Source organism: Lactuca serriola, chromosome 4, assembly GCF_051521515.1.
Source record: "Lactuca serriola cultivar US96UC23 chromosome 4, Lser_US96UC23_V15, whole genome shotgun sequence".
NCBI classification, from domain to species: domain Eukaryota; kingdom Viridiplantae; phylum Streptophyta; class Magnoliopsida; order Asterales; family Asteraceae; genus Lactuca; species Lactuca serriola.
The window spans coordinates 116,353,037-116,425,125 of NC_136411.1; the positions used below are offsets into that span (position 1 = coordinate 116,353,037).

General features: G+C 35.1%; 2 protein-coding genes across 2 annotated transcripts; both read right to left on the minus strand.

Annotated features, from left to right (window-relative positions):
* Positions 1 to 26,212: 26,212 nt before the first annotated feature.
* On the minus strand, positions 26,213 to 27,085 carry LOC145098757 (uncharacterized). Its single transcript, XM_079036364.1, has one exon. It carries the CDS (start codon positions 27,083 to 27,085, stop codon positions 26,213 to 26,215), a length of 873 nt encoding a protein of 290 aa, XP_078892490.1.
* A 10,738-nt stretch (positions 27,086 to 37,823) lies between these two features.
* LOC145098758 (uncharacterized) lies at positions 37,824 to 39,912 on the minus strand. Its single transcript, XM_079036365.1, has 2 exons — positions 39,099 to 39,912; positions 37,824 to 37,912 (listed from the first exon to the last, which is right to left on the minus strand). The coding sequence occupies exons 1-2, from the start codon at positions 39,910 to 39,912 to the stop codon at positions 37,824 to 37,826; spliced, it is 903 nt and encodes a 300-aa protein (XP_078892491.1).
* Positions 39,913 to 72,089: the final 32,177 nt, after the last annotated feature.

A 72,089-nucleotide genomic window follows, 5' to 3' on the forward strand; every position in this document is an offset into this window, starting at 1 on the left:
GCTTCTTGCAGATATAGGCGTTCACATCTCTCAGCCTACCCCTTTGTATTGTGATAACGAGAGTGCGATAATGATTGCCAAGAATTCAGTGTTTCATGAGCGCACAAAGCACATTGAGATTGACTGTCATTTCACATGTCATCATCTCCAGAAGGGCACTATCTCCCTTCCTTATGTTCCTTCCTCTTTGCAGATTGCTGATATTCTTACGAAGCCGTTGACTGCTCCTCGATTCCATTTTCTGTTTGACAAACTCTCAATGCTTATTGCTGTTGCATTGTGAGTTTGAAGGGGGATGTTAACCTAATAATATTTTGGGCTTTATTTTGTATTGGGTTTTATGATTGGGCCTTTTCGCTAGGAAACCCTAATTAGTTTGTCTATATATTATGTCTTTCCTTTTCATTGTATTTGTACTTCTCTTTGATAATAATATGAAACCCTAGCCGTTATATGTATTTCATTTGTTAGTTTACAGTCTAGTCCGTCAGCTAACCATCTACATAAGACCTGGAATCTGTATTCATTGAGTTGTATATATTCCAATCTTCTCAAGAACCCACCACATCTTGTTCATCATCGTCATCATCATCATCATTCGTTGGCGATAAACTAAACCGTCTGAATGATATGTAGAAATCCATCGAGCCCTTATTCTCATTTCTATTGACTAAACAAGATTTTAGATGAAATTGTTGGCCTTTTGGAACTATGTAACACCACTATGGATGCCTTCCTAATATCGGTGGATTATGCCAAAGAAGTCAAGTCAGTTATTCAACACAAAAAAGGCAATAATCATGGGCTGACATCCTCTTTCAAGGTCCATCTATCACACGACTGAAAAATGAAGAAGGTTGTTTGTAAAGCATTGTCAAGTTTTCAAAAGCATTAGTTCTTTTCAGTCAAGGAAGGCCAGAGAACAAAATCAAACATCAATATGTTGAATGAAATGAGAGTAAACACAATGGAAGTGTTTGAGTCCTTGTTGACTTTCATTCTTGGATCAAATACGTGGTCAAAGACAAAAGGCTAATCTTTGATGTCGAAGATGATACGGGGGAGCATGCACATTTTCATCAATGACTAGAAGAAACTGAAGTTAATAAGGTGGATCACGAGCTACATGCCATGATCACCTACCAGAAAAAAAAAACCAGATAGCATAATTTTAGACCAAATATAAGAAGGCTTAGCATAAATGAAATTTAGACTCCTAGATCTAAGTGAACAAGTAAAATGCCTATTCAGACACTTGATCAAAAGAAGTGTGTCAATTCTAAATATCCTTAAGTATTTGAAAAAAAAATCAATAACTCCTTTATTTAGTGATGTACATGACGTTTTAATGGTTATGGTTTTGTTACGATTGAAATACCTTTTGATTGAACGACCCTTATTGATTTTAGGGTTCAAATAATATGACCAAATTTGGAAATTTCCAACATGTAAATAATGAATTGTTATCTTCAAATCAAAAGCCTAAAACCCATTGATTTCTCCTAGATTCTTCCTTTGATTGTGGTTTCACACAATAATCTCATTTTAGTCACCCGCATTCAATTCTAAAAAAAAAAATTGGTAAAATGATAGGAAAATATAAACAAAATTATCATTTAAACTTAATAGTCAATAAAAATCAAAGAACATCAACTTTTGACAACATTAAAAATGGATTAGTAGCCAACTTTAAATCTTCATATCATTTTCATAGGAGCTCTAAATAAGCTAATAATTTTTGCTATAGCTTCTAGGAAGATTGAGATTGTTACATATTAAGGTCAAGAATCAAATAATTTGGATGAGTATTGTTTTTGTTACGTAAACATGTGCAATTGAATACTTTTTTTATTTCAGACTTAGAAAATATCCATTCCAACTTTGTGGAGTGTTTTTTCTCAACTTTGGACATTTACAGCCTTCTGATATAAACTAGGATTTGGTTGATTCTTTTTTTTATATAGATTTCTTATTGTCTCATCTACACCGTACACATTTATCTTACAATTTTCATGTAACTAAATATGAGTTCCATAGTTCTAAAGTAAGATTTTTGTTAGGGTTTTTCAATAATGGATATCCGAAAATTTTGTATACTGATTTTTGATATCTGAAACCATATCCAAACTTGTGATCAAAGCATAACAATAGACAACAAAGTCATCAACACCATCAGCAAGGGTCAACACTAGTGTGTAACACAACATTTGTCTCAAAGTGTTAAATGTTGTTTGCTGCTCAGAACCCCGCTAATACATGACACTTTTATTCCTCAAATGTGTAAGAGGAACTATAATCTTCGAAAATACCTGAATGAATCTCCTGTAGTAACTAGCCAACCTAAGGAAACACTAGATATCATATGGAGACCTCGGAACCTCCCATTGCATGACTGCCTTGAGCTTATTTGGATCAACCAAGATACCATCTTGGTTGACGATATATCCAAAGAAATGAACCTCTCGCAACCAAAATTCACATGGAGAATTTGGCATAAAGCATCTCCCTCTTTAGATTCTCAAGAAGCTCCCACAAGTGCACCGCATGTTGCTCCTTCGTCTTAGAGTTAACAAATATATAATCAATAAACACAATCATAGGCTGGTCAAACATTAATCTACACACTAGATTCATCAGATCCATGAACGATTCTGATACATTGGTGAGCCCAAATGGCATCATGATGAACTCGTACCGACCATAGCGAGTTCGGAATACCGTCTTCTGAACATCGTTAACTCTAACTCTCATCTGATGGTACCCCGACCTCAAACCAATCTTGCAAAACCAAGATGCGCCCTGAAGTTGATCAAAAAAATTGTCAATACTTGACAGTGGATAACGGTTCTACACTGTGAGCTAACTAACCTCCCGGTAGTCAATGCACATCCCGTGTAAACCATCCTTCTTGATAAACAAGATAGGTACTCCCCATGATGAATTGTTCAATTGAATAAAATCATTGTCTAATAGGTCCTAAAGTACTTGCATCTCAGGAGGTACAAGACGAGAAGGTGCCACGCCTGGAATTAAGTAGGACTTGTCGATACATTCAAAAAGTAATCATATTTTTATTCATAATTTATCCCTACTAATCAATCAAATTTGAAATTTCATGGGATTGTTTAACGGATTTTTTTGTTGAAAATCATAAAATTTTAACTAGAAATACTTCTACACTTTATCATTTTTTTCACATTTTCAATTCCTATCATCAAATGATATGTATTGAACTTTATTAGTCGAATTATCATATGATACGAATCATTGCATACTTTTTAGAACACAAGCATCGAGATTCACATTAATCTAATTGGTTAGCTTAATATATGTGTTTAATTTATTCTCTATCTGTGCATATGAAACATAATATTTATTTCTTCCCCTATAAAAACATTTTACTTTGATTTATAATTTACCTCTTACTCTCTAACGTCTCTGTCAATGTTTTGTTTTTTTTTGTTCACAATAAAAACTAAGGTTATCTTATTTCTCTTCGATTATGCTCAAAAGTGTAATTTCTTTACCTTCCGTGCATATTGAATATTAAAACATTCATATGTGATAAATTTTAAAATCATGACTAAGTTTTTGTATGTATAAGTGTATATGGTTATATTTCAATTTGAATATTCAATCCCAAACACACTCTAGAATTAGTGTATGCTTGTGTTTATAACAATTCATGTTAAACAATTTTAATAGCATCCTACTTGGTTTTCGTTTGTATGTTATTGTATACATGTTTGTATGCAGTTAACTAAATATGTTATGTTTTTGGAAGTAAAATCGTTTTCAACAACATCCTATTTTGTTGAAGTGACTCAATATATTTAGTGTTTCTTTACATTTATAAACAATTCTATAACAATTTCTAGCTTTTATCTTAACAGGGAAATTTATGCATAAAACTTACTATGTAAACAATAAATTTTTTTGAAAACATTATTGTGTATTATATTATGTATATATTAGTTAACAACAATATATTGGTACATGTGAGGCATCCAAGGAAGCTACCTATATATCATAAACTTCTTAGGTGAACTTGGAGTTGTTGTGAGTAACAAAGATTCATTAGAGATATTATGTCATAACAAAGGTGCAATTGCTCTGACTAAAGAACCTAGGGATCATGGAAGGTCAATACATATAAAGAGTAAATTTCACTACATTCAAGACATAGTTTAGGATAAAGATCTAGTTGTAAAGCGAGTATCATCAGAGGAGAATTCAACTGATCTATTCACAAAAAGGATGACCAAGGAAAGGCATAGTGTGCATGCTAGGAGCGTAGGCATGAGAGATAATGTTAACTTTATTAGTTAGTCAATTGTTTTAAAAGATTTTTATCAATGAATAAATTTTGTTATTGTTATGGTGATTAAATAATGGAGAATTACTTATTTTCAAGTGTGTTACCATTTACAATTAATTTATTTTTTTGTTTCGTTTTTTGCATGTTTAAATCCCCACTTCCCTAGTATTAATTTACTAAAAGTTCCATAATCGTTCATACTCTTGGGAGTTAGTATTGAGTTAAGATTGTCGTGAGGTATTAGTAGATTGTCTATAGTGATTAGACATAACATGGAGATTGCAACTAATGTTCATGATTATTTAAATAAAGATTTAAATACTAGATACAACCTATACTAAAAGAGATTCCTTCATCGATTTAATCATGAGTGATTCTGAGATGGTAATATATTTTATTCTTAAAATGGAGAGGAATTGAGTTCTTTACTTAAAAATTGGTTATGTATTAGTCTTAATCTCACGCTATCCGTAAATAGTGTTCATAAGGAATAAGTATATACATGATTTGACGATTAAACAAAAACTATGAAGTCAAAGTTTGTTTACTCCTTTTGCGTTAAAGGGAAAAGCGATATTGTCGGTCCCTCGATTATTTGATGTTTATATTTATGTGCTAAGTCTAGCCCACACAGAATTGTTGTGTTCAATTAGTAGTATGGTTTGATCATCACAAATTAGAAATCGAAAACATACTGTTGAACTGTTAGGTTGATTCATAATTTACAACTCGATTCACAATGATATCTTGTAGAAATAAAAGAATACTTGATCACTTATCTAGGGGAGGATTTTTTTATTAGATCAAGGTTTGGTAGATTCTATGGAAGGCACGCTTTGTTGGTTATTGGAAGATTCTTCGACCAATAGTAGTTGATAATTTTTCCAAGTGGGACACTAATGGAAACGGGTGTCCAATATCATAACTAATTGGTATAACTTTGGGAATAATAACAAAGTCCTTTTAAGGATGCCTTCAAGAGATAAAATAACTAGAAAAGGATTTAAGAGAGTGAAATAAGTAGTTTATTAATTTATCATAGCTTGATAAATTAATTAGAAAATAGTTAAAATTAATTAGAATTAATTTGTAATTAATTAGAACTAATCAGAAAATTATTTAAAGGTACATGGAGTAAATATCAATTGTTCAATAGTTGAGAAACTAGAATATTCTGGAATCCCGTAGGGGTGGATAGTTTTAAGAATGATAGAATCCATCTAGAATTCATCCATAACTATTGATAAGGCATGGATTTGAATTAAGATTAAATTTGATTATTTAATTTATTTAATTAGACATTATCTAAAAGTTTTCTCAGCTATAAATAGAACTTATAGGACTTCAAAATTTTCATTCCTTCTCTCCCTTGCATTCAGAGAATTCGATTATTACAGGTCCTTTCTCATCTCTCTTGATTTCTAGTGTTTAGACTTTTGCGTGTGATTCTTTAGAGGAACTCTAATATGGTGCGAGATGTTCCAATAGCATCAAGGGATTCATGGTCTACAAGATTTCTAGAAGAGAATCCGATTTTTCATGAAGGTTAGTGATTCTATCTATCTTTGTAGCATGATTTAGTAATTTTGAAAGAATTTTGCTATAATTATTAAAAGCTAGATCCTAGGTTTCATGTACACTTAGGGATATGTTTGTAACATCCTGCTTTGAGATGTTTCTTATTTTGGGATTGTGGACAGGAAATGGATCAAGTAAAGGCCTTACGCTTCAAGAAAATATGGGTTGGACCCTATTGGATGTGGATAATATTGGTTATGTTTTAAGGGAAAAGTGATGTTTCAGACTTCTTGAAGTAAGGATTTCAATTCATTACGTTTTAAGTCAAAAGTAATTAGATAAGATTGTGGGGAACTTCAATACCTTTTTGTGCACAAAAAGAATGCCGAAAACAGAGTTGAAACGAAGAAATTATGGTTGTCTGAAATTGAAGGGAATATGGCATTTTTTATTACGCATGGCATAATTTAAAGTTATGTAGGGCATAACGAGGGTTTAATGAATTACGCATGGTGGAATTTATGTTAACCAAAGCGTAATCTAGGTAGGTCAAAAACCTAAATGTTCGGCTTTGAGCCCTATTTAAGAGCTCTAACTTATGTGAAACCCTCTCATTACTAGCCTCCATCACCTAAGATGATTCCTTGAGAAACCCTAGCCACCTCTCACTTGTTTTTTAGCCTTAGCATCATTTATGAGCTTATTTCTTCATTGGAAGGTTGAGTATTGAAGAGTAAGGTGGTGGAAAAATGTATATAACAAGAGTTCAAGTACAGATCCAACAAGATTACATCACTCATTGATCATTATGAGTAAAAACTACTAACCTGCTCATTGGTTTCATAGATTTACTCATTTGTCATATTTGCCACTTTTTGGTCATTTTAGTGCCTAAAGTTTAGATCTTGAAAGTTTGTGGCCTTGTTATGGATAAAGTTGGAAACTTTATCCATCTAAACATCATATTGATTCAGATCAGGTTGGAGACTTGAACATAATATATTAAGTTAAGAAAGATGCATTTTTGGTCCCTTTGAGGCTTAAAGACAAGATATTGATTGTTTGGACCATCTTAATGGATAAAGTTGGAAACTTTATCCTCTATGGAGCTATTACGTATCTGACTTGAGCTTTGAGTGAAATGTCTTAATGTATTAAGGACATCAAAATGGATTTTGGCAACTACTTGGTTACGCATGGTTGGTGTAACCTTGGATTACATAGCGCATAGCGTGACCTTGTCCTATTTTCTATGTGAAGGTTCTATGAATGATGTAGAGCTAGAGTATGTTGAATAGGTGTCTAAGTCCATAAATATATTTGGTATGTAATTGACCCGAGAGTAGCATGGTCTATTTGGGTTGCACTTCACCGGAACAATCTGTAACGATGGACTTTTGAGAAGAGGTTATTTAAGATTTATTAATATATTATAAGTTCTAATATATTAATATGAAATCATATTAATTAATTATTATTGATCAAGAATTAATTTGGAAATAATTTTGTTATCAAAAGATACTAATTAAATATATGGGGATTGACTGTGTAAATCATTTATTCTTATATAGTGGGCTTGTGATCCATAGTTCTCTATGTTGGGATAAACCCATGTGGTGACCCATGGATACTCCATGGAGGTTAAAACTCATGGAGCCTAAGGAATGTAGAAAGTCATGCATATTAGGATTTGCATGGTGTAACCCTAATCATGACAAACTATATAAGAGATCCCCTAGCTCATGAAATCGGCACAAGTGAGTATTTGGAAGAGCATATTCGATTTTGTGAGTAAGAAATATTCTCTCAGGTTCTCCAAATTGATGGTGCTCATTTGTGGTTCCATTTGAGGCATTCACATGATTGATGCTAGGCTCTTAAAGCTTCAAGGTTTCAAAGCTACAAAAAAGGTATGTCATCTAACTAGAATTTTGTAGCATAGATACTCCATTGTATGCTAGCTAGGATGATGCTTTGGAAAATTGAAAGTTTGCATGTATATTAGAGAAAACATAGATCCAAAGCATCTAGGGTTGCATGTACACCATAAGAGTGTTAGAATGCTCAAAATCCATCAGTGGTATCAGAGCCTAGGATTGTTTTGTAATATACTTGATGCTCATTGCTTTTCAATGCTTAAAAATCAATTGTTTGCCTTCTAGACAGTGGACTCACTGAGTCCACTAGGGAACTCGATGAGTCTCCTCACAAATCTGACCAACTTGGCGAGTTATTTCATGTACTCGACGAGTTGGTGCTCCTGAGTGCAAATATTCGAGTTTTTAGGCTAGAATTGAACTAGGATCATTACCCTAAACTGTTTTTAAACTTATAAACTTGTTTTTGATGTGGTAATGATCATTCTAATCTAATTTAAAAGATAATTGTCAAAGTTTCATGTTTTGTATTAGTTTATATCGTTAGGCTAATTATATGAAATTTTTTGATTTGAATTGTCTTGTTCATATGCGTTTAATTGTATCTTCTATGCATTATTTGATTATTGTATTAGTTAGATAATGTTTTAAATGTTTTTAATGGACTCCATAACTTGTCCTCAAGTTATGGATGTTATGGAACATGAAAGGTTTTTCTATTAAAGATGTCATTAAACTCAAATGCTATGAACTTAAAGAGTTTTGATAAGTTTCAAAACTTGCTCTCAAGTTTTGGAATTTGTAAAGTCTCACTAAATGAAACTTTAATTCCATACCTTAGAATTTTAAAAGTTAAAATTCAACCCTTATACTTTATAGTATTAGAAGTTAATATATATATATATATATATATATATATATATATATATATATATATATATATATATATATATATATATATATAAGATCAAGTCGGTTTTAACGTTAGTAGGCCTCATTCATGAAGCCGATGTATAAGGGGTATAAGGTTACTACCTATAAAATGGTGGTTTAATGAGTGTCCACTCTCACCCACCCTTCATTGACTGGTGGAGGGTCGTTAGCCGAATGGGTAGGACAAAGACTATAGTTCTCATTAAAAGTATAATGATAATAATAAAGTAATTAAAAATTTTAAAAATTCCCAATCTTAGTTACTTTAGGAAAATGTGATATTGATGCTAATCCATGAAATTACATTTTTCACCTTACCAAGTCGTTGATGGAGCGTGTGTGGTTAACCGGCACATTAACTTGGACTAGTAAGGGTGGCAAAGGTTAGCTTAATGTTTATCATAATGTCAATGGAGCATGTGTGGTTAACCGGCACATTGACTAGGGTGATAATATATATTGAGAGTACCAAGTACATTTGCATGGTTATTTACACCTTGTTTGTGAGCCTCGGTATCCAAGTCACTAACCTGAAGGGCATAATCGACATTTAAACATTCCATTGAAAAGTTCAATGAATATCAAATGATCTAGAAGTTTTAATCCAGTTAAAACTTAATAAATATTTTGTTTTTCATGGTGGAAATTGGTAAATCGTTATTTACCTACCTTCAAATATTTTGCAAGTTGGATTACAGCATCCCAGGGCCGGTCTAGAAGTATATGGGGCCCTGGGCGAAAATAAAAAAAAGAGCCCCTTAAAGACAAATGTAACAAAGATTCAAAAAATATCATTTATTCTTCACTATAAATGCGTTCAATTAGCAATAACAAGCAAGCCAAATTGTTTATCTTTTGAGCTAGTTTAAGTTTGAACCAACTTTAGGCCGTAAAAATCATGTGGGTAATAATTGTTTTTATTTATATACACTACATAGCTCAGAAATTTTGGGCCACTTAGAGAAGTGGGACCTGGGTGGTCGCTCGGGTTGCCCACCGTCTAGACGGGCCCTACAACATCTCTCTTCCAAATTGTAAAGTATTGTGCTGGGTCATAGCCTTCATATTTCATTTTGGGTGTTATATTATGGACTCTTTATCTAATCTAAACTTTGTCTTTCATTCTTTTCAGATGTCTTCCAACACTGCTTTTGGCTCAAACCCTACCAGCTCCTTCTTTCTCATAAACCTTTGTGGGAGAATCATCTTTGATGTGACTAATATCAATGATTGGATTAGGAACATTAGGATGGTCACTCGCTACGAGGATAAGGAATATGTCCTCGAAAAGGAGCTTAAGGAAATCGATGAGTCTGCTTCTACTCCTCTGGAGATTGCTGATTTCAGGGCACATGAGAAAGATGCCATCAAGGTAGCTTATATCCTACTTGCCACCATGTCTCCTGAACTCCAAAAGTCCTATGAGGACTTCTACCTTTTTAAGATGCACCAGAACCTAATGGAGAGATACCATTAGAGTGCTCGTCAAGAGTGGTATGAAATCATCTACTCCATGATTACAACAAAGATGAAGGATGGTGAACCCATCACGGGCCATTTGTAGAAAATGAAAAGGTTTGTGGACCATCTACTCAAATTAAATATGAACTTTGTTGAGGAGATGGCTATAGATATTATTTTACACTTCTTACCTCCATGTTATGATCAGTTCCGCATGACTTATCATATGAACAAGGAGGAAGTCACTCTGAGCAAAATTCAGGGCCTTTTGAGGACTGTCGAAAGTGGTCTCAAAGGTAAATCGGCTACTACTACTCCTACCACTGCCCCTATTCTGGCAATTGGACAAGGGAAAGGGAAGAAGAGGAAGGCTCCCTCAAAGAGCCGCAACGGAAAGTGTCTTGATGGATCGTCTTCAAGTGGGAAGGTTAAACCCACCCATGCATGGGAAGGTTAAACCCACAAACGGCACTGGAAGCGAAGCAGCCCCAAATACTTGCAAGATGTCAAAGATGGGAAGGTTAAACCCACCCATGCAGATATTTATACTATTGTATCTAAAAACTCATCGAATACTAACTCTTGGGGTGCTTGAAACAGGTTGTGGATTTCACATTTGTTTCAATTTGTAGGGCCTCAAAAGAAGTAAGGATGTGGAGCATGGGAAGATGAACTTGATCATAGGGAATAGGAAGGTTTCACCTGTCACCAAGATTGGAGTTTACTCTTCATTGATTAGGATTGGGTTAGAAATAGATTTGAATAATTGTTGCTACTTGTCTGATATGGAGAGAAATATTATTTCCTTTCATGGTTTGTACAAACAAGGTTTCACATTTTCGTTTGATAATGAAATTGGTGCAATAAATGCTTATTATATGTGTTTTTTATTTTAGATCATTACCTTGTAATGGTGTATATGAAACTGTGATGGTTGTAGATAACTTAGGAAATAATGTGTTGCTTATCGATTCTTCTAATGATTTGGATAAGGCATCTTTGTGGCATTGTCGTCTTGGACATGTCAACAAGAAGCGCGTAGGCCAAAACCAGAAGGCTTGAGTTTTGGAGTCATTCGACATAAGGTCGGATGACACTTACGAGTCTTGTTTGCTTGGAAAAATGACTAAGTCACCCTTAACTGGTTCTTGTGAAAGGGTTGAGGGTTTATTGGATCTCATACACACCGATGTGTGTGGGCCCTTCAGAACCGCCACAAAGGATGCTAACAACTTCTATGTGACTTTTACTGATGATTTTAGTAAATATGGCTATATCTACTTAATCAAGCATAAGTCAGAAACCTTTGAGAAATTCAAAGAGTTTAAACAGGAAGTGGAGAATCAGCTGGGCAGGAAGATAAAGATGCTCTAATCTGATCGGGGTGATGAGTATCTTAGTATCGAATTCCTGGACTATCTTAAGGAGTGTGGAATTATTTCACAGTTGACGCCACCTAGGACACCACAGCTTAATGGTGTGGCTGAGAGGCACAACCGAACTGTAACAACCCGAAATTTCGTTTCATTGCTTGTACCGCTTTTCGCAACTCATTTCAATCATCCAATCGCCGTTTCCAATTTCGTTTCCAATTTCCGTCAACTAATTAAGTCATTAATGTGGATTTTATTTTATGACTTAATGAGTGTCCTTATACCCTTAGAACTCATTCTAACATCTCGTATTAGTGATCGGAATATTTATAGAATCAACCATATCGGGTAACGGCAACTTAGTCGGGTGCGACCAAAAGCCCCGTTTAACGTCGGTATAGGGTAGAATTCCACCGTGTCCCGAACTTAGGACCTATTTATACATGTTCAAGCTATCATTTGAAGCTTTTTCTCTCTCTCACTACTATCTCTCTAACCTCTCTCCTAAATCCAAGTTTAAACGTCCAAATCTAGAGTTTAAGGTCTCAAATCTTCAAGGTACCTTCCTATACTCATTTTGCATCATATTGGACCTTCAAATTCGAGATTTATTCATGAATTAGAGACTTGTATATGAGTTTACGGCCCAGAATGGTGCATAGGCCGTAAACCCATATTTAAAGGGTTTTAAGCCCTTAAACCCTTCCATGACACAAACAAGACTTAAATATGACTTTTAGAATATTGGTATTGGACCTAGAACACTTTAGACATGAATTTTTAAGGGTTTGCATGAGTTTACGGCCAAGGCATGTGCTTGGGCCGTAAACTCCTCAATCATGGGTGTAAACTCATTTTCAATGTGTTAGAAAGCCATCCAACACCACCAAAAGCCTTGGAATAAATCATAGGATCAACCAAAAATAGTTTAAGGGCTTTAAACATAACAAAAACTCACATATGAGAGTTTATGGCCATAGAGCATGCTCCAAGGCCGTAAACTCCTAAAAGTATGTCAATTTGTGCTCAAAAATCAATTCAAGGCTTGTAGGAATTTTTAGAATCACATGTGATTAACTTTGGGACCTTAAAACATATTATTTTCCCCATCTAAGGAGTTCACGACCATGAGGGTGTTCATGGGCCGTAAACTCCAAAACCATGCCAAAAGTCCTCTAAAAATCCATACAAGGCTTAGGAAAAATCATTAGAATCATGTGTGATTAATTTAGGACCAAAACTTAAAGGATTTGAAGTGAGGGGGAGTTTATGGCCGTAAACTCCATGTTTATAGCCGTAAACTCCAACAAATGGTCCCTATGTGTGTTATAATCCATTCCAAAACTAAAAACCCAAGTCTAACAATTATTCCCGAGTGTTATGAAGCGATTTTGCACCCAAAATCAATCTCCATGAGTTCACGGCCGTGAAATCATATGGATGAGGTGTTTAAGGCAGTAAACTCCCTAAAAAGTCTACTCTTGAAGAGTAAACTCAATTCCCAAGTCCCACACTTCAATACACGTCCGTAGATGTCACCCGGGTCACTCCAAACACTTGTTTTGAAGTGTTTTCGCTCATTGGAGTGTAATATCGTATCTAATTAGAGTTTATAAATCTAATTAGATATATTTGTATATCATTTTGAATTACATAGGAACCTCACGTGTTATCAAACCTTGAATCGACACTTAGCATCCGGAACGTCACGTTTCTCAACCGGTGAGTTCATACCCCTACCCTTTTTCAACTGTTTTCATTGTTTTCAGGGGGGAATACAAGCAAAAGTACAAGGAAATCTTGTACTCCAACTTATTATTTTCAGTTCAATTGATTTCATTCTGTATGTTCTAATATCAATAACTGTGTTTATCAAATAGTTCGAATTACGAAGTTAGCTTTCAAACTAATCATAGATTTCTTGATAAAATGTTACAATCTAAATTATGTTTCATAATCTACGAATAATTCATACTAATCATCATTTAGAATGAATATGAAACTATAACTGGGAACATAATGAATACGAAACTAAAACTAGGAACAGAACGAATACGAAACTATAACTAGGAACATAACGAATAAGAAACTAAAACTAGGAACAGAACGAATACGAAACTATAACTAGGAACAGAACGAATACGAAACTATAACTAAGAACAGAACGAATACGAAACTATAATTAGGAATACAACGAATACGAATAGTAATAGGAGTAGGATTAGGGAAACGAATACGACTACAGATACAAATACGAATACGAATACGAATAGTAATAGGAGTAGGATTAGGGAAACGAATACGACTACGAATACGAATACAAATACGAATGCGAATAAGTATATGAATATGTTTAAGAATAGGAACACGAATACGAAGATAGGTATCTAAGTACACTCCAGGGTAATACCATTAGGATATCAGAACACCTAGTTAATACAATAGGTACAAATGGAAAATCAATCATTACATCTAAATTCAATAACTAAACTTACTTTTAGGAAAGTATGGGACTTTCCTGGGGAACGTTAAATAACTAGAAAAGTGTAATAAACTAGATAACTTTATATCTTTCACAATAAGTAATATACAATCAGGAAAGTATGGGACTTTTCTGGGATCATAGTTAAACATAACCAAAACCGTGTAACCTAACAATCAACCAACCTTTTCTTTTAAGAAAATATGGGATTTTCTTGGATAACAAACTTTTCGGTAAACCAAAGGAAACTCGTACATTTTCACAAAACAAACATCTTATGAACTCACCAGCTTTATGCTGATTTTCAAACTGCTTGTATTCTCAGGTCAACATTAGACAGGTACCTAGCGATCCTTTTGAACAAATGTAAACTTTAATATGTAATGTAATGGTTGTTTACTTTACAAACTTTTCGGTAAACCAAAGGAAACTCGTACAGAAGACTCGTCTCTACTTTTTTTCATATATACTATGTATCACAAATGTACAACTTTACTTTTGAACAAATGTAAACTTTAATATGTAATGTAATGGTTGTTTACTTTACTTACTATGTGTATTGGATTTGATACTCAACGTGGAGTCCGCCCCGTAAATGTTTCCACCTTAGGTTTTCAGGGTGTGACACGAACCTTGTTAGACATGGTTCGTTCCATGATGAGTTGAGCTCCGTTACCAATCTCATTCTGGGGGTATGCCATGGAGACTGCCGCCCATATCCTTAATCGAGTCCCAACTAAAAAGGTTGCCAAAACACCTCATGAGATATGGACAGGGAAGGTTCCCTTTGCCAAAACACCTCACGACAAGATCAAACCTCTAAGTTATTGGTGTATTTTCATCGGCTACCCGCAAAAGTCCTTTGGTTATCTCTTCTATAGACCGAGTGACAATGATGTCTTCGTTGCGAGGAGAGGGGTTTTCCAAGAGAGGGAACTTATATTTCAAGGGTACAGTGGGAGGCAAATTGACCTTGAAGAACTTCAAGATTTAACCGATGAAAGAACCTCAAACTCTAGCGGTCAACCTGAGGAGGAAACGCTTGTTGAGCCGGTTGACAAGTCTGTACCTCTGAGGCGTTCCGGTAGAGTTAGAGTTCCACCTATGTTTTATGGTTTCCATATTACCATAGAAGGTGATACATTTTTCAGTGATAGCACACTGGTAAATCTGGATGAACCTAACAAGTACAAGGAAGCCCTGGCAGGCCCCAAGTCTGCTAAATGGAAAGAGGCTATGGACAGCAGGATTCAGTCCATGTATGACAATCAAGTTGGGAACTTGGTTGACAATGTACCGGGTCGTAAGACAGTCGGGTGCAAATGGATCTTCAAGAAGAAGAACGACATGGATGGGAAAGTACACACTTATAAGGTGTGATTGGTTGCGAAGAGCTTTACTCAAACTCCGGGAGTTGACTATCATGAGACCTTCTCGCCAGTAGCGAAGATTAAGTCTATTAGGGTTATGCTAGCCATTTCTGCATTTCACGACTATGAAATAGGGAAAATGGATGTCAAAATCGCTTTCCTTAATGGGAAGTTGGCTGAGGATGTTTACATGAAGCAGCTAGAGGGTTTTGTCGATGCTAAGTACCCTAATAGAGTGTGTAAGCTTGAGATATCCATTTACGGATTGAAACAAGCATCTCGCAGATGGAATCTTTGTTTTGATGAGAAAGTCAAAGAGTTTGGCTTTTCGAGAAGTGAGGATAAGTCGTGTGTATATATCAGAGCTAGTGGGAGTATAGTTAGATTTTTGGTACTATATGTGGATGACATACTACTCATAGGAAATGACATCCCAACCTTGCAGAAGGTGAAATCTTGGCTTGGGAAGTGTTTCGCTATGAAGGACATTGGAGAAGTTGCCTATATCCTACGGATAAGGATATTGAGAGACATGAGTAAAAGACTAATTGGACTAAGTCAAAGTACCTACTTGGACAAAATGTTGAAGAGGTTCAACATCCATAATTCCAAGAAAGGTGACTTACCGATCCAGAGCAATGCAAAACTGAGCAAGGCTTATAGTCCGAGTATAGAGGTTGACATAGCTGAGATGAGTCAATTACCATATGCTTCCGTTGTTGGCTCGATCATGTATGCTACGACTTGTACTCGCCCTAATGTGGCCTTTTCCTTGAGCATGGTTAGTAGATATCAAGGGAAGCCTAGCAAGGCTCACTGGACCGTGGTGAAAAGCATTCTCAAGTACCTATGGAGGACTAAGGACTCGGTCCTTGCACTTGGTGGGAGTGATGACTTGAGAGTGCTGGGGTATAGTGATGCCAACTTTCAAACCGACATAGATAATTTCCGCTCTCAGTTGAGTTGGGTGTTTACCCTGAATGGAGGAGCAATCACTTGGAAAAGTTCCAAGCAGGAGATTGTAGCTGATTCAACGTGCTATTTAAGGTACATAGCAGCAACCGAAGCGACGAAGGAGGCGATATTGCTGAAGAACTTCATCGGATACCTTGGAGTTGTACCAGCTATAAAGGAGCATGTGGAGATTTTATGTGACAAGGATTGTGCGGTTAACTTAGCCAAGGAACCAAGGGATCATGGTAGGTCCAGACACATCGACCGGAAATATCACTTCATAAGACACAAGATAGAAGAAGTACTCCTCGTCGCAAAGAGGGTATCATCATATGAGAACCCGACAGATCCCCTCACGAAGGGACGGAGTAGGGTTAAGCATTTACAGAATGCGAGGCACATTGGGCTGAGGGATGATATTAGTTTTAATGATTAGATAGCTTTAGAAACTTGTAATAGTTGAAATGTAATTGACATTTGATGCTTAAATAAAAGGTGCTTTTTTATTTACTAGTATGTTACTGTCTTGTGTCAATCATTTACAATTGTTTCATTTTGCATGTTTTGATTTCCAGAATAATTATATTATTCAAACTATCCACATTCGATCATACGTTGGAAGTAAGTATTGAAGCAAGACTGACATGAATTTGGTCTGTAGATTGTCATAAATGGTTAGACATTGCTATGACATTCATGAGTGCTCATAAGGTCTGAGTGTTGGATTTAACCCATGCTCACTTGTATCAGTTCATGGAATTTATCTTGAGTGATCGTGAGACGATAATATCATATAATCTTCAGACTTAGATATATGAGTTGTTGACTATGAGTTGATCGTACATTGATAGTACGAAAACACGTCGGTAACTCGATGTTATAAAATTTGTTGTTGTGTATGGTTCAGTGAATAGTTAGTACAAGCATATACTGTCAAAGTTTATCTATTCCTTTTTGTCTTTGGAGGATTAAAAGCGATATTTTGGGCCCCTCGATGATTTTGTTTTGACTTATGTGTCGGGTCCGGTCAGAACTAAATTGATGTGTTCGATTAAGTTCTATGTCAAAAGAATCAGAAATCAGGAAACAAACTGCTGGACAGTAAGATTAACTGTGTTCCATGTGTTTGTCCGGCTGATATCTTGAGAACAGAGGATTCTATGATCACTTATCTAAAATGGTACATCTAATTTCGACAAAGGCATTTAAGATCCACAATTGCTAGTGAGATCCTAAAGTCATACATACAACTATAGTTATTAGACTTATCCAAGTGGGAGACTGTTGGATAAGGTGTCTAAGACCATAACTATATTTTGTATGTACTTAACCCGAGAGTAGCATGGTCCTTTTGGGTTGCACTTCACCAGAAGAATCTGTAAGGATGGACTTTTGCGAAGAGGTTATTTATGATTTATTAATATATTATATGTTTTAATATATTAATATGAAATCATCTTAATTAATTAGTATTGATCAAGAATTAATTTGGAATCAATTTTTTGATCAAAAGAGACTAATTAAATATATGGGGATTGATTGTGTAAATCATTCATTCTTATATAGTGGGCTTGTGATCCATAGTTCTCTATGTTGGGCTAACCCCATTGTGGTGACCCATGGATACTCTATGGAGGTTAAAACCCATGGAGCCTAAGGAATGTGGAAAGTCATGCACATTAGTGTTTGCATGGTGTAACCCTAATCATTACATGCTGTATCAGAGATCCCCTAGCTCATCAAAATCTGCACTAGTTAGTCTTTAGAAGAGCATATCCGATTTTGTGAGCAATAAATATTCTCTCATGTTCTCCAAATTATTGGTAGCGATTTGTGGTTCCATTTGAGGCATTCGAATTATTGGTCCTAGGCTCTTAAAGCTTCAAGGTTTCAAAGCTACAACAAAGGTATGTCATCTAACTAGAATTTTGTTGTATAGATACTCCATTTTATGCTAGTTAGGATGATGCTTTGGAAAATTGAAAGTTTGCATGTATATTAGAGAAAACATAGATCCAAAGCATCTAGGTTTGCATGTACACCATAGGAGTGTTAGAATGCTTAAAACCCATCAGAGTACGCATACCATAAGATCAGAAGGTGTTATTGGTCATTTTTGAGCATTAGCTCAACTTGGGGGGGTGTCTAGGCTTAGAAGGGTAAAATGATTTTTTTTATCTTAGAGAGATAGAGGGAGACTATGAAATGGAAATTTGATTATGGGTTATCACCTTAATTTTTAGTTAGGGTTGTTTGGATATGTTTAGTGTGAGGAGATTTTATAGCAGTAACGAGTGCGAGATTTGGTTATCTTCGGATTGAGGTGAATCTCCTGACACTATTTGTTGGTCGAAGGTACCAATGTCTGCTCATTGGATTATGTTTATAGTATGCTACCTATCTTTGTGACTCTTTAATGTATTTGTGTTTATGTTTAGGCAGGGCTCACTATATGTTTTGGGTGGGGCCCATAACATGTTACAGGTTTGTTACGGGGTGGGGATCAATGGATACCAGGCATGGCCCGATAGATGTTGGGCATGGACCAATGTATGTATGGTATGTGGTATTTTGGGGAACTCACTAAGATTTATACTTACGGTTTTATGTTTATGGTTTCAGGTACTTCTGTTTACAAAATGAATGGTTCGGCTTGATCACACCGCATCCCCTGTAGATTTGTTTTGTAATGAATGTTTACACATTACATTGATGTTTTGAGAATACTTTGACTCTGATCCTATTTTGGAACAATGAATGAATGTTTTTCACTCATTTAAAATGAAATTTTTACTTGTATTTTTGGGACGTTAAAATGTTAATTGCTTCCCTTGCCAAATATTAGTGTATAGATGCATAGAATATCACTACGATCATAAAATCTCTCCATTACGAAACGGTGATCCAATGCTCCTAGAGCAACATTAAACTTCTTGCTGAATGCACGGGACACAAAAGACCGACTAACTCACAAATAAAAAAACACAAGGCAGGCATAACATTGTATGAATATCTTTAATAACAAACATAATAATAATAAGCAAATAATAGGAAAGAAACATAACGTAAAACAGAAAATACATATCATTAAGAACATCCAGTACTGCTGTAGCCTCTTCTGTTATCAACCGACAAGCTCAACTCCTGACTATAGTGTAATAAGCCGACTTTTTCTCAATTGAATATTCTAGGAAATTATCATAGTTTTCTAAAAATTGCTAAATTCTATAACGCAAAAAAATAAAAAAAAATAACATCCTAGGGAAATCAACTTTATAATAAAAACTTACTCTAATATAATGGAACAAGGAAAATAAAAAGAAATAAAGGTACTTCTAGTCTTAGACCACATGTCTGACGAGTTATATTCTTTCTACTTTCATGTTATCATATTCTATCATACGATAGATTCATCTTTCTTATAGCGAAACGAAATTACCCTATCTTTACCAGCTACACTCATCTTGATTAAATCCCCTTGCATTGATCCTTCACGGATCCCAACAAAATCATATTCTATTGAATTCCTCATAAATTCCTTACTCCTAATCACTCACATATTATATCTAAGTTCTTTTGAAGAGCTCTCTTATCTTGTTCCACTCATGGAACCCTTCCTCTACCTCTTTTAACCACCAAAATCCCATTCCCATAGGAATCATTTATCTTCCTTCCCAAAATCTCCTTTACACATGTTACGTTCTTACCTTAGTCTTACATAAGGCTTTTCCCATGGACATTCTTTATCTTTACCTCCTCAAGATATCTCTTAATACTTATCTAAGACTTAACTCATTAAGTACTTAGTCTCTATCTTCATCTCATACACATAGGTATTCTACACAATACCATTGACATCTGTATGTACTTCTGTACTATATCATTGACGACCCATAGATACTCTAAATATTTGTGCATGCTTAGATACATGATTTTTAACGTATAATCTCATTCATACTCTAAATAGGTGTACTTTATTAGATACATGTTTTACACATATAAACTTATACACACTCCAAATATAAGTACACGATAAGATACATGGTTTTAGACGTATAATCATAATCTATCTCGTCTAACATCTTGTAGGTATTTAACCTAATATTATCTAGATCTAATCATAAACATACATAAAAAGGATTACAAACACATATACTCATAATCTAGAGAGTGATAGTGAGTGAGTGAGAGTTATAACTCACCTTGTAAGTTAGTGAAAACTAATTACCCTTGGATTCATTCTTCCATTGATGCATCTTGATCCATCTTTTTTTTCTCAAGCCCTATTCATACAACATTTCAAGTCCCTTAGAACATGGCTTAGCCTATTAAAAGCTTAATCCCTTGGAAATAACGACATCGTACTCTTTGAATTTGAAGAATGGAGTTAGAGATGTATTGATAAATGAACAAATTAAGGAGTGTGAGGAGTTGGGAATATTAATCGATAGAGATTATCAGTGGACTCTACTTCAGATCTTCACGAAGCCTGTGGGTGACATGTATTCCCTTCTTCATAAATGCTCTTGAACTCGCAATTTTCTTTAATTCATTATCAGCAGATCCAGTAATACAGAACCCTAATTTTCATATTGATCAATTCCTAAAATTTGTGATTTTTGTTTGTAAATATATGAGCAGGACAACCATATTCATCAAGATAATTTAGAGAATTGGGTGAATGTTGAAAGATGATAAAGGCAAGGTGCAATAGAAGGCAGGGTGCGAATGATTTCACAAGGGGAACTTATAATTGCTACTACTTTAAATTGTATGATCTTTAAAAGGAGAATTAGGTGTTGGATTGACTTGGCAATGGATTTAATGAAGTCGATGATGGATGAGGTGTCAATGTCGTCTTTGGAGCTAGCTGAGGTCGAAGATGGGGGTGGGTTGCTGATGTGTGTTTAAAACTTGGTGTGTGTGTGTGTTTGTGTGTTTTGAGTTCATTGTATACACTCTTGAGTATGTGTGTGATCGAGTTAAAAGTGGATGTGTTTGTGTGTGTGTGTGTGTGTTTGTTTTGATTTGTATTTGTGTGTGTGTGTGTTTTTTGAGTTGTAGGTGTGTTTTTTTTATGATTTGAGATATATGTATGTATCTGTGAAGTGTTTGTTTAAGCTTCAATGTGTTTCAACAGTGAATGAGAGGAAGTGTGTGTATGTGTGAGTGTGTGTGTGTGTGTGAGAGAGAGAGAGAGAGAAAATAGAGAAAGAGTACGATGGGGGTGGGTGGTGTCTCCAATTCTTTTTTTTCTTTTTTTCCTAAATCAAAATGACATTAAAATAATTATATAAAAAGGAAAAATGAAATTCAAAGGGTGTAATAGTCTTTTTCAAGCTTTTTTGGACCAAAGACATGGAAAAACCTTGATTTTGGACCTTCTATGAAAGTGGGAAAGTTTCTAAACCCATCCAAAAAAAATTTAATACATCTGCGAGTAATCTTATAGTTTTGTCTTTATTGAATTAAAAAAAAAAACCCCCTTTTTACTTAAGTCTTTTTAGGATGATTAATTACTCTTTTATCTAACATAAATCATACCCGTTTCCCAAGAGTTCGACACGGTTACTTATCAAAACTATATTATACCCGGTCGGTTCCACAGCCCATTAGTGTGTTATTGTGCGGTTAGATTAAATAAAGATTTATAAATTTAAAACATGATTAATAATATACATATACAAAATATAAACATCACCTAGTAAATATACACATCACCTAGTAAATTCAATTGTAGCGGTATGAGTTATTTTTTTTTTTTTGAAATGATAATATGATTAAAAGAAATCATAATTAATTAGTACAAAGAGAAGTTGATGGCTTTAGAAGTTAAATAATATAAGAAGAAGATTAATTTTGAAAGGGAGTTAAGAGGAGGACCTTGTGTGTAAAGGTTTCAACCATGGGGATCAAAGGAAGCCATCGAGAAACATGAATTAACATAAAACTCAAAATCACTATCCTTTTCGTACGAAATATGACGATCAAAGAGGAGGCATAGGGAAATGACTCCAAGTTGGAGCATTTTCGAAATTCCTATTTTTGAGGATATAGAAGTAGTGTTTGGATGATCTCTAGATATCTAACAGTCGGATCATCGTGGAATTTGAAGTGAGGTTTCACAATACATTTACAGAGGTTTTTAGTAGAGAGATTACGAAGTTAAGCACTATAGTTCTAGTTATGGATTGTCGATCAATGGCGAACTTTTAGAGTGATTTTTGGAAATCCTTTTAGTGCAAGACTTATACAGAACATCTAATATTGATGACCATAGGCAAGTTTCCTTCCTCATTGAGTGTATTTCAGATGTAGAGACCTTGTGTGTTTATATGGGGATGAACCCTAGTCAATAGGGTTAGCTGTTGGATCGAAAACCCTAAACCTAGGGTTGAAATGTATTTAGAAATCTTTGTTATGTCTCCTTCTTAAATAAATCATAATTAATTAATAGAAGGTTGTATAAACTTGAAACCAGTGGGTAATGTTCGGAAATTTAGTCTACTATATTTCCTTAGTTTTGACCTGAGCGTTAATATGGTTTATCTATGTTGAAAATTGCAGTTTTCATTGACTAGTCCAGAATAGGATGCTATGATATGCTATTTTCGAAAATTCAAATTAAATAGTATAGAAATTGTATGAATACATGTAATTTTTCCCTAGAAAGGTAAAATGTTGAAGTTTCATGATATGGAATAATAGTATATAATTGATGAAATTTTTCAGGGCTAAAGTGGTCTTAAACAAATTCTTGGTCTGGGACAAATTCTAGAAAATGGACCAAATAAATAACTAATTGTAAGAAGGGTCAAGGACTGGCTAATAATACCTTATAATGCTATTATAAGAGTATATGAGACTTGTGGTTGTCCTTGTTGGAATCTCGAAGTTGCTACATGGAGTCTATATTTTGGTTTGAGGTGAGTTTTTCACTACATAGTGTTTATGTTCATCATCCTTTGCTTTAGCTAGCTCATGTGTACTTATAGTATGTATGTAGGTAGTACTAGGTTGTTTTGGCTCGACAGACTGAGGAATATATGCATGATATTGGCTGATGTATTGAGTAATACATGAGGGCTTAACGTACGGTGCATTACAAGAGGGCTTGACATACTAAGCAAAGGAGGGATCAGCATTACTCGACGTGTCATGTGGTAGTGTATACTTGTTTAATTATTTTCTTAGTCTTGTATGTATGGTATGTGTTGGTTGTATCATTTTGGTTAGGTGTAAAGTATGTATGATTGATATGTTTTGTATGCGTTGAAATTCACTAAGCTTTATGCTTACCCATTCCTTTAAAACCATTATTATCAGATCATCATCTACGAAGGATGGCAAGGTGTGATGGTACACACCGGCATGGTTTAGTTGTGATGAAAATTCCATTTGAAAATTTTCTTTTACATTTATGTTTCCATTGGTATTGAGTTTCCAACTATGAAATTTGATAGATGCTTTTGAATTGTGGAACTTGTTTTAAGACAAAAAAAGATATCGGAAGTAATGGTGTTTTGCATTAATAAATGATGTTTTTAATAGTTTAAAATTTCTTTTAATATTTGGGACATTAAATTAAAGAACATTTCCTTAATCACATCCCACTCAAATCCTCATCAACCCCTAATTAATCAACATACTCTCACCTTTTCTCACTCGAGTGTTGATGCTACCCTAATACAAATTCTCTAAAACGCCTAATTAACCAACATACTCCAACCCTTGTATCTTTCTTGGTAATCCACAAAATCATAGAGGATACTTATGTTACACTATGTCCAACAACACACCAATAATATCTCGTAATGATATATTCCACGAAGACTGATTTCCTTACTCTAACATCTCCAAATACACATCCCCCCGTACAAGTTCCTTGAACAACCTGACCCATCTCCTGTACTACTCACTACCCTCACACCACTAAACCACATCCATCCTCTTTCTCAATCTATAATATAGAACATCTCTTACCCCCATCAGATTGTTGAACCAGCTGCCTCAGCTCGCTCCACTCAATTAGTTAGGGGCCACTTCTCATTAGCAACATCCTACTCATTAGAACCAATACAACCAAAGAAGTAACTCAACCAAACCAAAAAACCAGTCTATATAACTATCTCCTTATCAAAACTCTTTTTCTGACCCCACCTCTGCTCCCACCTCACCCTATATCTCTCTGATCCCCATCCTACCCATTTACCATCCTATAAAAAGGAGGTCAAAAAGTGGCATTGTCAAATCCAATCAATTATTCACTCATAATAATACCCATACATCTCATATTCCACCTGGTCCTAAATCTGCCATGTTATATCAAAACCAGAATACGATCATAACAGTTGGATATAACTCCTTACTTAAACAAAGCACTTGGTACTTAGTATTACGTCTCGTTAATGCCAACATCTTCTGGTGTCACTGGTTATTTAGACACAAATTTTGGTTGACGATTCCCTTGAAAGATACAAGGTATGATGGGTTGTTAATAGTAAATCATAGAGGTTAGCATTGAGCTTTCATTCCAAGGCCTAACTTGTATCCATGCGCTTCATATTCGCCTGAAGATTGCTCTGAGAAATACAGCTATCCCTACCCCATCACGACAATCCCACAAGCCTCTAATCCATTCTCATTCAATAACAATCGGGTAGCAAATAAACATATCAAAACTCACATTCGATTTTGGGATAATCAGGCTTGAAGTGATGACTTCCACCACATCAAGGTGATAATCTACCGCTGAGTTATATCCCTTCCTTGCCCTCATCGGGAAATAGAACTGACTAATCCTAAGGAAAAGGGTCGAGAAACTCAACGACACTCTTCTTGAACAACTTGGGGGTGTGCCTCATTTTTTTGGCACTATTACAGATACGAAAATAATGGGAAAATAGGATTCAGTTTTCAGTTGTTTCTATCGGAAATAGGACTGACTAAGGATTATTTTTAATGAAAATTTTATTCATGTGGTTAAACCGGCTAGAATAAGGACTCTACTTAGTCTTTTCATGGGTTGAGACTAGCCTATTCACCAATTGGACATCAAAAATGTGTTCCTTCATGGTACAATAAAAGAAACTCTATATATCTGCCAACCATCAAGATTTTTCAATCACTGTTATCTTGAGCATGTTTGCAAACCTCACAAGTCCCTGTATGGTCTAAAACAAACACCTCGCGTATGGTACCAGCACTTTTCCATGCATGTTGGTTATAGAACATTTTTCTTGAGGTTCGTACTCAACTTCATCGAGCTACACTTGTCTACTGTTTTTGTCGTCTACTTATGTGGCCAACCAATCAAACACAAGCAAACTAAACACATCAAGATGGACATACACTTTGTGAGAGAAAAGGTTGATATTGGTATTGTCAAAGTACTACATGTTCCACTGGCTTATCAGTATGGATAAATTTGTACAAAAGGCCTTCCCCGAGAGTTGTTCCTCGGCTTCAAATCCAATTCGATTGTCGGTTCACCTCTCACTCAAATTATTGGGGCTAGTAGCCAATCTAAATATGGAATGTATATCAATTTGATTATATCTTTATCCATTTATCAATCCCTTGATTATCCGGATTCTGTTTGTAACCTTGTATTTGTAGACATAGTCTAATGAGAATATGGCCAGGAGTTTACCTAATTTACAATGCCAACTTGGAAAAAAATCTGAATCCAACTTTCCGGAGAAAATTCAATGGATCGGTCCACGTTTTCTACAAACATACCATAGTGGTTGCTTTTAGAGATAAACATGTAATGAACATATCAAATGCATACAAATCGAAGACCGTTATTAATCACTTGAAGCCTATACTCCATGATATACACAAAAAAGTATTTCAATGTTTACAAAATGTGTTAGAAATAAAAAGTTATTTACATGACTACATTACAGATAGTTAACATATTGCTAACAGTTGATGATATTTAGAATTGACACTCTAGTTTTGATCAAGCATCTGCAAAGGCCTTCTAATTGGTCAATTAGATCTCCGAGGCTGAATTCCATTTCTGCTAGCCCTTTTTTTATACCCTCAAGAACTAGTCTGTCTGATTTTATGTTCTTGTTTCTTATTAAGGTGTGTAGGTCATCATGTACCTTCTGAACGACACTTTCTTTTACTGTTTGAACACACTGCGCACGCTTGCCGCCTATATGATGCATTTTCGAGACTAAAAACCAGCCTTTTGGCCTTGATGGTGTGTTTGATCCAAGAATAAACGCCAACAAGGACTCAAACACTGCCAAAGTGTTTGATCTCATTTCCTTTAATACATTAACGTTTGATGTTGAAGAACCATAATGCTTCTGCAAACCTAACAATGCTTTATAAGCAGCCTTGTTTACTTTTCTCCTGTTAGATAGATAGTCCTCGACTGAGGAAGTTAACCCATGGACATCGCCTCTTTTACGCCGTAGAACAGACTGGAGATCTTTGGCATAGGCCGTAGATGTAGATAAGGCATCCTTGGTTGTGCTACACAGATCCAAAAGCCCAATAAGTTCGTCCAAAAACTTGTTCAGCTGTTCTTTAAGGCACCCGTGTGATAAAGAATGTTGAGTTGATGGCAGTGTAAGGAACGGCTGAATGGATTCATACATATCATTCAGACAATTTAGCTTCTCGCCTATCGGTGATGATGATGAACACGATGTGGTGGCATCTTGAGAAGTGTGAGATCTGTATAACTCATTGAATACGTGGTGCTTGTCTAATGTAGAAGGTAAGCTGATGGATCGGCCATGACTATGGGGTTTTATGTTTGAAGAAATAGCAGCCATCTGTTTCTGAGAAGCGAAAGCTAAGAAATTACTATCAGTTTATTGTCTGTATCCTCTGTTTACAAACTTCATAATATAGTTATAGTTGGAGTGTGTTAATGTTAATGTGATCCTGAATCAGATTTGGTTGTTGCTCACCCATATTCCACAGCTCATTTCCCATTATTCTATGTTCTATTGTAATACAACACGAATGGCACAACTTGTTTCTTTCGTTGCATGATCTGGGTATTGATTTGCGCTGAATTAATTAAAATAAAATACTCCGATACATGAAGTGGCATCTACATTATTTCATTCATAAATATTTATATATACGCGCACCCAATGCACGAGTGATTACATAAATAAATGAAATTTGGTAAATGGTTGCCCCTGAGTTGGAGACATGGTTACCTGTATATGTAAATTAAGACTGCTTGAGAAAGAATCTAGATACCACGATCGTAATTTTGTCCTGAACTTAATATAAGGTGTTGCATCACTTTCAAGTAAAAAACTAACATTAGCTTGTTTTCTGGTCGAAGATAAAGTCTTGAATGAATACATAGTTTTAATGCATGTAGACAACTCCCTCCACAACCAGACAAAAAGCTATCAGAAGCCTGGTGGCACTGCGCCCGTTTATCTTTATGAAACCTGGAATCCTGGCTGCCATTCATCTGCTATATGTATTGATTATCCATATCTTTAATACACCAAAACCACTATCATCGATGGTAAGAATGATACAGCCATGTGTAAGTTTGATTAGAGATGGTAAGAATGATACAGCCATGTGTAAGTTTGATTAGAGAGTCATGGGTTCAAGTCTCATTAGAAAACATAGAAGGTGATTAGTATTAGATTAGAAGTACCATAGTCTTGCCGTTTAAAAAAAATTATAAATTTGTTTATGTGTGCTTGTGGGTAGGGGTGCCCATGCACAGATAAAACATGTGGCATGCGCATAGTGAGAGTTAAATGTATACTAATAGGAACTAATTTAAAAAAATAATAATAATAACTATAAATGTCAAAATATTTAAAAACTTTGAATTTATAAAAAAATATTTATTATCAATTAATTTTAAAAAATAATTTAAATAAATAAAAGAAATTAATAAGTTTTAATTTTGAAAATTTTGAAATTAAAAAGTAATTTTATTAATGAAATTAATATCCGTTTATTAGTACATTTATTATAATTATTACATTAAAATATTATGATATTTAATAAAATAAGAAAAAAAAACCTCATAAAATAACATGTTAAAAAAATAATTCAAAATAACCATAAAATGACAATTGGTAAACAGAATATGACAAAAAAAAAAAAATAAATAAAATATATTTATTAGAGAGGAGATATATTGCCCAGATATCATTGGGTGGCATGTGAGCGTTTTGAGTAGGAGATATATTAATCATAGATGAATTTGTTGATTTAAATAATATAAGGATAATAATGGCTATCTTGACTGTAAACTTTATATTTAACTAGGGGCGGAATAAAAGTATAGCTAGTTATCATGGCCATGAAATTTTCAAAAAGAAAAAAAAAATTACCATACAAACAAATGTAATTTGGTTTATTGTCGTGACATAAAGAAAAGTGTACACAAGGCAACTAATATAAAATATTCTTGCACCATTCATCGGAATGGAACCTGTTTGATCATTAGCATTATTTTTTAAATCTTACGAAATTGGGACTAAATTAATATTTTGGTCATGTTCCCTTGAAGTACAAAACAAAGATTTATAAAAAAAAAATCATCTTTCATTTTATTGTGTAATCTGGTTTTAATGAGACTAATTGAAAATGAGCTTTATAAAAAAAATCATCTTTCAATTTATTGTGTAATCTGGTTTTAATGAGACTAGTTGAAAATGAGCTCAATTTAACGAGGTCCGTTGAAAATGAAGAAAAAAACTTTGTTTTAATGAGGTTTATTGTTGAAAATTACCTATTTCTTGTACCAAGAGAAAGTAGCAGAATAATACTCCCTCCGTCCCAATATTATAGTCCATATTTCCTTTTTGGTTTGTTTCAAAATAATAGTCAACTTCTAAAAATAAATAACATTTTTACCAAAATACCCCATCATTATTACTTAACCAACTAAACATTTAATTGAACATTAAATGCAAAGTAAGGACAAAACTGTCATTTTATTATATAAAGTTAGTGGTAATTAATGTTTTTCTTAATCTGTGTGTTTTTTGTCTGTGGACAATAATATTGGGACGGAGAGAGTAATTGTTAAACAAATGATTAGTTTATGAAAAAGCAAATACAACTAAACTAATAATACATGATAACAAATTAATAATAAGGGAAAACCGCAATAAAGTTCTTACATATTGGCCTCATAATCGATTTAGTCCCTATATATTTTTTTTATTGAATTAAATCCTAAATACCGGTAATCGTATTCAATTTAACCCTTTGACCCGGTCAACAGGTCATCTAACTTTCAAAAATTACATTTTTGCTCCAGATTTCAAAATTTATTACAAATTTGATCCAAAATTTACACTTTTGGCCTAAATTTTAAATTTTGTTACAAATTTGGTCCACATTTTACCCTTTTTGCCCAAATTTTAGAATTTTATTATGAATTCATCCTAACTTTAGTTTTTTTACAACTTTTTTTCTCAAAGAATTGTTTGAAATATGTTTTTTCTTTATAACATCATATTCATACAAAAAAAAACGTATTTTGATATAAAAATCTTATATTTTATATATAAAAACTTTCTTGAAAAAGATTTTTGTATATGAAATATTTAGTTATAAAAATAAGTATTTATTAAGTATATAAATATGTAGAAATCCGTTTTTATAAAAAAATGTATACAAAAATGTATTTTAAAAAAAATGTATACAAACACCTATTTTATCTATATTTTTTTTTATAAAATCGTGTTTGCTTATATTTTTTTTATAAAAACGTGTTTGAATATTTTTTTATATAATACATGTTTGTATACATTTTATAAAATGTATACAAACACAATTTTATAAAATATATACAAACACGTATTATATAAAAACTTATTCAAGCACGTTTTTATAAAATGTATACGAACACATATTATATAAAAAATTATTCAAACACGTTTTTATAAAAAAAAAAAAATAAACAAACACGATTTTATAAAAAAATATAGATACACACCTATTTGTGTGCATATATATATATATATATATATATATATATATATATATATATATATATATATATATATAAAGGTGATAGGTGTTTGTATATATTTTTTTATAAAAACAAATTTATATATATTTATATACTAAATAAATACATTTTTTTATAACTAGATATTTCATATACAAAAAAGTTTTTAAAAAAAGTTTTTATATAGAAAATATAATATTTTTATGTGAAAATACATTTTTTTTTTTGTATAAATATGATTTTATAAAGAAAAAACATATTAGAAACAATTTTTTGAAAAAAAAAAGTTGTAAAAAAACTAAAATTAGGATGAATTCATAATGAAATTATAAAATTTGGGCAAAAAAGGTAAAGTTTGGACCAAATTTGTAAAAAAATATAAAATCCGGGCCAAAAGTGTAAATTTTGGACCAAATTTGTAATAAATTTTGAAATCTGGGCCAAAAATGTAATTTTTGAAAGTTGGATGACCTGTTGACCGGGTCAAAGGGTTAAATTGAATACGATTACCGGTATTTGGGACTTAATTGAATAAAAAAAATATATAGGGACTAAATCGATTATGAGGACAATATGTAGGGACTTTATTGTAGTTTTCCCTAATAATAAAAGTAAATCATACAATTAAATTCTAGTACCTGGCATATCAATAGTGACAATACATATTCTTTCAACTCTTTTATTTATTTTAATGGGTTTTGTTTTCTTAGGAAAACAATTATACATATCACGACCCTCTTATTGCAAGCGTGACATGACACCACCACTATTAACACCACCTTGGGGGTGTCGTGGTGGCATGAGTGTGGGCTTTTCATTCCAATTCCAATACAACATGAAGGACCAAATCCAATCATCTTTGTTCTTATTTCTTCCCTTCTCTTTTTCTCTCTTACAACTCTCTTCTCCACAATCGTGGGGAGTACATCAAGCTATGTCTTCCGATGTGGTGTTCAACGGCCAGCTGGAAGAAACCCACCCCAACTTGTGTAGGGAGTGTACTGGATGGCCTTAGAGTCGTGTAAAGATACACCATTAGCTTTAAGGGAATTATTAGTTAACAATCTACTCACTACAAGGATTGACCCTATAAAGACGACTTTTAAAAATGATGTAACGTCCCAAATTACATACCAATTTATTTATTTTTAAAATTAAAGGAAACAATGTTATTCATTCATAAAAGCAAATATTCAATTATTTCAAAAACATAAATCAAAGTATTAATATCATAATGTGGAACATCTTGAAAACATAACAACAAATGCAATGCAATCATGTCTTGTTCTTCCCAAACTTCGAAAAAGATCTGCAATATATAAACTTAAAGTTGTAAACATAAAGGTTATTGAGTTCCCCAAAATACCACATATTATATATATATATATATATATATATATATATATATATATATATATATATAGGGTTAGGTTATTTTGTTTTTACTAAGTATTGTGTGCCAGAATGCACAGATCTGGACCAATGGATGGAATTAATCAATGGACATGATTTGAGAGTGTATGATATTACAATGGGGTAACATGTAGCATATAATCACACAATTTTAAGCAAAAGAGTATTTTAGACAATTAACTACATTTATAAAAGGAAATTTTCGGATTTTTAGGGATGATTAATTCTCCTAATTTAAAAAAAATCTGAATTTTTTAATTAATTCAATTTCAATTTTTTACCAATTTTATTCTGTCAGAATATTTTTTGTTAGAATGATGCTCTTTCAGAATTTTATTCTAATAGAATATTATTTTGTTAGAATGACAGAATGCCAACCATAAACTAGTAAATATATTTTCGATTTTATTCTTGCAGAATATATTTCCAATGCACATATTGGATTTGAGAAATAAAAAACAAATTCATTCATATTCTTACAGACTAATATCCTTATACATTTAAAATAGTTATACATATTCTAAAAGAATATCATTAAAGATGAATAAAATTCTTAAAAAATAGCATTCTTGAATATACAATTATTGAACAAATACACTTGATCTTCTTCAGTGGTCCGTATAATCCACTTGATCTTCGCATATATACTTGTTGTTGAACTCGATTCCAAATATTTTTCTTGTATAATCAATATTGAATTCCTTCTCTATGCAATTCTGAAAGAAGAAGATACATTACTCGTTAGTATTACCCGTTAAACAAATATACTAGTTAACAAACATTCGTAAAAACATTCTAACAGAATACATTTATATAAATAAATTCTGACAGAAAACATTACAAAATGCACTTAAATAACATTCTTTTAAAAATCTTTTGCGAATAATAGGCATCAAATTGATGATTGTTACTAACATCATTCTAAAAGACATTCTACAAGAATGATTCATTTAAGCTGTAACTAAAAAAAACATACTATAAATTCTGAAGTACACAATACAACCATTCTAATAGAATGTCGCAGACATTGAAATTCTATCAAAATACATATAAACAATTAACCAAAATTCTATCATAATGCATATAAACAATTAACCATTCTAATAGAATGTGGTAGACATTGAAATTCATTTACAAAAGTATCTGGATTCCAATTGAAATTCTTACTAACAATTAACAAATGGTTTGTTTTTACACCAAATAACATGACCAGAACCAGTAAAAAAAACCTAGATTTCAACTATGCATTTTATCGAACACTTGGTGTGCTTCTTCAATTTCTTCAAAAAAAATTAGTGAGAGTCTTATCAATTCAGTTTCTTGGTGGTCAAGAACTGGAGATACAACTAAAAAAACATGTTATGATTAGTACAAGAGCATACCAATTCAGTTTCTTGGTAGTGTCGTTGACGACCTAAAATCCCCTGTTGCCTTTGTTTTCACCTCGTTTTGCAGACTCCACAACAGGCACCGAGCACCTCCTCACCGCCATCTGATGCTATTGCTTTTCCCCGATTTCTGTTCAACAGATTGATTTAGTTCAAACACAAAATCAATTAATAAGATTAGAATCGATTTTGATGACAAATGACTCGAGATTGGAATCAGAAATCGGGAAGCACCTCCAGTGATTCACCGATTCGAAGGAGGATGAGGAGGAAAATATCGATTCCATGAAATCTTCCCCTTGATCTTCTTTGCTGCCGACGACGGGAGAGGAACGAAGAACCGTTGACTGCCTTCCTTCACATCTTCCGGTTGGTGAACTAGGAGTGAAAAGGGTTTGAGGATTCTGGAGGTTTTATTAAACAGGATTTAAGCGAGAGGCTAGGTCAAATATACTTATTCTATTTCCTTAATTGCAAGATTCAATTAAATGATTTTCTTAATTAAAAGTATAAAATGTCCAAAATACCCTTAAATGATTTATTTAATTGTTTATTATTTCTTGAATTCTCATTGGTGCATTTAGGCACACAATACTTTGTAAAAACATTTGAACCTAACTCTCTCTCTCTCTCTATATATATATATATATATATATATATATATATATATATATATATATATATATATATAGGGTTAGGATCAAATGTGAACTTCAAATATTGTATGAATGTATAACTAATTATGGTCAATTGGATTAAAAGAAATGAATGGTTGAGATATGAAGGCACATGTTATTAATGATGGGTTTTCACCATAAGAACATCCTATGTGCTCATGCAACCCTAATGCTTGGATCTAGGTTTCTCTATTGTACATGCAATTCATCCATGACTTTAAACCCTAGTTCTAGCATACACTTCATCATATTAACATGTGAAAGGGTTTTTAGATCTTACCTTGATTGTTATGTAGCAATAACAATCTCAAATCCTCCTTGTAATGGCTTTAGAAAGCTTAGAGTCACAAGTGTCACTCCTCTAATGGCTCACAAACTCCAAGAGCAAGAGGATGAAGAATGATAAGAGAGAAGGCTGCCCAAGAACGTCCAAAAACCTAAGGAGTTACTTCCACACGTTTTTGGTGCTCTAGGGATCTTTAAATAGTGAGGCTATTAGGGTTATCTAACAAAGAAACCCTAATTTGGATGCTTAGGTCCTAAGCAACCCATGAACTCCCTCCTTAGAGGCTTAGGACGATTTCTAATGGGGTTCCCCATAGAATTCGTCTGCCCCTCTAATATGGAGTCCATTAGCCCAACATTCAACTTATCATACAATTGAAAGTTCTAGTCTCTTAAGTTTAATTAATGTCTTTTAGCCACAAAGTTAATTCTTATTAATTCTTGACTAATATTAATTAAACAATATGATTTCTCCTTTAATATATTATTCTCATAATATATTAATAAATCATAATTAATCCTCTCTCTCCATAATTCATCCTATCAAGTTGCTTTGGTGAATGCAACCCAAAAGGACCATGCACCATCGGGTTAAGTACATATCAAAACAGTTATGGACTTAGACACTAATCCAACAATTAACATGTGGTAACATTTACTATAAAATTGCATTTAATTAATTGTAATAATGGTTAAAAAGTATAAATGGAAGGTGAATTTTTTTGGGATATCAATTTAAATTTAAATTTAAATTTTTTATTTATGTAGTGTAATCGTTTTTTACACCGTACTAAAAAAACATGAAACATATTTCATTCTTTAATAATTATGTTTTCTTTTTTCACCACTTATAATATTTGATTTTTTCCATTCTTTAAGAATTGGGTATTTTTTTTTTCACCACTTATAATATTTAATTTTTCTTGATCATAGAACAATTGCTTATTTTTTATCATTCTTATGCTTATGAATTACAATCTTTTAACAATTCCTAGGGTCGATACAACATTAAGAATCAAATTTTTTTAAAAGTAAAACTTTTTATATATCACGAAAATCGTCAAGAATCAATTTATTAATTAAAACTCCTTGCTTACTAATAAGAATCATTATGAATGATATTTTTGTAAGAAATTCTTGTAGAATAAGACATTAATTAGATGTTATAATTCACATTCTTCAAGAATAATTTAATATTCTTGAATAATAAGACATTAATTCCTAGTGCATAACCAACATTCTTGAAATAGTGAAATAAATATTCATGAAGAATATATAGCACATTCTTTTTGTCAAAAGGCTAAAAAAACAAAAACCCTACATTCTATTCTTATGTTCATTGCTTTTCATTATCTCCATTAATCTTTGACCAACCAACGCTATCTGCAGTATTCTTGAACCACCCGTCCTCTTTTTTCCAGCCTTTCGTTCTTAAAGAATACATTGGTTTTAGTATTTCATTCTTGAAGAATACCCTACATCACAGTTAACATCTTCTTTTCCTGTTTTTATTATGTACAGAAATAAAAAAGTGAGATATAAATATCTAAAGATGCAATTACATAATACTTAAATGTCAATAAAAATAATGCTCAAAGAACATACCAAAGCAAAATAGTCAAAAAGAAAAGAGAGGAAAAAATATCTTTTTGTGTTCGTGAGTGGAAGAACACAAGAATATCTATTCTATCAAAATTAGTTAACAAATAACATTTTTTTTTCTATTTTTCTGATGCTAAATGTTAATGGACAATTGTTATTACTAACAATAAAAAACTAGTTAACCCCTAACATTTCCTTTTTCCCAATACAAGCTTCCACAAATAAAAAAAGAAAAACTGGAATAATGTAGAGTTAAATATTCAATTGCTAGCTACATATGGGAATTGTGAACCAAACAAATGTCGAAGTCAACAGTGGACAAAAACAAGTTCATAGCAGCAATTCTTATCATTAAAACCATTTGGAGTATAAAAGATGTCATCTAATTCATTATATGTTTTTTTTCTTATATTCAAATTTCCAAATCACTTGATGTTCTTACTTGTATAACTTATATAATTGAACTCTCCTTTTCAGGGCATTTTGGGTTTTTGAATCAAAACATTTTTTAGTTGGCAATTTGGCTTCAGGTGGGAGGTTTTAACTACAACTATACAAATATATTCCTAAGACTAGCTAGCCAAAAAAAATCAATCCATATTAAGTCCTCTACTTTTATTTGTAAGCATTTTAAATGATATTTGTAAATGATGAGAGTAATAACCTTTAAAAGACATCCATGGGGCACTTCTTTTCCTATAACATTTGATCGTCTTTCTATAGTATTAATTTATTTTTTTTTTTCAATTTCATCAATTATACATCAAAAAGACAATTTTTCCAATGAGCGGTAAACGAAACATATAAAAGAATGATTAAATCATGATTTTGAATTACGAATGCAAAAGATTGAAACAGAAATGCAAGTAATTCAACATCAGATGAACCAAAATTATGATGCATAAACTTGATTTTGCATATCTAGAACAATTCTATGTGGTCGAGTGTCCTACAATCCTGAGGAATGAACAAAAATTCACAATTTTCGAGAGCTAAATCGTAGATTAAAGGTCGAACCATATTTGGTGCAGAGTGCCCTAAATTGCAAAACTCGAAAAGAAAGAAAACCAAAGATCGAGAGAGGTCGTACCTATCTTCGTTGGCTGTAGGCATCGACGATGAAGGCGGCGAATGGGGGTTGAAACGGCAACAGGTGTTTGTGGCATTTGTTGGTCGAAAGCAATCTTATGTCCTTTTGGGTGCTTGATTTTTCAAAGCGAGAAATGCTTGGAGACTCGAAGTTTGATGTCGATGGGGTAGAACAAAGATGATGAATGAAACTGATATCCTATTTTAATGGTATTAATATATCTATATTATACGGTTATTAATTGCAATTTTTTACCATAATTATTTAAAATTAAAATTACTATTACCATTATTAGATGATTGGTCTAGATACATTCACACAATATTTGATGATTATATATGATCCTAACTCTCTCTCTCTCTCTCTCTCTCTCTTTCTATATATATATATATATATATATATATATATATATAGAGAGAGAGAGAGAGAGAGCGAGAGAGAGAGAGAGTTAGGATCACACAATATATATATATATATATATATATATATATATATATATATATATATATATATCAGTGGACCAAGCCCTAGGGATATATTTTAACCCATATAAATGATGGGTTTTGAGCATAACAAACAAAAACATATGTGTGCATTCAACCCTAATTATTGATTTATATTTTCTCTAATTTAACATATAACTTTTGAACATCAAATGGAAAACCCTAACGTGTCGTTTGGTTCGTTGGAATCCATTGGAATTAGAAGGAATTAGAATCTAATTCCACCACTTTCCTTTGTTTGGTTCAAGCTTTTAAAAGAAATTGGATTCCTAAATGAGTCAAAGTTTCCTTCCAACAAGGGAAAATAAATTTCATCCAAAAACTTAAGGAATTAAAATTCTTTTCAAGTGAAAATTGTGAATGTTACCATATTACCCATTTTACTTTTTACACTACACATGAAGCCCTTTTGTCGCCAACATCATTACCACCTCGCCCATACCATCATTGCCACCATCACCTCCGCCACCACCACCTTCATCACCACTACCGTCACTTCCACCATTGCCACCTCCACCACTACACCACCCACCACCTCCGTCACTACTCATGACCGCCACCATCACAATTACTACCGCCACCACCTTCATCACCTTCGCCACTACCCACGATCACCTTTGTCGTTATCATCACCATTATTGTCGCAGTCAACATCACTGCCACCATCACCATCATTTACAATTTCATTTTCTGCCAACCAAACATGATATGGAATTCAATTGAAATTTCATTCCTACCAACCAAACAACATATGGAATTGGATTGCAATTCCTGACAGATTTCAATTCCTTAACATATTCCAATTCCTTCAAAAACATTCTGTGAACCAGACGCCACCTAAGACTACTAGTATATTTTCGAAATCAATAAAATCGGGTTAAGAAAACATACCTTGATTGTTATATAGCAATAACTATGATATCTTAATCTTCTTGACACCTTGAGAGCAAGCGTCACAAGTGTCACGCCTTTAGTGGTTCACACCCACTACAAACAAGATAATAAGATAGGAGAGAGGGGAAGAAGCTTGAGAATTTCGGCTACCCTTCTAGGGATTTAGTTAACCGAAATTCCTAAGGCTTAAGGGTCTATTTATAGTGCAGATAGGATACATTGGATAACCCTAATTTGAATATTATATTATTAATTTAAATTTGGTAATTATATTCACCTCCTTAATTATCCACATGGGATAATCTAGAAATCCTAGATTATCCATCTAAAACAATCCACCTCCTTCCGTAGGAAGGTTCTGGAACCTATTGTTCAATTATTGAACAATTCAACTTAGCTCCTGCACTTTTAATTAATTCTTTTAATCACAAAATTAATTCCAATTAATTTATGATTAAATATTAATTAAGTATTAGTATTTCTAATTAATATAATATTTTCATAATATGTTAACAAGTAATTTATTTCAATTTGTTAATGAAATAATAACTTCAACCACTCTCTCCAAAAGTCATCATGTCTAGTTGTTAGTTGTGATGGCAACTCACAAGGACTATGCTACTATCAATTCAAGTATATATCAATTACAGTTATGAGTTTAGACACCTAATCCAATAGCCGCTTAACGTACGCCTAGGTCTTTTTACCCCGGCGACATTTTTAGCAATAACGATAGAATAATAGCGGCGACTTTTTATGGGTGACTTTTGTTGCCACTAATTTCCTTTTTTATTGTAGTGCACCTTAGTTTTCTATAATTTTTTTTGAACAGTATATCAGTCATAAGAAAATTGTAACCATTAAAATATCATATGTACATCACTAAATAATGGAGCTGTCGATTTTTTCTAGCAATTAAGGATATTTAGAACTGACACTCTTGTTTTGATCAAGTGTTTGAAAAGGCATTCTACTTGTTCACTGAGATCTAGGAGGCTAAATTCCATTTCTGCTAACCCTTCTTGTATATGGTCTAAAACTAAGTAATCTGATTTTGTTTTCTTGTAGGTGATTAGAGAGTGTACTTCATGATCCACCTTCTTAACTTCAGTTTCTTCTAGTGTTTGATGACACTGTGCACGCTGGTTGCCTATCATCTTCGACACCAAAGACCAGCCTTTCGGTTTTGACTGTGTATTTGATCCAAGAATGAAAGTCAACAAGGACTCAAACACTTCCATTGTGTTTACTCTCATTTCCTTCAACATATTGATGTCTGATTTTGTTCTCTGGCCTTCCTTGACTGAAGAAGAACAATGCTTCTGCAAACCTGACAACGTTTTACAAAGGACCTTCTTCACTTTTCTCCTCTGTGACAGATAGGCCTCAAATGAGGATGTCAGCCCATGATTATTGCCTTTTTTGCGTCGAATCACTGACTGGAGTTCTTTGGCATTATCCACCGATATTAACAAGGCATCCTTGGTGGTGCTACACAGATCCAAAAGCCCAAGAAGTTCATCTAAAAACTTGTTTAGCTGTTCTTTGTGGCACCCTTGGGCTAAAGATTGTTTAGTAGATGGAAATGAAAGGAATGGTTGAATGGACTCATACATATCATTCAGACGATTTAGTTTATCGCCTACAAATGATGATGATGAACAAGATGTGGTGGTTTCTTGTGAAGCTTGAAATCTGTAAAACTCATTGAATATGGATTGCTGGTCTGATGTAGATGGTAAGCTGATGGACCTGACATGACTATGGGGTGTTATGTTTGAAGAAATAGAAGCCATCTGTTTCTAAGAACTAAAAAATGAGAATAAGATTTCAGTTTATTGTGTTTCCTCTGGTTACAAACATGGTATAAATAGTTGGAGTTTGCTGTTGAATTGTAATGTGATCATGAATTAAGTTTGATTACGTGGCCATGTATAATTGTCTCCCTTCCTTCCATAATTACAGCTCATTTTTCATTATTCTATCCCCTATATTCCAGCATTCACATGCCTTAATTAATATTGCATGATCTGAGTTTTGATTTGCTGAATTAATTTAACTATAATACAATGATACAAATCACAACTGGCATTGCATTGTATCATCCATAAATATTTATATATATCTATATGTATACCCAATGCACGAGTGATTACATGAATAAATGACCTTTGGTGGATGGTAGGGTTGGGAGTTGGGAGACATTGCAACCTGAGGAAACTCTGTATAGATTCTTTGAGACTAATTAATCTAGATCTGATGCGATTCATGTTTTGTGCTGAAACCTAACTTAAGGTGTAGCTTCATTTTCAACGGAAAACAAAAATAGCGTTACGCTGTTTTATGGGGCGAAGAAAAAGTCTTGGAGTAAATGGTGGGACTACGCCTGCTAATCTTCCATTCATCTACATTTTTCATTATTCATGTGCCATATACACAGCTCATTTCTCATTATTCTATGTCCTACTACAGTATCAACATTTCTCAGTAGGAGACGAGACATTAAGTTGTTTCATTGGATGCATAATCTACCCATCTTGGTTTTAAGTACTAATTTACTGAATTATAAAATAAAGTAGCCTGACACAAGTGGTATCTGCATTATGCAGTTATATAAATATAAGCAACGCGTGAGTGATTATATATATATATATATATATATATATATATATATATATATATATATATATATATATATATATATATATATATATATATATATATATATATATATATATATATATATATATATATATATATATATATATATGACATTTGGTGAATAACCCTACTTCTGAGTTGGAGACATAATAACCTGTGGACATTCTGCGGATGGTTGTTTAGCAGAATCTAGATCGCAACATCCTAGTTTTATTTAAAGTGTTGCAATTCAAGGAAAAAAATAATTGTTGTTTTGAGTAATTGGTAGAGACTAGACAGTGATTTTGGTTCGGACACCTTCGTCTCAATCCTTCGGAGTATTCCGCCGGTGAATCTATGAATGCCGGGTCGCCGGACATTGATGTTGAAGTCGAATAGTCAATATCTAATGCGTTAAAGACAGTCCATCAGATCGACTTAATTCATTCAATCACATGTTAATTCTGTGGACTCAGGTGAGTCCGATTCCGGATTTTGAAACTAGGATGGACTGGTTTCAAAACCAAATCCCATGTTAATTAGTAATCGATTTTATTCGGGGCAAAATTGGGCAGAATAATTCAAAAATGTAAAACCTGATTTTAACCGAAATAGTTAAATCCGGTTTAAAAATCTATATTTTTCATATATTTGTTTTATTTTAAGCATTATTAAAATGGAAATGGTAATACATAATTACATATGACCCTTAAAGTTAATTAAAAAAACATATATAAAAACTCTTCACCTTTATTTCAAAAAAAAAAAAAAGTAAATAGCTTTTTATCTTTGTTTCAATCCTATTCTATTTTTTACCTTAAACATTCTATTAATTGTTTTGTAATAAATATATAATCTATCGTTTTTGCTATAATAATTTATGTGAGAATATCCTCCTTAATAAATAAAGATTTTTTTGCCACATGTCAATCTCTGATGAATTTTGACACTTATCATTTTGTGGTATTTTTGAAAAAATATTATCCATTTTTCAATTTTTTGTTTGTTTCAGTTTTTAAAATTAAAGTTATATTCTTATATATGTAAATTATTAAATATCATATATATGATATTAAATTGCAATAAATACATTTCTTTCTTTCTTGTTTTAAAGTTGTATATTAAAAAAATATTTTTGTTTACATTTTAATGTTTAATCTTTTCTTAAATCAACCCGTGTAATATACGGGTCTCACACCTAGTTTGTAAGAATATTTCAACTATAGTAAATTTTATAAAATACGTTACTTTGTTTCAAAATTTTAATATGTATTTAACTTTTATATCAGTTCGATATACAAACATTAAACTTTATATTTATTACTAATTATTATAGTTTAATATAAAATAGGATATTACAAATACTAAATATTACATTTTAAATTATAACTAGTAGATAAAAATAATGTAGAAAGATATAAAATAAAAAAAGAGTAATACAAACCAATTTCTAAAACTTCAACCCCATTTTTTGAAAAATGAGTACCGTTGGAGATAAATGGCTTCAAAGATGGGTAAAATGGTATTTGGGTGTGGGTTGGATATGATTTAATAGGCATCGTCATTGTTATCATAGTAGCGATGGTAGTCGTTTATCATATAGAGTTTAGTCGCTAACTAGGATTTTACTTGCCACATGTTACGACCGGTGTTGCAAAACTTGACTTAGACGTCAGATTAATCGGAATCGAGTAGGGCCTGAGGCACCTAATTATGAATCGGCCAAAAAACTCGAAATCGGTCAAAAATCGGTCAAAATCAGTCAAAATCAACTCCAATTTGGTAAGAATTGGAAAAATTTGGAGTCGGTCAAAATCGATAAAAAAAAAAAAAAAAAAAAAACTCGGCAATTTTGAATTTTTAAGAAAAAAAACGATAATTGTTATTGATATTCATCTAATTTGTGATAATTTTTTATAAACTTGTTATATTTATTATATATAGTTTTCTTAAAACTAATTTCATATAATTTATCCAATCCAATTATTCGGGTACTCCCCGACTAAACTGTATACTCGCTAGGCGGCTAGTCAGCCGCCCTGGGGACGCCTAACGAGTTTTGCAACATTGATTGTGGCAACTGTAATGGATTTAGGAAGATGAACTATTTCGGTGCCAATAGAAGCCTATGAGGACTTAAGTTGTCAAACCATAAAAGTCAGGGGTCAAAGCCATGCATAGGAACTTAAGAGGACTTAAGTTGCCAAAGCGTAAAAGTCAGTTGTAACACTCGGTTTCAGATTTGCTTCTTTATTTGGGGCTTCGGCCCAATCTTCGGTGGTCATGAGGCTTGGGGCCTTGGGAAAGAAAAAATTTGGCCCTTCTCGAGTGTGGGTGTTATGGTTTAAGTGATCCAAGTGTTCGGTTGTGTCTTTAGAGGCTTTAAGGCCTGGGTGTGTTGTTAGAAGCGTAGAGCTTCTCGCCATCATTCCATGGATATAAGGTCCGTTGGAACGGACCTAAGATGAGGAAGTTATGGCATTTTGAAGATTTTGGCAGAAATGACCCTTATTGGAAAAGGCTTGCGTCTCAGTCACATACGTGCATGGTAAAAGGCACGTGCTTGGGTTAGTACGCCCAGCGTAATGGTCAGAGTGCCAAACTATGATTTTTGGGGTTTGGGCACTATTTAAACATCTTTATGAGCTCAAGGCTCTTTCATTCTCAACCTCCATTGTGTTCTAGCCTCATTTCGAAAACCCTAATCTCATTTTGAGTGTTTGAGAGATCTAAGTGTGATTTTTAGTGTGTTATTGCTCATTTCCAAGAAAAGGGTGTTTGGTGCTAGCTTGTAGTTCAAAGGAGGACGTTTAGATCTAAACTTTTGGCTTCATTTCCAGCTCATTCAAAAAGTTCACATCATGACTTCTTATTGTGTTAGCTGAGTTTAGGGCAAGATTAAGGGTTTTTATAGGGTATTAATTTCTCCTTGTGAGTATGAGCCACTCCAGGAGCTTGGAGTGATAGATCTTGCCTCTTCTGATGTTTCTAGTTCATAAAAATGCTTGCTTGATGCTTAAGAATGGTCCATGCATGTTCTAGCTAGATTATGTTGAGTCTTATTGGATTAAATTGGTTTTTGGGTGCCATTGAGTCATGTAAATGCATAAAGTTGCAGACTTTATGCATTAAGAGCTTAGTTTAAAGGTCGTATGAGGTTTTGATACATGGACTTAAAGGATTAAGATGTATTTTGAGTTTTAGTGATGTTTCGGTTACGTCTTGCGTAATAGATGATATTGTACCTTCTTTTGGTCGCCATCCAGCATTCGTCGAGTACTCCCGACGTAGCTGAGTGTACGAGATGGGTTTTAGGTTTGTTACGTTTAGGGATTCACATACTTGGTCCACTTTGTTTCTTTGGGCCTTTTAGGCCAACTGAGATTTATTATTGGCTAAGGAATTATTAGGCTTTAGGATAAGGCCCATATGGGGTTGGGCCCAATTTGGTAAATTGGGCCATTAGTGGGCTTTTATAGATCTTGTAGTTCAGGCCTTTTTGGTTATGGGCTTATGCCTCAGTTTTGGTTCATATTGGGTCAGGCGTAAATTGGTCATTTTACCCCTAGTATTGATTATGGATCATATTTTGCAACCCAATTGCTAATTCGGTGTTATTTTGGTATTGAAAGACCAGGAGGCAGTTTGTATGAAAGATCGGGGGTAACTCATGGCAGTTTGTATGAAAGACCAGGAGGCGGCTCTTGGCAAATTTTATGCAAGACTAAAGTCTGAACTCTGGCAGTTAATTGGTTAAGTAGCATAGATTGTATGCTAGTTGTCTTTGTGATGCTTGCATGGAAGACCCGGAGGTGGATCCTGGCACTTATCTGTAAGACCTCGGTTTTTGACCCCCGGCTTGGCAAGGAAGACCACAAGGCGGCTGGTGGCATATCGACAAGACTATGGTTGGCACATAGCACTTTTATTGATTGATTGAATATGTATGATATGTATGGCTCGTTTGATATGTTTGGTATCTGGTATTTGGGGAACTCACTAAGATTTGTACTTACAGTTTGTTGTTTATGGTTTCAGGTACTTCCAGTTCGAAAGGGAAGGGCCCGACTTGATCGCAACGCATGCACCCATGTTTTCCTCAATATGTGATTTTGGGAATGAACTCTGATAATTGTTTTATTTTGAAATGCTTTTCAATGTTTGGATGAAGTTACAATAGTGTTTCGATTATAATAAAAATGAAATTTTACCCTTGATTTTTAGGTTGATACAAGTTGGTATCAGAGCCTTGGTTTGAGGGATTCAGGTATACTCTCAGGTGTGCGTGGACTCGAACTAAGGGTTTGGTGAAATTTTTTATAAACTGAACATTTTAATAAAAAATCAATTCAAATAAAGGGCGTGATGCGTGCAATCGGCCGAACTCAAGCAAGTGGTTCCCAGAATACCAGTGCATGTTTATTATGATATATGTTATGATTATGAGAATTTCATGCTAGATTAGCGCTAAGGATCTTCTCAGTGTTATATGATAGTAGGGATGCCTTTTTATGCCTAATTGTATGAGCTTTAGAATTGCATGCTAGTATGGATTATAGATGAGTGGATAAAATGCCTTGGTTAGTGTATGCTGGTTAGATTTTTCCATTGTTTGAATGTTGTTTGCTTAGTGCTTTATGGGACTCTTAGTGATGTGAATTGACTGCTAAGTGAATTTGCTAAGTCACATGTGTCACAAGTTAAATAATCTCAGAGTAATGAATTTGACCCTATTGCGCAGCTCTTGTTTGAGTCCAACCGTTCTAGGGTTGAGTCTTTTACTTGAAGGATTATCTGATCTTTATTGGATTTGACTATATTCATGTGGAAGCTAGTTAACATTGGTGGGAGTCCTTCAGCATCAGGGAGATGGGTGAGGTCGGGAACCTAGGAGAGCCTAGGATATGCTTTAGTGGGTTTAGTGGTGCCGTTTAGTGAGTTTTGGTGCATTGTTGTGAGGAAGTAACTTAGAGGATTCAGGATGATTGTTGAGGAAAGTATGGATAGGTGTGCAATGTAGTATTGGGCCCGTACTACTGAAAGCACAGGATCTATACTCAACTCGGTGAGAGTCTTGGAGAATCTTAGAATCTTTTTGGAAGAGGATTCTTGGGCATGTTTTCATATTTGGCATGTTGTATTTTAGTTTTGGAGATGATCACTCAAGCAGATGGTTCAGGTTCTAGTTCTGATTCGGGATCGTGTTTCAGCTCAGGTGCAGGTGCTAAGCTGATTAACAAGCAGGTGCGGGAGTTCATCTCATCGAAGATTTCTACCAATATTTCGGAGATCTTGGATGAGCGCTTGTGCACATTCTGTGCTGAGATTATGGCTATTATTGAAGCTCACACTCTTTCTTTCCAGGAGCTTTGTGCTTGTGGAGCTCCTACGTTCCACTAGGAAAGAGACCCTGTTGTCAATAGGAGGTGGTTAGCATACCGCATTCAGGACGAGTTTCTGCCCTGAGTAAACGAAGGTCAAATATGTTTCCTGCCTGTTGAAGGACCGGAAAAGGGATTTGTGAGAAGTGGTTGGTAGTGAATTAGGTGTTGACGTTGTTGATGATATGTCATGGGATGACTTCTCTACCAGGTTCCGAGTTGATTTTGCACCGGTGATTGAGGTGCAGTACTTGGAGCGAGTGTTTCTGTATCTCCGCCAGACTACTGAGAGTGTGGCAGAGATCACTGCGAAGTTCTGGAAGAGGGCTTTATTGGTACCGTAGTATGCATCAGATGAGGAAATGAAGATGGTGATATATCATGATATGTTGCGGGATGATATCAAGGAATTTGTGAGTATTTCAGGGTGTGAGACCCTGAATGATATGGTTTTTAGAGCCCGAGGGCAGGAGATTGATTTGGAGCACCTTAGGAAGAGGGGATCAGATCAGGTGCATGTAGTGGAGGGTCACGGGAAGAGACCCAAGACTTATGATCAGCGTTTGAGAGGCCAGCAGTGTCGGGGTTAGTGCAGTACGTGCGGGAAACTACACGATGGGCTTTATCATTCCAAGGGTTTAGGCTGCTACAAATGTGGCAGGGTTGGGCATGTCAGCAAGGATTGTCCAAGCCCGTTATGTTTTCACTACGACCAGGTGGGCCACAAGAAGGCCGACTGCCCGATGTTGAGGGGGCGAGTAGTAAGTGAGTCTGCTCCGATTACTTTGAGGATCACTGATGGATGAGATCGTAGGGCAGACTACGAAGAGGAAGGTACAGACTATGAAGAGATGTTCGCACAGTTTGCAAGGTATCGACTACGAAGAGACCTTCGCACCATTTGCAAGACTTGAATCTGTTCGGATGTTTCTTGCATATGCTGCTCACAAAAATTATGAATTCTTTCAAATGGATGTGAAGTGTGCATTTATGGATGGTGAAATCGAGGAAACGGTCTACGTGGAACAACCACCAGGTTTCGTTAATGAAAAATATCTAATCACTGTTATATATTGGATAAGGTAGTGTATGGTCTGAAACAAGCACCTCATGTGTTGTACGAAACTCTTACTCATTTTCTGAAACAATCAAAATTTCAACAAGTTTCGGTTGACCCAACCTTTTTTCACAAGAAAGATGGTTACCCTTTAATGATCGTTCAAATTTATTTTGATGACATCATTTTCAGATCCACTAATCTAGAATTAACTACTGAATTCTGAAAACTGATGGAAACTAAATTTGAAATGAGTTTAGTGGGTCCCTTTGACTTTTTCCTTGGATTAAACATTACACAGAGCTCAGAGGGAATATTTATCAACCAAGAAGCCTACACGAAGACTTTGCAAGCAAAATTTGGTATGGTGGGTGATTCAAAGGTCAAGGTTCTAATTTGGGGTGCAAACGAGTCAAGCTACTCGTGAGCTACTCGAGATCGAATCATTAAAAGCTCGACTCGAGATCGATTTTAAATGAGCCCAAACCGAGCTTGAGCTTAATATTAGGCTTGTTTATTAAACGGACTCGAGCTCGAGCCTCTGTTACTTGGATCGATTAGGCTCGCGAGCCTAAACAAGCCTACATATATACAATAAAATGTTTTTATTTATATATATTAAAATATATAATAATTTAATAAATGCTATTTTAGAAAATTAGAGTATACCGTATACGAGCCGAGCCCAAACCGAACCCGAGCCCGTACAATTCATAACGAGACGATCTCGAGCTTTGTACCACAAGGCTCAAAACAAGCCGAGCTCGAGCTTGAGCTTATAAATATTTAAACGAGCAGAGCCCGAGCCTGGCCAGGCTCGAGCTTGGCTTGGCTCGTTTCCAGCCCGAGTTCTAATGGGATGCGGCGCAAAACTTACTCCATCCTTAGACAAACCAGCAGCTGATATCAATCAATATCGTCAGATGATTGGATCTTTAATCTATTTAACATCGAGTCGTCCTGATATTATGTTTGTTGTATGTTATTGTGCCAGGTTTCAGGCGAATCCCGGTAAACTACATATGATTATTGTGAAGAATATATTTCGATACCTCAAAAGAACCACCTCTCTCGGAATATGGTATCCTTCTAATTTCTAGACCTGGCAAAATCTGGCACGACACGACAACCCGACACGAAGTTAGCGGGTTAGGGTTAGAGATTTCAACCCGTTTATGTACACGGGTTGACACGACACGACATGATAATTAAACGGTTAGGGTTAGGGTCAAGACTTTCAACTCGAAGATAACTTGAAGATGACCCGTATATATATATATATATATATATATATATATATATATATATATATATATATATATATATATATATATCCTATTTTTAGAAATATTTTCAATATTCTACATTTAAAGCGACCCAAATTCAAGAATTAACAGTAAAATTCAAAATTTCAAACCGACATGACACAACATATTTATAATGTTTAAACCTTAACCCGAAACCCGACACGAAAATAAATGGGTTGACATGACACGACACGATAATTAAACGGGTCGGGTTAGGGTCAAGCACTCTCAACCCGTTTAATGTCTTGACACGGCACGAACCCAACACGACACGACACGTTTGCTAGGTCTACTAATTTCGTATTCTTTATGCAAGCATATTTCGATGCTGATCTTGGTGTATGTGGACTTGATCGTAAAAGCACTTATGGGGGATGTTAGTTTATGGATGGAAAACTTGTGAATTGGCAATCCAAGAAGCAGACTTGTGTCTCTTTATCTACTTTAGAAGTTGAATACATCATAGTTGCATCGTGCACTTCCCAAGTTGTGTGGATTCAGAATCAGCTTAGTGATTATGGGATCAACATGAAAAGAATTCCACTATACTGTGGTTCAAATCAGAATCTACCATAATCCAGTGCAACACTCAAAGACAAAACATTTTGCACTAAGATATCATTTTATAAGGGATCATGTTGAGGATGGAAACGTTAAAGTACACTTTGTTAGATACTCTGATCAACTAACTGGTATCTTCACTAAGGGCTTACCTGAAATGACATTCGAGAAAATTTTACAAGGGCTAGGCATAATTGAAGCGGACTTAGTTCCAAAATCCCTTTCGTAATCGGATTTTACTATTCATATTCCGAATGTTTCCGAGCTTTGGAATGGTTTGTAATTAATTTTCAAAATTCCAATTGTTTTCAAGCTTTGGAATGGTTCGAAATGTGTTGTTCATCAGGGTTTCGAAAATCTTCTGTATCCTTTGTATATTAAGTGTCTTCCGACTGCTTCCTAGCTTTTGAATGATTCTGAAGTTATTATTCATTTGTGTTTCTGAATTTTTTTTTTATCTTTTTTATAAAATAAAAAATCACAAAAATATTTTCTTTATTTCTGTTTTATCTTTTTCAGAAAATCAAAAATCACAAACATATTTTCTTTATTTATGTTTTATCTTTTTCAAAAATTCAAAAATTACACAAATATTTTCTTTATTTTTGTTTTTCGTATGTTATCTTCATAATACATTCTTTTCTCAGGTACAAATTCATGTTACCTCAATTTAGAACGATGGGGCAGGTATAATTCCGAATCTATGTAATAGCAAAGTGTCCTTAGAAGCATGCTGTTGCATGTTGTCCCAAGCCACGAAAACTCTATGTTTGAAGTCTTAATGAAACCTTCATTCCGATCGTTTCTTCCCAATCAGACTGATAATTCACATAAGTCATTGACCTATCTTACTCTTCTCACACTTAATTAAGAGTTGACTGCTTTGTCATTAATATGTAGCAGAGGTACCTTACTCTTCGGAACAAGTCTCAAATTTCTCCATCAACTTCACATTTGTAAACGTAACCCTTAAGATTCTCACCAATTACCACTGAGGTTTATGGTTACATAACATCTGTGTTGATGATCTTGAAATCGTTATCACCGTTAATTTAGAAATGGGTTTCGGAAACCCATTTTCACCGTTAATTTAGAAATGATTTTGAGTGAGACCCAAAATCCGAAACGCATCTAAATTTCATGTCAATTTATTTGACATCACAGAATCGCATAAATATAATTTGATTTATTTATTTTTCTTTGGCACATTCTTGCACAAAAAGATTTATGATTTTTCAAAGTCTGGTTCTAGTTCCGATTAAATACTTTTAATTGAGAGAACAAGTCTTCACGAATTGGTTGTTAATTCTAAATGAGCCGAAACTGAAATGGAGGTTTATTGGAGATAAGGATTTAAATAAGGCATGCCTTTGTCAAAACCCTTACATCATGCATGTCAGTTACACGATGTCTGACGTATGATGAGCTATCACGTTATTCTATGCTACTTTTACGGGATATGGGAACGTCAAGCAGTGGTTTTCTCTCGCCACTCATCACATGACGTATATAATGGATTTCGACGGTTTTTTTTTCTCTCACCACTCAAACAATTTTCAAAACCCTCCAAGCAATAACCTTTTTTTCTCTCTACTATTCATTGTCTTCCTCAAAGCTAAAATAGGAGGATCAACTAAAACCACTTCATTCGTCGATCAATCAACATCTTTCGTGTTGCTAAATATCAAGCCAAGTCAAAATCTCATACTTGATATTGACTCATCTCGCTACCAAGAAGCCCTAAGGCCGATGATTGAATGCTTAAGGTTCTCTCCACTGGCTCAAGCTCTAACCATGGAAGAATCTGTTCCTCTGGTCTATCTTTCAAAGGTTTATTTTTCTGCTACCTACATTCAAGCTAATGGAGTCATTAGCTTCGAGGTAGCTTCTCACAAGACCTCGATCACCAAAGCCTGTTTCTGCACAATTCTAGGGCTTGCTTCATCCTAGACCTGACAATTCGTGTATCTGTGTCATTAAAACGTGTCTGCCACGAATTTGACACGATGTGATTACATGATAAGAAATAAGTTTTATCTCAATTTTTAAGACGTATTCATTTCATGTTGTGTCTCTCATAGATTTATGTCTTCGTGTCTGAAATTTCCAGGTCTACTTCAGCTAAAGGACTCGTGGATCCAGAATCAATTTCCACTACTACACTCATTGAGATGTTTCAGTAGATGGGATACATTGGTGATATATCCCTCTTATCTAAGTTCAGGAAGCCCTTTCTTCCTCCAATGTGGAACGAGCTCTTCACTCTCCTGTTCAAGAGCTTTTTTAAAAGAGTTGTCGGATCCGACAACGCAAGTAAGCTGTTGTATACTTATATCTATGGTCTCTACCATGGAATCAATCTCAATTATGGTCCAATTTTGTGGACTCAACGTATTAAGAGTACTGCTTCCACCACTCGCAATATCGATATCTCATGTACTAGATTTTGGGCCTTAGTGATCAAACGAGCCCTATACCGCTACAAGGTTCAAATGACGACTAATTCTGTTGTAGCTACCATTCCAATTGTTTAGAGTTCAACCTTTATGATGTTTGACCCAATAAATTTCAATTTTGTTGGTTCAATTTCGAAAGTAATGTTGGAAAAAGTACTTTCTGATAATGCGATTGTGAACGAGTATCGCAAGCAGCCTACATCTGGTGTTTGCCCTAAGTCAGGTGAACTACGAAAGGGTATCAAGGAAGGAAACAAACCAAAAAGGGGAGGAAAGAGAAAATCAAAAGCTGCCACTTCTAAAGTGGTGAACACTCCGAAGAAGGTAAAAAAGAAAGCAAGGAAACCAAGATCAACATCTCCGGTTGTTCAATAGGCTTCAGAATCCAGAACTCATACTGATATTCAAGAAGATGCTACTGTTCAGAATGAAGTTGAGTATATTTTTGCAACTTCGGAACCAACTCTAACCAAACCAATTCCAAAGTTATCCACTTTACCTACTTCTTCTACTCGGTTTTCATACTTCTTTCAGATGAACACTCCACCATCCTCTCTTAACACTACTACAATTCCGATCTCCATTCCTCCACTACCACCAATGATTTTTTTTGGAAATTCACTTTCGTAGATTTCTGTCCCATTCTCCACTCCTATCTTTATAGATTCAACCACTACAACGATAACCATAGTCACCAGTACTCCCAAATTCACTGTTGCCAAGTCCGTTTCGGAGGAGGTACATACTTCCGACATTCATGCCAATGTATCTGATACGAGGGGCTGATGTCAACACAAGTGTAAGTATGGTTCTAGGTACCTCTACAGCTTCTCCATTATGTGACGACGATCCAGACATTCTTTTTGGATATGATCCGGATAATTTCATAGATTTAGTTTTCAGCCTTTCACCGTACATGCTAACAGTGATGATGATGATGCCCCGATGACAAAAGGGCAGTTCAAATAGCTTAAGTCAAAATTGGATACTCTTTTAGAGTCTTCCAAGGGTTCCTCAAACTAGGAGTATATGCTGAAATCTCATCAAGCTACCATTGAGATGTTAACAAAGGAAAATGCAAAAGTCCTTGCAGAATCAACAAAGGCAATGGCAACATTAGAGAAAACTATATATGAAACGACCAAAAAAGTCGAAAAACTACTTGACGAAGTGACAAAATTCATGGATGACTTCAGAAGCTCTTCTGATACAAATATCGAAGTTGTTAATAAGTCATTGTCAGTCTTTATTCCACTCTACAATCTGAAAAGGAAGCAGTTACAAGTGTACATTCTGACTCTGAGTTAACAATTAGTGCTGAGCTTAGTGCTTTTGTTCTTACCAAGATTGAAAAGCTTCAAAAAGGCCTTACTCCAGAAAATAATCTCATGGATAAATTGGCTGAAAAGACTGAGAAGGACAAGGTTCATTCAGTTCAGCTGAAAACACACCATCAACCACCTTGACGATCTGGAAACTGAGAAAACAGTTTTTCAGAGCTGTGTTTCCGAGATCAATCAATTTCTTCAAAGAATGGTAGAGACTCGTGATTCTATGTTCACAGTCTCTGTACGTCAACAGCTTTCTGAAAAGCTACAACCAGTCTTCACCATGCTCAACCAGATAGAAGGTGTTTCAGGGAGTTGGGCTCTTCCGAAACAATGAGAGACAAGAGAGAAGAAAAACCCCAACCAAAACAAAAGAAAGATGAAACTGATCATAAACCGAAGCTTGATGATCAAAAGGTTAATAAAGCTTCTACATCAACTAAAGGCAAAGAAATGGTTTTTGATGATGATGATGATGATGATGATGATGATGATGATGAAGAGGAAGAACTCTCTGAATCAGTGAAGCTCATGATAAAAAAGCGAGATAGAGAACTTGATAATATTTTTAAGATCCGAAAGGAGTTAGAAGCTCAAGAAGCCATATAGAAGATTGTGAAAGTTACTCTTGAGACTCAGAAGTCTCTATTCCCTCCTTATTCTATATAACGAATTCAAAATGAGGCAATTGACAATCCGATTATGTATTGGCTCGAAACCACTGTTTCATTTGATCTGAATAGTGGAACGGACTCTCAGCTTGATTTTCCTATCACTCCTCGGGCCTTTTTGCTTTGATGTTTTGAAAAGATCGCAAAGGCTCAGATTTGCGATAAGCCGGTGCATCAGAAACTCTACGCTTTTTATTTGAAACATGCAATGCCACAATATCTGACTTGGAGTTTGAAGAAGATTGTGGGAGTGAAGGTTTGTTTGCCGGTATCAGTTGAAGACTTTGTGAACGTTAAGTTCAAGGGATTTCACGGTTTTAAAAAACTTTACGTGTAACACTCTATTTTCAAATTTAAATAAAAAAAGATTGAATAAATAAAATAAATAAATAAACCCCGGGATGGGAAGTATATTTCATATTATTTTAATGAGGCTCTAAATCCATAATAGTTTATTAGTGTCAGCCTTAGGAGTAAAATTTTATAAATTTGGGAATTCTTGCTCTAAATGGTATCAAAGGGACTTGTGGTTAATGGTTTTTTTGGAAAACAAGGGCTAAAGAGTAAAATATGGAGTTGCATTGTAATGAATTAAGGAGGAGGGGCGGAATGTGTCACTTTGGGCGAAGTTTTAATATGGAATGGGAGTTTAAGACCCTTCATTTCCCTCCTGTGTTATGGGAGCACCACCAAACCCTAACCCTAGAATATATTCTCTAGCCCCCAACCCCTTTACCCGCCGCCGCTTAGCCGAGATCGACCGCCACAGCCACAGCCGATGACGACCTAAACAACCGAGCACCCTAATGAGATGCCCACCATCGATGAAGCTAGAAGCCTGGAGCCAAACCTTGCATGTTGCGTTGCCGATGACTGCGAAGATCGGTGAGTTCGTAGTTGTTGTTGGATCTCCTTCCCCCGGTAATGTGCTCCTTCGCTTCTTCCGCCATTTCACCGAGTCCCGTCACTGTCGTTGCTCCGGACGACTTCCCCTCTCGTTGCGTTCCTTGGCTGCCATCTGCCACAACAAGGATGGTGGCTTCGTGTGTGTCACTACGTGTGTATGGTGCATACCCAGCTTAGATTGGCAAGGGAGTGTATGTACAATCGAGTGTGTTTGTATAGATGGCCAGAAATCAAAAACAACCACCATGTTGGCTGCCGCCATATATCCTCCGTCTACCGCTACCAGCCACTGTGGGAGTTAGCTGTGTGTGTGTGTGTTTGAAATTGTGGAAATGCATGTATTGTAATGGTGTGTTGTTGGTTCGACAATTCTCAATTGAAAGTCGACATAAAAACCACCACCTCCACCGTGAGGTGGTGGCTGCCGCCAGATGACGCCGTCGACCACCACTGCCCGAGGTGGCAGTGGGTGGTGCTTGACATAATAAAACACTAATCGGATCAATAGCTTAATCTTGGACTTAGTTGGCTTGTAATTAGGTTGGAAACCCTAATTAGGGTTTAGAAAACCCTAATCTTGGACGATTGACAATTTAGGGATTTGTCAGCCAGCAGCCAGAGAATTATCCACGGAACTTCAGCAGTCTGAGGTGAGTTTCCTCTTGGTTTTAACGGGTTGAAGGCACCAATGTCGGCCCGTGTAGTTTGTATGTTCTTGATAGGCACACGGAGTGTGGGCAGGGATTGTATATCACTATTACCTGAGTATAGATATAAGTCAGATTGTTGGATTGCTATATACTTATTGTCTGTGCAATACCTGTATATGTTGTTAGGAATGTGAGTGTGGGCGAGGCCAGTGTCTCATAGTCAACAGAGTGTGGGAGGGGCCTGTATCTCCTAGTTAGCAGAGTGTGGGGTGAGGCCCGTATCTCAATATTAGTTTAGTGTGGGCGGCACCCGTATCTCATAGCATTATTTTAGTATGTATATAGGATTGATTGATAGATTTGGCTATACTTGTTGTCTGTGTGATACTTTTATGTGTGTTTAGTAGCTTAGTGTGGGTGAGGCCAGTATCTCATAGTTAGCCGAGTGTGGGCGGGGTATGTATCTCATAGTCAGTGGAGTGTGGGCGAGGCTCGTATCTCCTAGATAGCGGAGTATGAGTGGGGCCCGTATCTCCTAGGCAGCAGAATCTGGGCGGAGCCCATATCTCCTAGTTAGCCGAGTGTGAGCGGGGCTCGTATCCTCCTGAGTGTGGGCGGGGCCCGTATCTCCTAGTAGCATGATTATTTGTATGGTATGTGGTAGTTTGGGGAGACTCACTGAGCTTTGTGCTTACGGTTTTCAGTTTTGGTTTCATGTATTTTGGTTTTTAAAAAGAGGAGCTCGGGATGATTGCAAAGCACACACCAAGATGTGTAGCCTGGGATGTTTTGATTTGGAAACTCTGATAATAATGTTTTCAAATATTTTGACTCATGTATTGATAGAATGGTTGATAACTATGGTTTATTTAATAATTAAAAATGAAAATTTTGGTCATTATTTTATGGATGTTACAGGTTGGTATCAAAGCTTTGGTTTGATGGTTTCAGGCACACTCTCGGGTGTGTCTGAACTCAAACACATGACTTGGTATAAAATTTTTAAAAGAAAAACCATTTTTACAAAAAGGATTTGGCAAAGAGAAAAAGGGATTTGGTGCATGCAATCAGCCGAGCTCAAGTAAGTACTCCCAAGTTACCCATACAAGTTTATGATATGATATGATTATGAGAACTGCATTCTAGATTAGGGCAAAGGATCTAAGAATTATGCTTTATATGCCTGTTATATGTGTATGAGGACTGAATGCTAATTTAGGACTAAGGATCTAGGAAGGATGCCTTATATGCCTGTTGTATGAGCTTGTTGAATTGTATGCTAGTACTGAGTACTCAGTAATATGATGGCATGAGTAGGATATTCTTGATTATGGTTACTCAATGCTTGAATGTTGCTTGCTTTGTGCTTTTAAGAGTCCTAGTTATCTTTAACTAACTAGTAAATGAATATGTTAGGTTACATATTACGAGGACTAAATAATTTCAGAAGGTTAGGATTAGCTCTATTTTGCAGCTCTCGTCTGAGTCTAACCGTTGTAGGGTAGAATCTCATATTCAAAGAATTATCTAGTCTTAGTGATATATAGTGGTATTCACGAGCTAGTTAGGGAAGATAGAAGGGACTTCTTATGCAGCTGATGGTGGAGAGTGGGTCAGAGATTACCCTAGGGCAAGACTAGGATGAGATTAGTGCAGAGAGCAGTAGTAGAGAAAGGGACTTGGTGGAGTCTAGGCAGTTCTTGAGGAAAGTTCGGAAAGATGTGGAATCTAGTATGAGCCCATACTACTAAAAGCAGAGGATCCGTACTCGAATCAAGGAAGGTTGAGATGAACCCACATAACTTGTAGTGTGTGAGATCCCTTGAGTTATGATGAGTATTATGATGGTTGTTATGGTATATTTATGTGTATTGTAACGCTACTTGGTAGATCAGATGGTAGTTCTGGTGCCGACGAGGCATCAGGCTCTGACTCTGGAGCCGGGCAGCTTGATTGCCAGATGAGGGAGTTCGCCTCATCTGAGAGTACACACAATATCATTAACCATACACCTGTGATCTTCGGTAAGGTCAAGGAGGAAATTTTGTAGATTTGTGATGAGAGGATGGGTGCATTTCGCACCGAAATGGCGGCCATCATAGGGACGCACACTTAAACGTTTCGCGAGTTCAGAGCTCGTAGAGCTCCAGATTATCATGGGGCTAAGGACCCCATCGCTAGCACCAGATGGTTGGCAATTGTTGCCAACGCTTTTCATACCAGTTGTTGTCCCAAGAGGGACAAATTTCGACTGGCTTCCTGCCTCCTGAAAGATACGGCCCATGATTGGTGGGGAGAGGTTGGGATTCCTTCTAATACTTTTGCAAATATGATATTTTCTGTTTTCTTCTTGGCGGTTATCAGGAATTTGTTATGTGTGGGAATTTTGGCACGGTATTTGGATAAGCAACATCTTGGATGGATTTTCTGCTATTGTCGGGACTATATTATCAAGAAGTGTGATATGTCATTATGCATGCGGAAGTCTTCAATGAATCATTAAAGGGTCGTATTTTGTCAAGTGGGTTCCAGTTGGTTCCATTGTCTATCCTGGTCCTTGGCAAGATCAATTCAGCGGTATTGCTAGGAGGATATTTGGCTAGGGTTAGCGTGATAGTTCTCCAGTGGAGTCAGGGTTCAGTGGTTCTATCAACTGTCGAGTATCACCGAAAGTTGCCTATAGAAGAACTTTAGAGTTCAAGGCACTATCGTTGATGGGGAGGGAGCAGTAGCAGGAAGATAATAGTGTTAGTTGCATGATTTGTTTGATCATTGGATGTGTCAAGAGGATTGTAATTTTGCATGGAACGAAGTCGATTAGAGTTTAATGATTCTTTGTGGATAGAAATTAGAATAGAGGTTCTTTAGTGCATGGAAAGGGTTATGGTAGTTAGTCGCAGGCATAAGAACTCAAGGAAATGGAATGGTGCCATGAGAGGTGACTTGGATCATCAAATCTGGTTAAGGTCTCAAGAGAATACATCTGGATTCTAGTAGTTGGACAATCGTTGAGATTTGGCTAGTGATGGAACGCTAGATTGGTAATCATAAGTTTTAAGTAGTTCTTATTACATGAAGTTTGATGGGTTAGGAATCCATCAGACTAATAGGATGAAAGATCTTCGCTGAATCCAAGTGGGGGAGAATCGATCAGTATTTTCGAGAATTGGATCGGGTGTGGAACTAGGACAAGTTTCGCATCTTGGTAAGGTATAGAGACGACACAAATGACCATTTAGTTCAAGGTTTTGTAAGTGGGAGTTCATAGAAACTCCCGATAGATTATCGGTATTTTCTTGTTATGCATAGTAGGCTTGTGGATGGATCCCGACCGAGAGTCATGTAGAGTCTCGCTGCCTGTTCTTGAATGATGCAGATTGAATTCAGGACATTGTGATTGAGATGGTTGGTTAGTGATTAAACCCGGGATGGTAATCGTGATTGGTTAGAAGTGTTGTTAAACTGTGATGGATCATAACATTCATATGTTCGAGGTAGACCATCATTTGTAGCGGATATGAGCGTAAAGGGGGAATTAGTTTGTGCCTTGGGCACATTAGTCAGGATTGTCATGGAGTATTTCTCCGTTGTGGGTTGAGGACCACTGGGGTCCGAGGTGGAGATGGGCCTGTGTAACCCTAGATGGGTAGGACCCCTAGGTAAGGCCGCTCTGTGGTATAGTTTGGGTGGGACCCATAGGCAAGGCCTGTTTGTTTATACTAATGTAGGTGGGACCTGGTAGAGACCGTTGGGTCAAGGTATTGAATTCTGCATTTCAGGTTTCAGTAAGTGGTTAGTGTATGTGGCACAGAAGGGTGTATAGACTGGATAACTTTGTTATTTGGACTCTTGGGAACCTGGTGGTTGGACCAGGTGCGAGATTGGTAGTCTCAGCATTGGTTTAGGTACCTTTATAAGTCGGTCCAACAAGGATTGGCGCTATCAGAAGGTCTTGGGTAAAATGCAAGTGCAGATCTATGGATCTCGGTTAACGAGTTGAGTATCGGGTTAGATTCTTGGGTAAGATCTCAAGTCAGGAACGCAAGTGTTTTGTGCTGGATTTTTGTTTATATGGGTTGAGAACCGGGGTATATATGTGCCGAGGGCATCGATAAAAGAGTTCCAGGGTAATGAATCGATTCAGTTCTGATTATAGATCAAGCTCTTGTGTTGTGACTTGGAATTGTTCTATTGGTAAAGGACATAAGATAAGTTAAGGTGGTGCTATTGATTTGGAACTCGAGTGTGGAGCCACTTGTTACTCATAGGAGATCTCAGGTCACTTGCAGATGAGTTTGGATAATCTCAGAGTATATGATTTGGTCCTGCTGCGCAACTCTCGTGTGAGTCTAACCGTTGCAGGGACAGGTTTCCTACTCGAAGGATTATCTGAGCCTTCTGTCAAGTATAAGTGTACTACATGGAAACTTCGTCGGCGATTCTGTTTTCTAGTGAGAACCTCAAGTTATCAGAAGTTGAATAGCTAGTTAGGAGATAAGTGCAATGGATTTGACAATGATTCAGTGTGGCTGGTCTGTCAGGGAGTCAGACCATCTCAAGGCTTTAGATTTCAACTTGAGTAAATGTGATTTAGTTGCAAAGGATTGCTTCATCTGTAGGCTGTAGAGCCCTGTGAGGATCGGTTTTGGTTTCCTTGGAAAGGTTGGGGTGTTCTTGTGGTTGTTGTTGTATCGGGAATGGTAACGACTGATTTCGAGGACGAAATCTAATTTAAGTTGGGGAGAACTGTCACATTCTATTTTGGAATTTAAATAAAAAAAGATTAAATAAAATAAATAAATAAATAAACCTCGGGATGAGAAGTATATTTCATATTATTTTATTAAGGCTCTAAATCCATAATAGTTTATTAGTTTCAACCTTGGGAGTAAAATGTTATAAATTTGGGAATTTATGGTCTAAATGGTATCGAATGCAATTGTAGTGAATGAATTTTTGGAAAACAAGGGCTAAAGAGTAAAATGTGGAGTTGCATTGTAATGAACTGAGGAGGGGGGGGGGGGTCGAACGTGTCAATTTGGGCGAAGTTGTAATATGGGATGGGAGTTTAAGACCCTTCATTTCCCTCCCGTGTTGTGGGAGCACCACTAAACCCAAACCCTAGAATATATCCACTAGCCGCCAACACCTTCATCCACCGCCACATAGCTGAGATTGACCGCCACAACCGCTATCAGTGACGCCTGGAACAACCGAGCACTCTACTGAGACGCCCACTGTGGATGAAGCTGAAAGCCTATAGCCAAACCTCGCACGCTGTCGTCGTCGGTGACTACGAAGATCGGCGAGTTCATAGTCGCTGCAGCATCTCCTTCCCCCGGTAATGTGTTCCTTCACTTCTTGCGCTATTTCCATGAGCCCGTCACCGTTGTCGCTCCGGACAGTTTCCCCTCTCACTACGTCCCTCGGCTGCCATCTTCCACAGCAAGGATGGTGGCGTCGTGTGTGTCACTGCGTGTGTATGGTGCGTTCTCAGCTTAGAGTGGTGAGGGAGTGCCTGTCCAATCGAGTGTGTACGTATAGATGACCAAAAATCGCAAACAACCACCATGGCAGCCAACCATGGTGGCTGCCAACATATAGCTTCCTTCTGTCGCCACGAGTCACCGTGGGAGGTGGCTATGTGTGTGTGTATGTGTGAAATTGTGGAAATGCATTTATAGTAATGGTGTGTCGTTGGTTAGACAACTCTCGGTTGAAAGTCGACAAAAAAACCACCACCACCGTCATGTGGTGGTGACTACCGCCGTGTGCCGCCGTCGACCACCATCGCCTGAGGTGGCTGTGGGTGGTGCTCGACATAGTGAAACCCTAATCGGCCCAATAGCTTAATCTTGAACTTAGGTTGCTTGTAATTGGGTATGAAACCCTAATTATTAGAAAACCCTAATCTTGGAAATTTCAGTTTGGACTTGTCGGGACCCGCATTTTGGACCATTGGATTTAATCTATGGCTTATGCCCGTCCACATTGTACGATTAGTCTAGTGGAGTGATGGACTTAATGGATTAAGTCCTTAATGGGTTAAGTGAGAACACTTAACCCTAGTTGTCATTTCATGTGAAAACCCTAAATTTGGTTGGGCCTTTATGTTGGGCTTTGGTGATTGGGTTATTAATGGGCCATCCAGGAACAAGTATATGGACTAGAATATTTGGATTGGGCTTTAGGATAGGGCCCATTGGAAATGCTTGGGCCTAATTTGGAAAATTAGGCCATATATGGGCCCGAATTGGGCCTTAATGATTACGAGATATTGGACCATCAGAATGCCAAGTGTTTAGACTAGAATAAATGATTGGGCCATAAGGCAAGACTATTTAGAAGTTTAGGCCCAATTTTGAAAATTTGGCCATAGTTGGGACTTGGTTGATTATTTGACTTTTGGGCCTTCGGAGTATGAGTGGTGCCTTATTCTTGGACCAAGCTATGTTAAGGGTAAATAGTCATTTTACCCCAAGTGTGTATTTATGGTTATTCATTGAAACCCAAATGGTTAATTGGGTTTGTTTTGACGATTGACAGTTCAGGGATTTATCAGCAAGTAGCCAAAGAATTATCTGCAGGACTTCAGCATTCTGAGGTGATTTTCCTCGTGGTTTTAACAGGTCGAAGGCACCAATGACGACCCGTGTAGTTTGTATGTTCTTGATAAGAACACGGAGTATGGGCGGGGACCGTATCTTATTATTATCTGAGTATAGATATCAGTCAGATTGTTGGATTGCGATACTTGTTGTCTATTTGATACCTGTATGTGTTGTTAGGAATGTGAGTGTGGGCGGGGCCCGTATCTCATAGTCAACGTTGTGTGGTCAGGGCCCGTATCTCCTAGTTAGCTGAGTGTGGGCGGGGCCCGTATCTCAAAGAGTGTAGGCGAGGCCCGTATCTCATAGCTTTATTTGAGTATGTATATAGGATTGATTGATAGATGTAGCTATACTTGTTGCCTTTGTGATACTTGTCTGTATGTTTGTAGTTGAGTGTTGGCGGGGCTCGTATCTTATAATTAGCCTAGTGTGGGTGGGGCCTGTATCTCGTAGTCAGCGGAGTGTGGGCGGGGCCCGTATCTCCTAGTTAGCCGACTGTGGGCTGGGACCGTATCTCCCTGAGTGTGCGTGGGGCCGGTATCCCCTGGTAGCATGATTATTTCTATTGTATGTGGTAGTTTGGGAGACTCACTAAGCTTCGTGCTTACGGTTTTCAGTTTGGTTTCATGTACTTCGGTTATCAAAAACAGGAGCTCAGGATGATTGCAGCGCACACACCAAGATGTTTAGCCTGTGATATTTTGATTTGGAAACTCTGATAATAATGTTTTGAAATACTTTGACTCATGTATTGATAGAATGGTTGATAACTATGGTTTATTTATTAATTAAAAATGAAATTTTGGTCATGATGTTACATTATGGATGAGTTCTCTCTAGCTGACTTACCATTCATGAGTCCGTTTGATTGGATTTCCGTCTTCAACATTGTCTCTAAATATAAATAGAAATATGTGTCAATCATTTCCCATATGAAGCCAATTCTCATCTGATACATCCATGAAGTTTCTAATATAGATATAGAGATTCCTGCTGCTCTAAAGAAAAAGTTGATTCTGGAAGAAGAAGAAGATCCAAAGGAAATTTAGAGGCTAAAGGTTGGGAAGATCAGAAAAGAGCTTTGGAGTGTGGTGTACAAGCAAAGAGAAGGTGAATCAGTTCTGAAAAGTATGTTCTTTTTGAGAGACAAACACTTATATTTGTCTATTGCTCTGAACACTATACTCGCAATGACTGAAGCTTACAAGGCAAAATTAGGAGTGAATCTGAAATGCTTTCAAACATGATCAAATGGTACATGGTTTTCCGAAACACTCTTCTGGATTTGATGTTGAAGTTATTCTAAGTGCAAAGAAGACAACAGTGAAGAATCTCCTTCGGAATTTGACACAAAGGGGGAGATTGTTGGGTTTAATATTGTTGTGTCAAATATATGTGCTAGTATAGTCTTACTTATTCCAATTTGGGCCTTTCCATTCATGGTTTTACCTTGTAGTCGATAGCCTATATATAGTGCATGCATGTATCTCTATGGTTAACGGTTTTGCAACCCTAATTTCCGTTTATGCTCTTACAGAGAAGTTCTTGTGAACTCTTCTAGATTTGATTAATCAAAGCATTAGGCACCCATTGATCTTCATTGTTCATGTCATTTAATTCATGTTTATCATTATAGAATCTATCAATCTTATTTATTATTCTCCCATACACTCTAACTTTCCATAAGGTCTTATAGCTTCTTAATACGCTAGAAAGTTGATGTTTTTAAGACTTATATGTCCAATACATGTCTAGATCTCATTTGGGTCAAAAGTTGAAGAAAATGACATCCAACTTTCATGCAGGGTTCCAAAACTCAACCATTCTTAAGAGTTAAACTCCATAACACTATTAAGACCCTTATAACCCATAAAGTTTCAAACTTTATGGTTTCCATTCATTCAAACTTGCACAACAAACAAGAAAAGTGGGACAAAACATAGATATAACCTCATATAATAATAATAAAGGTGGAAGCTTTGACACTTATAATGGTCCAGAAACAATGTAAGGTGATGATGATGGCAATTCCTTACAAGCCTCAATACAATATCACCTTCTTCTTCTTCTTCTTCTTTCCTCCTTCTTCCAAATCAAGAAAAGCTCCAAAATCACCAAAGATCAAGAAAGGATGAAGACTAGGATTTTTCTAAGGTGAAAGAGGGTTTGGAGGCAGATAAGAACCCAAAAAATGAGTTTAGATAAGCTTAAACACGAAGGAAACCCTAAAAGATCATGGGATTGGGCTACATCAGTTCTTACATCGTGAGCCTCTATTTCTCATGTCGTGAGAACAGTCCCGAACAAAGTTTTAATAAAACCCCATCTCACATCGTGACCACTCAAAGGTCAAGTCATGTGGCTCCAATTGTTCTAAAATTCCACCTTCTAACTCCTTGAAACCCTAATTCGATTCATCCAAGGAAACGGGTGTTACACTTGTACTTTTGTGATGGGTTACAAAATGTCATTAGTTTATGTTTGGTTTATACATAAGTATTTGAAACTTTGTGATGATTGTTTTATGTTAATAATATGCATGTTTGTAAAATAGGATTTTAAATGCTAGATAATGCTTTAAGCATAAAAAATGATCACATGGAGTTTTGTTAAAATAAAATTTGAATTTTAACATATGATGGTAAAATGGTATTAAAATAAAAATGTGTTTTATCGTTTAAAAGTGTATAACGACAAATTTCGACAAATAAAAGTCATAAGTTTAAAATTGGGATTTTAGAGACTTATCAACCTCCAAACCTTATAGTAAAAATGAAGTTTTATTAAAATTGTTATATATAGATCTTTAGCTCTCAAATGTCAAACCTTAATATAAGATATTAATTTTAAAAATTTGATCACGTCGAAAATATAAAATTGGATTTTATAAATGAACCTTGTAATAAGTTGTTACTTTAATATAAATGTACCATGGCTTAGTGGATGCATGCAATAACCATGATATCATATGTTTTTAAAACTATAATTATAAAGCATATAAAGAACCCTTTCAAAAAGCAAGTCTATGATGTCCAATTTAAAAATACTTGCATGTCAGTTGTATAAGCTTGAGGGATAAAAGTTACCTAACCACTTATTTTATCTTTTGATGGCTAAGTTTTAAGAATTTCTTGTGGCATAAAGGATATCTAACCACTAGTTATGTGTTGGTTCTACATGTTTTTTAAATTGGATGGCTTAATCAAAAATCTTTTATGAAAAAGGTTACATAAGCAAGAGAGGTCTGAGGCATAGATTGGATCAAACATTTCAGTTAACAAAAGTAGTTAATAATCCCATACCATTAGGAACTATATATTAGAATATAATTGATAGTCGCTATCTACCTTGTTGAATTAAATAAAAAGGAAAAAAGATACCTAACCATTTATTTGTTTTGCAACATGGATCCTGGACTTCAATAATTATTTTTTTAGAAATATGACGGGTATTAATCGCTGAAGATTTAAATATTAAAAATAATAAATATTTTTTTATTAATCGTTGAAGATTTAAATATTAAAAATAATAAATATTTTTTTTAAAAAAATTTTGTATATGAAAATAAAATCCACTCTTACCACCATGTATCACCTTTCTCTTTATGATTTACAAGAGAGAATGGTATTATAAGATTATAATTTCAATAAATGGTTTTTAAAACTATTCTCACGAATGGTAAGAATTATACATTCTTAAAGGTCCCATTCCTAAACGACCTCCGCTTACTAGTAGGACTGAACATGATGCTTGGTGTAAATATCAATATGACGCTAAAGATGTATCTAACAAAACAGTGGGAATTGTAACCCCTAGCATCCAGAAGGTCTTGGAGAATTATGAAGCATATGAGATATTTCAACAAGTTAAGTGTAACATCCATATAAAAATCATGACAAATTTAAACATTTTAAATACAACCCCAAAACCAAAAAGTGTTTACAAAATTGTTTTCAAAACATTTTCGTCATCCGAGTTTCCCAAAATCATAGATCAAAAAAATAGAGGATGCGTACGGTCATGCCTTCACCTTCCTGCGGTCATCTGAAGTACCTAAAACATAACCCAAAACTGTAAGCCAACGTTTAGTGAGTTCCCCCAAAGTACCAACACATAAACAATAACATATATAATAACAACATGTAATGGGTCCACAGCTAAAAGACTGGATTACCCTTGAGCCCATAACATAAGTCTGGCATGACCTCGGGCCCACAACTTATGTCTGGCTTGCTCCCCGACCAGATCAGTCATCGAAATAAAACACCGTCAGTCCTTCAGTATGAGTCTGGCATACCGCTTGGTCCTCATCTCATATCTAGAGTGCTCAGGAGCCCTCGGTATGAGTCTGGCATGCCCTACCCGACCCTCAGCTCATATCTGGAATGCTTTAGGGTTTGTTGGATACCGCACGAAGCCATACAACCTCAACCCAACACGATATATCGATATATACCACATAATAAACATATATAGATAATCATCCTAACATAATCACAGATAGTCCTACAGATCTACCATACTAGCATATTAGTAACTAGTATAATCAAGCATATCTATTCCATACATGGCATATCGATGAATATCAACTAATGGGCCGACTCCTTTGACCTGCAAGTACAATGAGGAAAAATCATCTCGCACACTGGACAAAACTGATAAGGTCTCGACTTCGAATCTCCACTCCAACCGCCTGCTATTCCAACCAAATGACCATTCTGAATCAAAATCTCAAAATACCTAAAATACACTTAAGTTCAAAGTTGGTTAAACTTAAAGTCAAACTGGTCAAACCAACTAAGTCAACTAAGTCAACCCAATCGAGTTAACTCAGCCAAATTGACTCAAAGTGAGTATGCGGGGCGTACACCAAACGTACGTTGGGCATAGTCGATTCCTCGTATTTTGACCACCATCGGGTGGTTGACCTCGTACGTAGGGTGTACTCCGAATATGTAGGGCGCACTCCAAGGAACTTTAAAATTCATTAAGTGCTTAATGGCTTAAGCACTTACGTCCATATTTTAGATCCATGACCAAAATACACTGAAGAGTCATAAAGTTTCCAAATTTATGACTTTGCATGCTTATTAAGTGCTTAATTCAACTTCTTAATCCATTAAGATGTTCTACAAGATGCATACAGCAAAACCAACCATTTGAAAATCATTTTTTGACTTAAGACCCTTCCAAGGGTTTGAAAGGATGGCTTAATAGTTAAAGAATATGTTTTGTTCATGAAACACCACATTTGGGACAAAAAGAACCTAAAACTACCCTAAAACAAGACCTACTAGAAACTACACCAAGTTTAGAACTTGATACCTCAAAATGGTGCCAAAAGGTGGTGTGTTCCTTGATCTAGAGAGCTTTACTCCTTCAAGGTGGTCTTCTCTTCCTTCCTTATTCTTCAAGAGCACTAAAACACACACATAAGCTTAGAAACGGCTCCTCAAGATGATACTAGGGTTGCAAACATGTATCAGAGGGTTGGAGGAAGTTAAGGTAAAGGAAATGAGGCCATAAGATTGTTTAAATACAAGCTAAACCATAAATATTAGGGTTTCCTCATCTAGAAGGTACACCCCGTGTACACTGATGTATGCCCAGTGTACTAGGGCGCGCCGTAGTATGCTCAGCGTGCACACATACGCACGACGTACTCCCCTAAGGCAAATATTACGAAAGTGCCATTAATGCCCTTTTGCATACACTTCTTGAACTTTGGGAGCAAAATAAAATATAAATGAATTAAAGAGTAAAGATTAGAAGTATATTACATCGATATGTTACTGTAAGAATATATTCTTTTAGAATGGTAGAAGTTAGTTTGAAAATGTTCACACATTAGAAGAATGCAAGGCCTACGAGAGTCACGTTGTGTTATATAAGAGGCTCATGGTTTATGGAACGGAAACCTATAAAAGGATCAAGCCTAGGAAAATAAGAAAGCCCCCTAAAGATGGATCTTGTTTCTATTGTGGGAAACATGACATTCTAAGAGGAACTGCTCCTTTTATATAAGAAAAAAAGATAGTAACACCAACACTTCAAGTATCTATCAGATAGAAAATATTATTTTCATAAAACATTCAAGTACTTGATATTAAGTGTTAATTTAATATGTGCATAAGCTTTATAGATATTCAATAAGAGTAAGCAGCTAAGAACAAGCAAATTGGAACTTCACTTTTGAAGTTTATTATTAATGCTTTAAACATAAAAGACCTGCATCCTAAAATAATGTTTGTTTTAAACAATGTATGTTGAATTTAGTTTGACTAAATATACATGTCAATTATGTTTTAGATGATTGATCATTTACTAAATATTTTTTCATTGGGATCATATTCATATTTTGTAATGATTAATTCTGATTTCGAGAACTAGATCACTTAATAGAATTGTAAAGTAAGTATCAATATTTTATGAAAAAAAGTTCTATATGCAAAAGGTTTCGAATCAAATATGATTTGAATCATATGTTTCTATGACATAATCATCATTTTCACATAAACCAGATATATATATATATATATATATATATATATATATATATATATATATATATTCTAACTTCAAAAGATGGATTTTGAAGACAAATAAATATAGCTTATTTGAAATATGTGAATCTTATTTATAAAGTATGAGTTATTTTATTTCCTCTAATAGTAGAGAAAATAATTAATAAGGAACTATGCAAAATGATGTATTATTTTCCTTGTAGTGAATGTTTATATTCAGTACAAGATACCTCATCAACTTAATAAACAACTATATTCGTTGCAGTTGTAGTTATATGATAAAAGATAACTCTGCCACCTTTTGACGTTTTCAATATGAAGTAGAGAAAAAAATCAGTAGATGCATCAAAGGTACAAGAAATAATGAAAGATAAACCAACTCTTATCAAATATGGTTTACTTTCTAATGAGTAAAACTAATCTTCTTTTATCATTGTTTGGATTATACCTTAAGCACTAACACTCGTATTTTGAATATAAATCTAACTATAAAATGGACAAAAAACTTTGTGAGATTTACCATGGAAAGACTTCATCCTTATCTTAATTATTTTTTGGGATATAAAGCTTATGTAAGACAAGAGGCTTCTACAACTAATATCTACTAAATACATATTTGTAGAATATCGTGAAAGATTATGCAGTTTATTATTTATAGAACCCCACCAACAATAAGATCCCTAACTCCTCTGAAAGATGAGTTATTAGCAAGCAAGCTTCTAATGGAAAAAGCGAGTAGAAGGCACATGGAAGTTGAAGTAGATCAAGAACTACAACTCGATGTAGCAAAAGTTGGCATTAGTTTCCAACAAGAAATTGTTGAGCATGAATAATAGTTATTTAAAAACAGAAATTGTTCGAATATATGGTAGAAATCATTTACAACCTGGGAAATATGGAATTTCTCATTGATGAGTTTGTCTTGATGGTTTTCAGCAAATCCACATCCTATGTTAGATTTTGAATCTAACATATGACTTGGAGCCATGAACACTGAGATGCAATACATGTATAATAATTAAGTATTTTCATGATTAAGTCTCTTAACTATAACAAGACCAAATGGAGTAAGTAATTCTATCAAAAATAAAACAAAGATGAATGGAACCATCCATGGCCCATTATTGGCCAAAATTTCCAAATTGGGCCCAACTCCATCTTAGGGTTCTCCCCAAAGCCCAATCCTTCACTTGGCCCAAAACATTCACACTCAGACGGCCCAAAGAGGACCCAAGCATCTAAACCTAAAAAGGTGGCCCAAACTCAAAGCTCAAAACTACAAAGCCCGCAAACTGAGTACATGGGGCGTACCCAGATGTACGCTAAGCATGCACGCATTGGGCCTGTACGTTGTACGTACTGGCTTGTACACCCAATGTACTCCTTTGTTAAGCCAAAATTCCCATTGAGTAATTAATACCTTAAAATAAGGCCCCAAAATGTAGATCTGAGTTCCATAAGCTGAACTAACACGTAAAGTTGCTAACTTTACATTCATGCATGGAAAATGAAGTTATTAAGCTTAGAAATGGCTTAATGCGTGAAAGATAACTAAAACCCCATAAAGTTGGCACCTTTATTCCAAAGAAACCTGTAACAAGGTCAGATCTCATGAAATGATCCCATCAAGTCGACCTAAACCATAAATCCTTGAAAAGGGATCAAAATGAGCCAACCCGCAAAGGAAACTAGACATTAACAAGTCAAGCTTTGAACTTTATACGTTGGGAAGCTTGCAATGTGATGGAGGATTCTGGATCTCAAGTCTCCCTCCAAGCAATAAACTTCACTCTCTTCTTAGTTCTTCAAGGATGGACCAAAAAAACACAAATTTCTCTTCAAATGCTCAACGATGCAAGAATGGAGGCTAAGGGGTCGTTTAAGGTTTTCTGGAGGTTGAGGGACAAAAGATGAGGCCAAACCTAAAGGTTAAGGATGAATATATAGGGTGCACACCCTACAATAGAGTTTTCTGGAAACCACATGTGCACCCATCGTACCTAAGCATACGCCTAACATTCGCACCTGCTTGTTCCGATCCAACTCTAGCTAGTACACTGAGCGTACGAAGTGGTACGCCCCACGTACCAGCTTAAAGGGCCAAAAATGTAAAATAATAGAAGGGACAAAATCATACATACCAAGACCGGGGTCTTACATTTCTTAATTCAATATATCCTAACAAAATGTGTAATCTATAAAGATCTATTTATGGATATGAAGAAAACATCTCAATGTTGAAATCATCATTATCTATAAGGAAAATATAAAGTATTTTTTTCACCAAAATCAAGATGAAATATATGTTTACTTAAAACAATTGGGAGCATAGTGATATTCCTAATCATGTATGAATAAGACATACTTAATAATAGAAAATTTTATTCTAACTATGAAAGGCGTTTTCTCAATGACTCGGGAAGTATTTCTAAAATGAAAGAGTTAGGAAAGACTAACAACATTCTTGGAATGTAAAATCTATGGAGATATATAGAGAAAAATATTAAAGTTTGAAATTTTTATGAATATGTTGATAGTATCTTGAAGGATATCAAGACGCATGACTCCTAGAGATGATTCTTGCCTGTGCTACATGACACCATTTTGAGCTTGCCTCAAAAGGACCTAGCATAAACGATTGAGCAAGATAACATGATTAGTATTTTGTTTTCTTTGACAATTGAATCTGTCACTTACATCATATTATGCAAAAGACAAGATATGTGATGATGCTTTGAGCATATCATAAAATACAATGAAAGTCATTAGAAGACTATAGTGGAAAATCTAAAAGTACTTACAAAGAACTAGAGAATGCTCTTGAGATAATCAATTTGGAAAAAGATCTTTATGTAAATTCTAAAATAAGATTCTAACTTCAAAACATACAGAGATAAGTACGAATTATAATTGAATTATTACTTCTTTATGATTGAGGATAAGTTTTGTTGGAATGAGCTTCAAGTAAATCTTAGTTGTGAAATCTACGATAGAATAAGTATACATTGCTACTTTAAAAGCTGCAATTTAATATGCTTGGATGAAAAGGTTCATTGAAAATCTAGGATGAGTACTTCCATTCAAGGGTCACCTAGAAATCTTTTGTAACACTAAGATTGTACTTTCAAGCTAAGAACTCTAAGTTACAACAGAAGACTAATCATATTCTCCAAGGATTTAAATATATTTAACATAATTTTGAATAAGGATATGATCGTATTCGTAGAACTCATACAAATTAAATTTAGCTGGACCCCCTTAGGAAGACCTTCGATAAGCTAAGCATGAAAGTACATGCTTGAGGTATAGGACTTCATTATTCCACAAATGGGATATGCTTTGGATTTAGTATTTAGATATTGGAACACTACGAAAAAAAATATTATATTGTTTTATTATATTAAGATATGATCTTTACACTAATACTTGTTATGTTACATATTAACATGTTTTAATCCATGAATAATTTAGTTATTCTAAAAGTTCATAGTCATTCATAATAATGGGAAATTTTTGATGTAAGACTAATATCACTAGGGTTGGTTGACTTTTATAAGATGAAAGTAGGAAAAACCAAGATTCATAAGCACTTCTCTAAGAACAAGAATTTGATATGAACCATTTCAAGATCATTTCCTGGATCGTTGTCATGATTGATACTTGAAAAATGTAATATATTTACATCTTTAATAATTGATATATATATATATATATATATATATATATATATATATATATATATATTTAGGACTCGAGTGTAAGGAATACTATACGTTGATATGGTTAAACGTTGTTCTTTGACAAGGAAATTATAAAGACCATTATCAGGTATGTTATGAACTATACAGGAGGCATGTGTAGCTGAGATGGGATTTGTTTCT

Bases quoted from the DNA above. Each gene is read 5' to 3' on its own strand.
- LOC145098758 (XM_079036365.1), bottom strand. From the start codon at position 39,912: ATGGCTTCTATTTCTTCAAACATAACACCCCATAGTCATGTCAGGTCC. The intron at 37,913-39,098 runs GTGAACAAGTAG...TTTGGTTGGCAG, and splicing joins ATTTAGCCTCCTAGATCTCA to AAAATGAAATTGTAAATGAT.
- LOC145098757 (XM_079036364.1), bottom strand. From the start codon at position 27,085: ATGGCTGCTATTTCTTCAAACATAAAACCCCATAGTCATGGCCGATCC.